General features: G+C 47.1%; 2 protein-coding genes across 3 annotated transcripts; both read left to right on the top strand.

The window, feature by feature from the left end:
• Window positions 1–9953: 9953 nt before the first annotated feature.
• On the top strand, window positions 9954–39484 carry LOC129332124 (acyl-CoA desaturase-like). 2 transcript variants are annotated; one of them, XM_054982975.1, is made up of 6 exons: window positions 9954–10068; window positions 32284–32572; window positions 33407–33537; window positions 33928–34133; window positions 34465–34697; window positions 35824–39484. In XM_054982975.1, the coding sequence occupies exons 1-6, from the start codon at window positions 10042–10044 to the stop codon at window positions 36021–36023; spliced, it is 1086 nt and encodes a 361-aa protein (XP_054838950.1). In that variant the 5' UTR covers window positions 9954–10041; the 3' UTR covers window positions 36024–39484. The 2 variants fall into 2 exon arrangements, with proteins under 2 accessions (XP_054838950.1, XP_054838951.1); XM_054982976.1 differs by lacking the exon at window positions 9954–10068 and adding an exon at window positions 27052–27185.
• Window positions 9984–19959, top strand: LOC129332123 (acyl-CoA desaturase-like). The gene is made up of 6 exons (XM_054982974.1): window positions 9984–10068; window positions 12560–12848; window positions 14968–15098; window positions 15488–15693; window positions 16024–16256; window positions 19278–19959. Exons 1-6 carry the CDS (start codon window positions 10042–10044, stop codon window positions 19475–19477), a joined length of 1086 nt encoding a protein of 361 aa, XP_054838949.1. The 5' UTR covers window positions 9984–10041; the 3' UTR covers window positions 19478–19959.
• Window positions 39485–60948: the final 21464 nt, after the last annotated feature.

Here is a 60948-nt window from a genome sequence, read left to right as displayed (position 1 = left end):
AAACAAACATCAGTTCCTCTAGAGGAAATGCAAATAACTAGGACAAAAGTCCCCCCATAGGCAGTACAAATGAAAATATGGAGATACACTAAACGGTATAAATAGAATTTATAAAGTGCAAGGTGCTCAAGTGCCAAACTTATTGATGTATCAAATCAAATACAGTAAATGCAATGTCTGTTACAAGCCAAATGCAATAAATACTATATCACAACTCTAATACAAGAATGCTACACAAATTCTATCAAGATATTACTCATTTGCATCGGTATACCCATGGCAGCCTCTTTAAACACGTGGCACCCCTGGAGCAAATGGCAGCTTTTGAGGGTGGGCTCTGTGGCACCACATCCCTACTGTGGGCATTTTTGTATACTAGGTATTACCACACAACTCCTTGAGTGCTTTTCTCTTAATAAAACCATATCTGATTTCATTATATCTGAAGTCTCTGTACTTCTTCCAGTCTTGTGCTGGGACGGCGGTCCCCAACATGGCACCTATAAATGCCACGGTGTCCATCCAGACCTTTCCAAGGATACTAATTGGCCACTGGCCTGCATCTGACGAAGAGAGCTGTGGCTCTCCAAAGCTTACGCTACAATAATGTTGGTTAGTTAAAGGTGCTACTGGTCTCTTTACTATTTTGCTACAAACACGGATAACTCCTCTGGATCAATTGGCCATTGATTTGATCAGTTGTGCAGATTAAAATAACAATGTTTCAGCAACAGCTGCCACCAAATTGTTGGCTTTATTCTCTCCCGCTCCCATGTATTTAAAAAATAACCCCTCTTCTTCCTTGACCTTGGGCTTCCTCTGGGCGTATGGCTGCACCTCCTGCCACAGCCGTTTTGTAGTTGGCTCCATCTCCTGTGGCAGCCATTTAGTGGTAGGCTCTGAGCAGAACCACAAGTGACAAAAGGCACAGATTGGACACTTGTCTGCTTCCCTCAAGTTTTGATGGGAAATGTAGGCAGCTTGGCGGAATGTTGGACAAGTGACAGTTGAAAAGTCCATTGGACAGCAGTCAGAGAGCGAAGCTGCAAGACCAGGATGCCTACATTTCCCATCAAAACTTGAGGGAAGCAGACAAGTGTCCAATCTGTGCCTTTTGTCACTTGTGGTTCTGCTCTCTGTCTCCTCTGACAACCATTCTGTAGTTGCACCCACCACCCTGCGTCGAAATTCCTAAGGTGCCCACAAGCATAAAAGGATGGAGGACCCTGCGCTAGGAGCGTTGCCAAACAATCCTTTGTTTGCCACTCGTGTTGGTCTTTACATTACTTCAAGCCAGGCATAGATCCAACAGCTGTTCAGAGGAGGAAGCACTTCTGCTCAGACTACTCTCATGGGAGCTTGAACCAAACTCGAAACGGAGCCCGTTCACGTGGACATGCCTAAGACACAAGTATCTGCCCAATATGACAACAGTCCAGATGTCTTCTGAATTTTTAATTTATTAACTATCCTTAGAACTTCATCTCTTGCCATCTCTCTTTTTTCGGATCCTGCCACCCCTTGCAAAAAGGCTGTTCAAGGGGGGATGTCTGCCCAACATCTCTGTCATGAAATTATCTTGCAGGCTCCCTCTGCTCCTTTATCTACTCACTTTACTCAAACAATGGCCTGACCTCTCCTTGGCTATTTTCCACTTTCCAATGTATTTAAAGAAATTCGCAGCGCTTATTGCAATAAGTTCCTCAATTTTGGTTTCGTTCGCCTGCTTGTTGACCTACATTTCTTTTGCCAGCATTTGTGCTCCTTTTTTCAAATTCTAATTTGGTCAAGATTTCCACTTTTTAAAGAAAGCCGGCTTGCTTTTTATAGCTTCCTTAACTCAGCTCATTAGCAAGGCTTGCATCCTCCTGAATTTGTTTCTACCTTTCCTAATAATTTTTATCTGAGCTTCTATTATAGTAGTTTTAAATAACTATCGGGAGTGCAGAAGAGGTTCCTTTTCAGCTCCTTTTTAATTAATCTTCTAATTTCTGAGAAGTTTCACCTTTTGAAATTCATTGTGGCCATGTTGGACTTTCTGGGTAATTTTCCATTTATACATGGGCTGGATTTGATTGTACAGCACGACTCATATCCCCAAGTGGTTCGACAACACCAAATCCTGAAAAGCACTCAGAAATAGAGAGTTGCTCCTCTTGAACTCAGTTCCAGGACCAACTGTTCTAAGGCATAATCACTTATTGTAATCAAGAAATTTTGCCTCTTTGTTGTGACCCAAGGGTGCTCAGATCATGGGGGTGGTAGTTGAAATTACCCATTATTTCAACACGTTCTCCTTTGGCTGCCTGTTTTTTTTTTCTAGCTGGAGCACAACATTCAAACTTTTGTTGACGGAGGCAATAGGATGTCTCCAAGACTCTGTTTCTTTTTAGGTCCTGGTATTTCCAATCCCAGGGATTCTGTGGGGATTTGTTCCTGCATTTTCTAGACAGCAACACCCTCCCCAGTATGTCTTCCCTTGTCCTTCCTACAGATTTAATATACAGGGATATCCACACCACTGATGCTGTGCCCCAAACATCTACATTTTCTTGGCGTATCAAGGCCTTGGCCAGGTTTTGGGCATTAGCCCACTAACGTCTCTCCATTTCAGTTCTCCAAATTCCCTTTTCAGTCTCAGAAGAACCACATTCATCTCACAGCCTGATCCAATGGACTTGGGAAGGAAATCTCACTGACTGAACTCTCTGGTGCTTGACTTGCTGCCAAGCCAATGTGCCTAGGATCGCAGCCTCGTTTTTTGTTTAATATTTGCTTCCTGCTGTTCTTTTTTTCCGACTCGAAATTCCAAAAGCTTTTTATTCCCATCTTCCATATATTATTGAAACTCATGGTAGAATGCGCCTTCACTATCATCACCAACAAAAATGTAACTGTGTCCCGATCTTATGTGCGGCCTTCCTCGAAGCGCTTCTTCTTGTCCATCAGTTTTCAGAACTGCAAAGCAGCCCAATGAAACTTGCACCTTTGAAGTGAACATAACTAACATTCCTCCTAAAGAGGGAAGCAGGCATTATTGAGGATTGCAGTCACAGCAGATGCTCTCGGCCATCTGCTATGCCCGTATACGGACTCCCGATATTTGTTTAAATAGCCTGCTCCTGGACTACTTTAATGATTTTTAAAGAATTATTATTGATTTTATGTTTTTGTGATTTTAATGTATTTTTTAATGTTGTTAGCCGCCCTGAGCCCATCTGTGCGGAGGGCAGGGTATAAATCAAATCAAATAAATAAATAAATAAAACATTGAAGTGAGCCATGTTTTTGAAGACGCAGAAATGACATGTGTTTGCATGTTTATATGTTTTATTGAATTATTTTATATACCCTTTTAAATGTTGTTTTGATGTTCATTGTCTTGGGGGACTCTTTGGGTGGAAAGATGGCACAAAACTGTTTCAAATAAATAATGGCGCTCTGCTTCTTTTGGAATTGCCAATCCTTGACATATTGGTTCCAAAGAAAATTGGAAGGTGGAAGGAACGTGAGGGAAGGCGGCAGCCTATAAAGGCAAGAGGACAAGAAAGGGAATGGAGGGTAAATGCTGGTAAAAGGAGAGTACGGGCAAACCCTGCTGGAGACAGGGAAGGAAAGTTGGGGTTGGCACCTTCCCACTCAACTAAAGCTCAGATTGGTTTGCTGCGCTGTTGTTTTTCACACCCTTTTTTTTGTAATCTTTCTAGGTAAGCATCCACACATGTATGGATATTGCACAAGCATGCACAACATGCTTTCCTAGGCCAACAGAACAATCCATTGGCAAATGATTGCTATACTGCAGGGATCCCCAAAATGTCATCCCTGGATGCTATGTAGGGTTGCCAGCCTCCAGGTAGTGGCTGGAGATCTCTCGGAATTACAACTGGTCTCAAGGCTACAGAAATCAGTTCACCAGGAGAAAATGGCTACTTTGGGGGGTGGACTCTGTGGAATAATGCCATGCCAAGGTCCTTTCCCTCCCCAAACCCCACTTTCTCCAGGTTTCTCCAGGTTTCACCCCCACAGATGTCCAGAAATTTCCCAACTTGGAGTGGCAACCCTAGTGCTATGATACCTGCTGACACCCATGTTTTTAGAAAGTGGAACTATACCATCAGGGACTTTTGCCCAGCAGGGCTTCTGATTGGCCATTGGAGGACTGGTTGACTGCGTACGGATTTTAAAAACATTGTTTTGTCAGTAGTTCCCACCACAGTACAAAGATTTTCACTGCATGACCAAAGACCAGCTGCCTATGCAAGAAAATATTTTAAACACATTAATTTTTAAAAGCATTCTGTTAAGCAGTGGTTAAGCCTGAAATGTTGAAGAGTTACTTTTAGAATTAGGCACTAATAACTTGACATTTTGTTTGGATCTGCCTTCTACAGCAGCCATTTTGTGGCTGAGCCTGTATCAGAATTCCAAAGATGCCTGCCGCCTCAAAAAAGTTAAGGCCAAACTACAAGTGACAAATGACACTTGAACAGCAAGTGGCTTGAGTGGAGAGCAAGTGGACAGGCAGGAATACACTTCCTGTTCAAGTGTCATTCGTCACTTGTAGTTTGGCCTTCAGAGACCCTGCTGTAGCACAATATCCAGCAATGTGTGAGTGCAGCCCAAGACAGATTGCAGCCTAGGGGTGGAACTATGTATTGAATGAAATGCTGTGGTTTTTTTTAAAGGACGTTTTTGCTTTTTATAAAATCCAGCCACTGGTGCTGAGATTTGAAGGGAAAAACAGGCAGAGCGAGAGACAGGTTGCTTTATCCATTGCCGTTTTCCTGTTGGAAAACATCACAGGTATAGGGGTATAGATTGTTCAATTTCTGAGGCCAGGAGGAGTGGGGAACATGTAGAAGTTAACCTTAGGCCAAAGATCAAAATCTTACAAAAACAGCTCAAATATAATCAAGAAGAAACAGATCTTAACCACATAAATTAACAACAAATGTAGTAAAAACTAACTGGAAAGCACCAATTAAAGAAGGGAGCCTTAACTCTTTTATAGGATGAAGGTAGCTTGACTCTTGAAAGCTTATGCCGTGAAAATCTTTCTGGTCTTTAAAGTGCTACCAGACTCAAATCTTGATGTTCTGCTGCAAACCACCCGCCTGAAATTAAAAGAAATACATTCGGGATACACCTTATTAGAAGTTTCCCACACTGAATATATCCCTTTTAATTGGCCTCTCTTGATGAATTCATTAGCTGTAACATTAAGATAACCATCTCCCGAGAGATCTCTTTATGTCCATGTAGAAGGCTCCAGGGCTTGCCCTATGCTTGCCCAGAGCTTTATTCTGTCAACTCACAAGGGAGCCCTTTCTGACACAAGAGGACAAAACAGGTATAAATGAAGGAAGTGGTTTACATTTGAGCCACGGGACGGGTTGCCAGGGAAGATGGAAGGATAAGGCGCCATTTACAAGTCACGTTAAGTCCTGTGGGTGAAGGCTGCAACATCGTAAAGAAAACGCACCTCATTTTTTCACACTGAAGTGATCTACAGCGATCGAAGGAGAAATGGCAAGTTGGGTAAAGGATACAAACAGTGAAATCCTAAGCAGTTACTCCAGTCTAAGCCTATCGATTTCAATAGGCTTAGACTGGAATATTTGTTTAGGATTTCACTGAAAGCTCCCCCCGCCCGATATTTACTTCATTTATACCCCACCTTCCCCCCCCCCCGCCATAGGAATACAAAAAGGTTTACACGATTCTCCTCTCGTCCATCCCCCTCCCCAACCTTCTTGAGGTAGGTTAGGCTGAGACAAGCCCAAAGTTACCCAACAGACTTCCATGGAAGAGCAGGGAATCGAACCTGCATTGCTCAGACCCTAGTTTGGCACTCTAGCCACTGCACCATACTGTGGCTGGGGATAAACCAGTGCTGGACTAGAATCTTGGGAGACCTAGTTTGGCACTCTAGCCACTGCACCATACTGTGGCTGGGGATAAACCAGTGCTGGACTAGAATCTTGGGAGACCCAGGTTTGAATCCCCACTCTGGGTGATCTTGGCCAGTCATACACTCTCAGCCTAACCTACCTCGCAGGGTTGTTGTGGGAGGGGGAACAAACAGAAAAATGGGTACACACTTGGGAGAAAGGTGGGGTATAAATAAAGTAGTAATAAAATAAACACAAAAAAGTTCTAAGGAAAACAATCAGAGCCGACAGGTGCCTTCTAGTTCTGACATCAGTGATTTTCCAAGAATCACACAAGGAATTATGAGGCTGAGCCTACTCCCTCCGACATATAACCGGCAAGGGGGGGCATTCCTTCTCCTTGAACATAAAAGACAAATTTTGAAGCGCCATCCTCTGCAAGCTCCAGACCAGGCAACACACACAGTGCATGGCCTTTCATTTGCGAAAGTTGGACTCCAAACTCAAGGCCAGTGTTATGTCAGTCTCTTACTGGGAATACAATTTGTACTTTTTTATAACCTGTGAGGAGGGAGTGTAAGAATAAGTGGTGCTGTCTCTTACCAAGTGAGAGGAGCTGGGCACTCTAGCCAAAGTTTGGTCTGCTGGGATGGGTAACAGCTTGCTAAATGTCTGCATGGCTCCCCCCCCCACACACACCGCTTGTCCCTTTTGCCCCACATCCTTTTCGCTGAGGAATGAACCCAAGGCCAACTGTCTGCAAAGCAGGTGTTCTGAGTCAGTCCACTGAAAAGTCAACAACCTTTGTAAAAATATTCCATCAGAGGTTGGTCATCTTTTGGCAGGAACGATCAGACCAAAAAGCAAGCCAAATGAGCCACTATTACCCTCTCTGCATGCCAGGTGCTGTAGTCTTACTTCCTCACTGGTGGGGAGGCTGGGTCTGGAGAAATTCTGACACCCCACCCCCCCAGTTTAACAGCCCTCCAGCCTCACTGATGAGAAGTCCAGCAGTGCATCCCACCCGCTCCGCCTTCAGTCAGTATACCTGACGATTTTTTGCCTTCCTGTAGCGTACAGCAGGGTGGCTGGGGGAGGTGAAGAAGGCAGATAGCTGTGAATTTCCTGTCTTGTATAGATGGAGGACACTCCGATCAGGGGACAAACAGCTGTTGGTGGTCCCTGGCCCCAAGGAGGCCTGCCTAGCCTCAACTAGAGCCAGGGCCTTTTTGGTCCTGGCTCCCACCTGGTGGAACGCTCTGTCTGCTGAGATCAGGGCCCAGCAGGACCTACTATCCTTCCGCCAGGCATATGGCTGAGGCTGGGCCTCCGCCAGCCTGAAAAAAAAGGGGTGTATAAAATCATAACCCTCCCTGTGAAGGCTGTCCACCATCCTGTTTTAAATGTGTATGGATTTTTATTGTATTTTAATAAGTTGTTTTTATTATATTTTGTATTTTAATATGTTGTTATCCGCCCTAAGCCCGCTCGCGGGGAGGGCGGAATAGAGATTTTAAATAAATAAATAAATAAAATGGTTGGACAATGATCCTTGAGCTCCCTTCCAGCTCTATGTTTTGTTGTTTACCCATAAGAAACACACATCTTTGGCCGGCTTGTAGGCATGACTGCTTAGCCAGCCACTTGAACTTGAGGCCTGGTAGGGGGCAGGTGGGAAAGGTGTGCTTGAAGTGCCTGCGGGAGGTCCACCCAGCCGGTCCTGATACCAGAGTACCTGTGTAACCTGGGCCAAAATCAGCAGCTCTGCAGCACACTTGGGATTGACTCTGGAGAGCCCCACAGTAGCCAGCTTGTGTTCACAGCGAGAGGGGGAGCCATGAGTCACTTCTGACACCTTCCAACCCTCCTACGTATCTCTGCTCAGACACAGCGCCAATCCTAGGAAGTCACATTCAGGTGCAGGTTATGGCATGCAAGGCCCTATACTACATCAATAACTGGCCCAAATAAAATGTAATTTAGTATTTTAAAGGTTTTTTAAAAAAACATAAGTCTTTCATAATCTAAAGTGTAGCATCCCTAGCTTTGGGCATATATCCAGCGCTGGGTCGAGGCCGTAGTGGACAGAAGCCACTAGGGTCTCCCTGGATGGACATTTCTTAATCTGACCTTCCTCACCACACCCCAGCGAGGTAGGCAAGCATCTGTCTCTGCGTGGCCTGGCACAGCAGGAGTTCGACTCTAGGCTTCACGTCCCACTTCTCCCCATACCACCACCTTGTGCACTCATTCCCTGTGTTGGGGAGAGCAGTGTAGGCAGAGACAGACTCTTTACAGCAGATAGCTGTGAATTTATGAACTGTTGTTTTATGGTTTTAATATTTGTATTATATTTTTATAATCTGTTGTACCTTGCCCTGAGCCCGCTTGCGGGAAGGGCGAGTTAGAAATGTAATAATAATAATAATTTCTTGCATTGTGTAGATGGTTGGACAATGATCCTTGAGGTCTCTTCCAGCTCTGTTTTGATGTTTACCCATAAGACAGTACACATCTTTGGCCAGCTTGTAGTCATGACTGCTTAGGGGCAGATGGGAAAGGGTGCTTGAAGGGCCTGCGGAAGGGAGGCCGATCCAGCTGGTCCTGATGCCAGAGCACCTGTGTAACTTGGACCCAAATCAGAGGGGATTAGCCCCCAGCAGTTCCACAGCACACTTGGGACTGACTCTGGGGAGCCCCACATTAGCTAGCTTGTGTTGACAGGGAGGTGGGAGTCACTTCTGACACCCTCCAACTAGGGTTGCCAGCTCCAGGTTGAGAAATTCCTGGAGATCTGGGGGATGAAACCTGGAGAAACCTGGAGAAAGTGGAGTTTGGGGAGCGAAAGGAACTTGGCATGGCATAATTCCATAGAGTCCACCCCCCAAAGTAACCATTTTCTCCAGGTGAACTGATCTCTGTGGCCTGGAGATCAGTTGTAATTCCAAGAGATCTCCAGCCACTACCTGGAGGCTGGCAACCCTACCTCCAACCCACCAATGCGCCCCTGCTTAGGCACCCCGTTTGTCTTAGAAGTCACTCATAATCTACAGCCCTAAAGCATAGCTTCCCTAGCTTCATGCATATATCCAGCGCTGGGTCGAGGCCGTAGTGGACAGAAACCACTGGGGTCTCCCTGGATGGACCTTTCTTAATCCGACCTTCCTCACCACACCCCAGCGAGGTAGGCAAGCCTCTGGCCCAGCAGAGCGGGAGTTCGACTCCAGGCTTCGTGTCCCACTTCTCCCCTCAAAGATCCAGAGGAATTAGCCGTGTTAGTCTGTAGTAGCAAAATAAAAAAGAGTTCAGTAGCACCTTTAAGACTAACCAATTTTATTGTAGCATAAGCTTTCGAGAATCAAGTTCTCTTCGTCAGATGCATGATACAAACCTGTTTGCACCCTGTTTGCGCGCTCGTTCCCTGCATCGGGGAGAGCAGCGGAGGCAGAGCCAGGCCCTTCGCAGCAGCGGCAGCAAGGCGACGGTGCCCTGCGCAAGCCTTCCCCGCCCACGCGGTGCGCCAAGGTAACTCTCGGTCAGCGCCTTCCCGGGCACCCGAGCGGGGCGCTGCATCGCCGGCCGCCTCCCCCTCCGCCCTCAGGCGGGCGAGAGGGCCGGGCGGAGCCACCCCCTGCGAGCCACCGGCGAGGCCGTGGAATTGCAGCAGCTGCCGCCGTCCAACAGCAGACTCCGGTCAGCCAATGCCGAGGACGCGTCGAGGTGGCACCAAAGGCCCGCCAGCCAATGGGAGCCGCCCGCCGCCTTGCCAAGGGCTCAGCCCGGCCTCTTTGCCGGGATTCGACCGCTCTGAGCGTCGCCGGTAACCAGCTCGCCCAGCGGACTCCTGGCGCGGACGGACCCTGCAAAGGCGAGAGCGGCGAGCGCGCCAAGGAGAGGGAGGATTGCGAAAGGCCGGCCACGCCACCCCTGCCCTGCGGGTCACTCCAGGGCACCGGGCGCTTAAGTAGCTCGCGGGAAAGCTCCCGCAGGCAAAGAACCCGCGGCGCTTGCAGCAGCAGCAGCACCCAGCCAGCCAGCCCGCCCGCCCGCAGTTCGCTCTCTGTCGCACCGGCGAAGGCGACAGCAGCAGCAGCTGCGCACCCGAGCGAAGAAAAAACCGGCGCAGTAGGAAACGTCGAGCGCAGCGATGCCTGCCCATCTCGCCCCGGAGACGGTGAGTGCCGGGCCGAGAGCGGGGGAGCGGGGGCCCTCGTGGGCATCGCGTCGTGCCCGGGCTCCCTGCTCCCGGGGTCCCTGCTCTCAACTCCGGGCATCACCGGCGCGACTCCATCGCGCCTTGCTAGAGCCTACGCAGCACTTAAGCCGAGCAGCCCCGCCTTGCTCTCCAGCCTCGTTAGGATAACCGGAGGGGGGGGCGTCTAGGGGGGGGAGGTCGTCTGCTGCAGTCAATGGGGTCGGAGTTGGGCCGAGCGCCCCGGGCCGCCGAACGAGCGCAGCCCGCACGAGGGGGCGGGGGCGCCGCGTGCCGCGCCGGGTGCCGGCGGAGGCGGGCGGGCTCGGCCGTCACGGGCTCGAGGAGGAGCTCCATGTGCGGTTCGGGGCGCGCGTCGTCCCGAGGCCCGGTGGGAATGCGAACCCAATTGGTGGTTGCAGCTGCTGCAGCGCTGTCTGCACGCAGGACGCGGTCAAGGTGAAGGAAGCCGAGCGGGAGGCGGAGAAGCCCGGAAAGCGCCTTGCTAGCCGTGCCCGGGGAGGCCGCCTGACCGCTGCCCGTTTCGAGGCTCGAGGGGAGCATCCCGGGCATTCTGCGCGGCCGCTCCGGCTGCCAAAGGTGCGCAGGAAGGATGCTTGCAGCGGCCATGCGCAGGGACGGCGCTGACTGCAAGCTGAGAATTAAAATAACACCAGGGCAGCAGTATTGTTCCGCCCAGCTTATGCCGCTGCACCATCTATCCAAGGGTCTTATGCTAACTCAGAATTCTCCATCGGTCCAATCGCCTCCTGAAACAAAGGGGTGACATGGCTTTGTCCCCCTCTACATGACAAGCTCAGTGAAGCACAGAAACTCGTCTGCGGTTTCATCAGACAGGGCTGGCCTTGTGCGCACAGATAATGTTTATTAATGAAATGTCAAACTGGTAATTCGGTTTTATGTTGGTAAAAGGTGCAAGGTGTTGAGTCGCATCGAACCCATAACCAGGCAGAGGATAAAGGTTAGCATTCCTGAAGACGGAGAGCATTTCAGACAAATGTGTTTGAGTGCCTTCTGCTCTTCTTATAAAAGGAGCCTTTATTTATTTTCAGGAAATGGGTATGATGCAAAGCATTCATACTGGCAGGAGGGTTGCCAAATCCAACTGGGGAAATTCCTGGAGGTTTGGGGTTGGCACCAGGGGAGGGGAGGGTTTGTAGTGGGGCGGGGCCTTGGCAGGGATATGATACCAAGGAGCCAGCCCCCCCAAAGTAGCCATTTTCTCCAGGATAACTGATCTGTGTAGTCTACGGATCAAGGGTAATTCTTGGAGGCCCCACCTGGGGGTTGGCTTCCAGAGTGGGAAGTTCTGGCTGACTTTAATTGGATATGGCTGCTGGCCTGTAGGGGGCAGTGTGTTGTATGGGGCGTGTTATGATAGTTACAGGCAGCACAATCCTAAGCAGAATTACACCCCTCAAAGTCCATTGAAGGCAGTGGGTTTACCGGGTGGAACTCTGTCTAGGATTGCACTGTCACACTATGAGATAAGGCTCAAGTGTACCTGGCAAGTTGGGGGTTATGTTAGTTTCTGGTCACCTTTGTGCTGTGAATCAATGAAAGAATACATACAAGTGTGCTGCTGTCACACACAGACACGCAAACCCCAGCCGCACTTGCTCATCTTCCTGGCCCTCAATATGATGCTGGAATTTTTTTTTACCCATAATTCCTCTCTCTCAGTGGCCCTGCTGGTGACTGATTGGACCCCATGCAAGAGATCAGATTTTTTGGTTTAATTAATCCTGAATAATGACTGAAACAAAGGTTTCTTTAATTGGGTGACCGCCTTAGCTAAATTTCACCAATCGCTGAGTAACCAACAGCATGCTGTGCGACAACTTTGTGAACTGCTCTTGGGGAAGGAAAGCGGGATAGAAATAAAGTACCAAATTATGCCTTAAGTACTTTAGTTCTGTCTGCAGTTGGTGCGTGGGGCTTTTGTTCAGGGACTTGCAGCCTGTTCCAGCGCATGTTTACTCAGAAGCAAGCCCTATGGGACTGACTTGCATCTGTTGCCCTTCAGTTTTATTTATTTATTTATTTTGGGTTTTTCTGCAAGTGGGCTCAGGCTGGATTCCATCATTTAAAACCACAAAAATATCATATTCCATAAAAACCAATAAAAACATTTAAAATTCAGTTAGCACTCATATGATATAACTGGCAAACAAATGGCAACAGTCAATATTTGGCAGTCAAGGCTTTTGGCTCTGGGCTTCCTTCCCTCTGTTAAATTCCTCAGTCCTCAATTGCTACTCTTCAGTACTACCTGAAGGTACTTTACTCTCTCCTTTCACTTTGCTTACTGAGGCCTGTGTGGAGAGGACTTGAAGCAGTTGCGACATGAAGGGGCCAGTTCACGAGGGCTGAGTGAATAGCAAACCCCTGTTGATTCTTAATCCTCTCTGGAGCTTTGACATGTCTTTCTTCCTTTTCCTTTTCATGCCAGTACCCCGCAAATTTCTCCACTGCCTTTCCTCACGTGGCCCAGAATGGGGTGGCTAACACGGAGAAGGATCGTCCCAACATAGAGAAGGACCATCCCGTGTATGAAGACTTGGGAGCTGGGAGAGGTATGACAGATGACATTTTTGATGAGACCTATCGTGAGAAAACGGGCCCCAAGCCTGCCATGATCTACGTCTGGAGGAACATCATCCTCATGGGACTACTCCACCTAGCTGCCCTGTATGCCATTTTCATCATTCCTGCCACAAAGTTCGCCACCTTGCTGTGGGGTAAGGAAGCGATGCTCTAATGTTCCTTTTTCAGTCTCTTCACAATTGTCTAATTATTTTGCTCTGTCCTTTTGTTCAGCTAAGTGAGATTTTGTGTTCTCAGAGATCTTTGGGGGGGATTAATTGTAGCCTGCAAACGTGGAAACGGGCCTTCTGAGAAATGTTGTGAGCGGTTAAATAGGTTGAAAAGTGTATGAGGTGTCCCTCCACTGTCTTTTGAACCATTAAAAAATACTTCCTTCCCCTTTGCATCTGAACAATTTTCTGTGGGCTTGTGGAATATACATTGAATAAATAATAATAATAATAACAACAACAACAATAAAGTCTGGTAGGGACAAAGGAACAGAATGCTAAGGCTTTGACATCAGGAAGTGGCCTCACACTTGAAACCACCCTCCATAAGGTCTTGTGTAAAGACCTGGGACTTCATTGATGGCCGTTGTGGACACAAAGATGATAAATGTTCCTAAATACTGTGGGTGGTTAAATAGATTGAAAAGTGTATGAGGTCTCTCTTCAGGGCAACAGGGAGGCCTTGGCATCCAGGCGTTTGGCCTCAGACCTGAATCCACCCTCCAGAGGGTCTTGTGTAAAGACCTGGGAATACATTAATGGGCATTATGTGGACACAAAGATAATAGACATTCCAAAATATTACGGAAGAAGGATGAAGCATTTTTAATTAGCCTAAGCAACAAAAGTGTTGGGAGGAAACATGTCTTTTCCAAAGTTAAGGCACAGAGCAAACCTTGATAGTTCTTTCTTAGACATTTTTGAAGGCTCCATAAAAAGATTTAACACACCAGCCTTGTTCTCCCTAGTGGCGTTTGATGTATAGCAAATTATTACGAAGGATGGCCAAGGCTTTCTGTCTCTTCTTGTACCCACCCACCCACCCCCCATCTGCAGGCCCTTCCACTGCATTCTTTCAAAGAGCAGCTATTTAGTAGAAGTTTGTCAAATGGAAGTTTGTCACATCCAGCCCAATGAAGAGTTCTTTTAAGCTCAAACATATTGACACACACAAATTGTGTGAACTTTTGAGCTCAACAGAACTCTTCATCAGTTACAAAAGTTTAATGACAGAGAAGGGCAGAAAAGCATATTTTCCAGGCCGTGGTGTTAAGACCGAACCTTGCAAGCATATGCGAGTAGGTATTCACTTTAGTATTGGGGTTGGAATTAACAGCATGTTCTCTGGGAAGCTGAATTCAGTTCATGTCCTCCAGTCTTTATTCTTTTGCTGAAATACAGAAACTATTTGAAGTCCAGCCAAAGTTTTCTTGCATACCCACCGGAGACAATTAGTTTATTGCTGTCTTTGGAGGCATTGGTCTTGCAAAGCAAGTTTAAAATGTGGCTTTTTATTTCCTCACATCATCACAATGATTAGCACGATCTGTCTTGCTTTTTTGTACCGAATGGCAGTAGGAAAAGAGTATGGGTTCTGGAATCTGCTGTGTCCATCTAGTGCCCTTTGATGCTGAATAAAACGTCAATTTCCCTGGGAAACCACATGGTCTAAAGACAATCTCTCCTTCCAAGCTCAAGAAAAATGTGGGAGCGACACAGGCTCTCCTGATAAAGTAGCCTCCACTTGCGGAAGCCGATTTGTGCTCTCCCTTGAATTCCCATGGCCTTACGCTGCTCACAACAGTAAACCATTCACAGAACAGTCAAATGAGCAGAACGTTGGCTGAGAAACAGATCAACCAGCTTTCAGCTGATGCTAGAATTTATACTCCATTGGCCTTGGGGAGCGCGCCACAGGCTGTTGGCTCCCTGGGCTAGAATCACAGGTTTGCTCGATCCCTCCACGGTCCTAATGTGTGGAGGTGCAATGTCCTGGGTTCGAATCCCGGTTCACTCCACAAAACTCAGTGGGTGTCATAGTCTCACGCTAAGCAGTTCACTCCATCCACTTGAGACTGAAAGCTTATCAGCAACAAAGACTGCTATCTCTTTTACCATTCCTCTTACCACGTGTTCTGAAATTTAGTGCTGAGACCAAGGGTGTGTGTGTTTGTTGGTGGAAAGGTAAATCTTACCATGGGGATCTTTTCAGCTGGATGATGCTGAAGCATAAGTGTGACGGCCTCTTCTTTACCTGTTGTAGCATTTGTGTGCTTCCTCATAAGCGGTTTGGGAATCACAGCTGGAGCACACCGTCTTTGGAGTCATCGGTCTTACAAAGCCAGCTTGCCTCTCCGGATCGGCTTGGCTATTGCCAACTCCATGGCTTTTCAGGTGAGAATGGCATACGGAAGAAGGGCGTTGTGACCAAATTCCATATTCAATTTCATTGAAAGCATATAACAGGAAATGTTCTGCCCCCTAATGGCTCTTGGTAACAATTTGGTTTGCTCCCTTGCATATGCAGCAGGGTGTGGAAGAGCTGGGTTCAAGTCCCAGATTATCAGGGAGTCCTTGGACTGACGTAAGCTTGTCACTCTCCACGTCGGCCTCAGTTCCCTCTTTTTTAACTGGGAATAGGGCTTTCATCAAGGATGCAGGATAAGGAAGTATTGTCATCGACTTTGAGACCAGGGCAGGATATAATAGTGTGTTAGACAAGTTCAAGTTGTGCAGCACATAACATCATTAATATTTTGGCCATGTGGCTGTATTTCATCTAGAATGATATTTATGAGTGGGCCAGAGACCACCGTGCCCACCACAAATTCTCCGAAACAGACGCAGATCCCCACAATGCAAGTCGGGGCTTTTTCTTCTCCCATGTCGGCTGGCTGCTGGTACGCAAACACCCAGACGTCATCGAGAAGGGCAAGAAATTGGACCTGTCTGACCTGGAGGCGGACAAAGTTGTGATGTTCCAGAGAAGGTGAGCAAAAGGAGTGGCGGTGGGGGGAGGCGACAAGGAATGTGTGACATTTCACACTCAAAATCTATTAAGTGTTCATAATTCAAGATCTATAGATTCCAGTTTTGAATAGTCTAAAACAGTAGTTTGAACTTCCTCATCCTTGGTTTAGGGCTGAAACATACTGAAGTTTGTGCATTTATGCAAATACATATCTATCTATCATGCGCTGAAGTCAGCGGTAAAACTGAAAATGTTTGGATTTCAAACCTTGAGAATTCTACTGTGATCTCCCCCCCCCCCATCTCCCCAACATATGCTGCACTGCAACTTATCCTCCTTTCTTGACAGGCACTACAAGATTTCGTTGGTGATTATGTGCTTCTTTCTGCCTACCTTTGTGCCTTGGTACTTCTGGGGAGAAACCTTTTGGAACAGCTTCTTAGTGGCCGCCATCCTCCGCTACGCCATCATCCTTAACAGCACGTGGCTGGTGAACAGCGCTGCCCACATGTATGGCAATCGGCCCTACGATCAACGCATCAATCCCCGGGAAAACCACTTCGTTGTCTTTGGAGCTTTAGGTATGTTGGGGCCCAGAGGTGGCTGTGGGCTTTTCACATTTCCCCCCTCAGGTGTGAATAGGAAAGGACTGTCAGGCACTCTTTGTCTTTAGGCTCTTCTTTAAATTCGAAGCAGAGCTGCAGAGGATTCTTCCCCAGCTGTCCCCCCAGTCTGCCTTCTTTCCAGCAAAGCCCCTTTCCTTGCTTGTGAAGGGCGGCAGCTTGTTGGGTAACATCTGGGCTGTTCCTATGCCACAAACAGAAACAAATTATTATGGCTGCTTTCACACACACTAGGTAATACATTTTCAGTGTGCTTTAGCGATCGTTTGCCACTTGATGTTCCTTTGTGAAATAGGTTGCCTCTGTAGCTTGCAGCAACTTTTTCTGACTTTGGTTGTTATGGCAACTACAGTTTCTTCCTGTAAAAGAGGTGATGCTGTCACAGTTATTCTTTGCTTTGATTACTATTATAGGTTGTATAATTGCCACATGGAGAAACTACTGCACAGTTGCTTTTTAGGTGGCCTTAACCTTTAAGTGAATTGGACCTCACTTAAAGTGAGAGCCCCTGGCCCAGATTCGGCCATGGAAGATCTTTGAGTGAAAGTGCAGCTGCGCCGATAAGGATCTTGAAGGTCTCAGAAAGGATTTGGAGTTGACTGCCGCATCCCGTGCTCCTTGAGTGTTCTATGCTCTCTTTCAGATAGACCAGGGGTGGCCAAACTGTGGCTCGGGAGCCACATGCGGCTCTTCTAGACATATTGTGCGGCTCCTGAAGGTCTTTGAGTATCGCTGTGGCAGTTTATTTTAGTTTCGTTTATTTCCCTCCCTTTCCTTCTTTCTTTCCGTGCCTTTCCCTCCCTCCTTTCCCTTCTTTCTTTCCATGTCTTTCATATTTTCATTTAAAATGTTGGGGTTGCTAGGTCCAACTCAGAAAATACCTGGGGACTTTGGGTGTGAAGCCTATCAAGGATGTGATAGCACTTGTGTCAAAAGTCAGGTGATGGCTCTTCCCAAGCCCCACCCCTTCTGATTATGTCACTTCCAGCATACTGCACCCAAACCCCACCCCTTCCTGTGATGCCACTTTCAAGACACTCCCCCAAACACACCTTTTCCTCTGAAGTCACTTCAGTGCATCATGTCTTGTGGCTGTCAAACATCTGACATTTATTCTGTGTGGCTCTTACATTAAGCAAGTTTGGCCACCTCTGAACTAGACAGGGAAGCATTGGGGTGGCAAGGGGTTGAAGGGATATTGGGACGGCACAGGAGAGGGGGAGGCATCCATTACCTGCACAACGTAGAGCAGGCCACTGAAAAGCAAAGCGATGCCCTCAACTTCGTGCCTCATTATCTGGGGCTTATCAGATGGGTGGGATAGAAATTATGTGTTAAATTACATAAATCCTTTCCTCGGAATGAGTCATAATCACCACTGCATTTCCAAAAGGTCTGGTATTTAGTTACGTTTCTAAGACAGGACATGGTTTTGAAACTGCCAGTGCTGTTGCTGCCCTCTGTTCTTGCAGAGTCGATCCTGTGAAATGCTGAGGGACAATATATTCTTCACCCAGGGTCTTTATTTGGCCTTGATCAACATCTCTACTTTCCTCTGATTTTATTTGCTGATCAACTTTATGGTCACTTCTTTGATACTCTTTCCATTTGCTATGTATTCCGTGACAGGCTTTGAGAGAGCGTGCAACAGTGGTTGTGTCTTTTCCCCTTGTTAACACCACTCCAGTCCTTCTGTTCTCCCTCGCTTCCCTCCCCGTGTCCAGTTTTAGACCGTAATCTTGTGACGTGGGCCTTCCATTTCATTTTACACTGTAAAAGTGCAGGGCTTATTGACGACAGTGTATCCTAACATATAGAAGGCAAGCCGTATTGGTATCTTTTGACTTTTTATCCTCACACAGGCCCATTGCCAATGACTCTAGCCTTGAGGTTGCTGCAAAGCGGCTACTTGCTGCCGGGAAGCAGCCCACTGAATCAACGGCCTAAGCACTCCTTCCCGTGCCCCCCCTCAGCTCCCTCCTACTCTCAACTCCAGGCTGTTGCGAAGCGCCTGCTTGCCGCTGGGAAGGGTCCCGCTGAATCAGTTTTCTAGAGCCTGGTGTATTTTTTTCACACGATGCGTGTTATTTCTAGTTAATATTACCTCAGTGAGTTCTCTCTTCGCATGTGGCTCAGTATTCTCAGGCCGAACTGGCCAACTACTTCATGGAGATAGAAGTTGAATTCTTGGAATTATCTTGGCACATCCAATTTGGTTTTCCCTTGGGGTGCTGGGAACTACTATCTCAACTTTCAGCAGGCACAAAACTAGTCTGCCTTTTGGAATACCAGTTCCTCTGCACGCTTCGTACTCTCTTGGTAATAATTTGGTATTATCATCAGGAGAATATGAATCCTGTAGTGGAATTGGTATTTCCAGAGGAAGTCCCCGAAGAAAGCACCTGTTAAGAGCCACTGCTGATGTGTTATATTTAACCCAGTTAGAAAAATATCTGTGACAGTTGTCCATCTGCAGTTAGTTGGATATTGAACATTAACCAGGAGGTAAAGTGTTGGACATCTATATCCTATTTTGTTTACTTTGACCGGTAGTGGGATTGAGAGCAGAACTCTGCCACCTTTGGCTTCAGAGGGGTTAGAAGGGTGTAACCTGGTTATTTTAACTCTTCTGATCAAAAGAAAGGAGAAGGTTCTAGGAACATAAGTGCCTCTTGAAAGAACAGCACGAATCTCCCCTGACTTATCAACTGTTTATTTAAGATAACTTTCTTCGGCCTCTCCCACTGGTCCTTCATTCCTAAGAAGGTTTATAGAAGGAGGCACTTACGCATCTGGAGAAATATCTGGTACTAACTGAGACTGGACACATGGCAGAACTATAAAGCAAATGGCTGCAGGGATGGGAAGTATTTGGAACTGAGCCCCAGCAGGGAGATAAAGTTGCCCTCTGGGCATTTGAAGGAACACAGCCTGCTGTGCTTGCTCTGAAGTTTTCTCTTCCTGTCCCTCTGTCCCCAGGTGAAGGCTTCCACAACTACCATCACACCTTCCCCTTTGACTACTCCACCAGTGAGTATGGCTGGCGGTGGAACTTCACCACAAGTTTCATCGATCTTATGTGCTACCTCGGCTTGGCGAGTGACTGCAAAAGAGTAGACAAGGCAACTGTGCTGGCACGGAAAATTCGGACTGGGGACGGTAGCCACAAGACTGGTTGAAGGCCCGCGCCCTCCCCATCCCATGCTCCTGACCGCCTTCTCATCCTACAAAGAGCCTGGGCAGAAGATTAATGTTCCATTCACTAACTACCAAGCAAAGCTATCAGGATGCTTTAAGGTGATGACTCTAACCCCCTGCAGCTCTCCCTTCTGAACCAATGTATTGAGACCTCTAGCTTTCTCTTCAGTGGTCTAAGGGATGCCTTTCTCTGAGTCTCCCAGGAGAAAAATGTCTTTTCTGGGTGGATGTGTATGCGTGTTTGAGTGTGTGTTTCAGTGTCCCTTTTCTCATTAAGAGCTGGTAGAGCATCCTGTGCCAGCTGACATCTCTGTAGCCAATCAGAGGGTTGAACTATCCCCCAATATGGCTGCACCAAAGCCGGGGACTTCTTTCCACAGCAATAGCAGTAGTGGATGCTTGACGAAGGGCCAGCTGTCTAGCTTTTGAAGCTGGAAAGCTGTCCGTTCTCTCTCTCTCTCTCTCTCTCTCTCTCTCTCTCTCTCTCTCTCTCTCTCTCTCTCTCTCTCTCTCTCTCTCTCTCTCTCTCAGATTTTGGTGTCTCCTGGAGACAGAGAAGAAGTATGTGTCTTAGAGGTTAGAGTAGGAATAGAAAGGAGAAAGACCTCGGGGGCTCTCCCCTCCCCAGAAATAGGGGGGATTGGTTTGGGCAAATGGAACCGGGGGAATCTGCCGCCTCTCTGGAGCCGTGGCTGTTCTTCCTCTCCCGTGTCTGGCCTTTGAAAGTGAGAGGCCGACTCTGGATTCTAAGATGCCTGCCTAGGAATGCTGAACAGCAGAGCCCGTGGTTGGTTTCCACAGGAGCAGACTTAGTTGTGGAGACATGGGCATGTCAGAGAATGGGATTCTTCCTCAGAAAGGAGAAAGAGGGCGGTCGTGGAAGGCATGGGGACCAAAACTAGACTCAGTCTGGAGAACGGATTCTTCTTGAGGTGGACAACGGTGCTGCATGTTTTGTTTTTCCTATTCAGCATGCCATGGTTACTCATGTTCTATCTGACCCCGCTAGCGAAGGGTTGATGTCAAAGGGCCCAGAAGAGCAATAGGTTCCCTTTGGGGTGCTATTCTGCAATGCAGGGGGCAGGCTGCTGAAAGATCAAGGCATTTGCCCTTTTTTCCCACTGCTGTATCAGTTCCCAGGGCATGGTGGTGCTGTTTTTTTTTAAGCATTCCTTTTTTTTAAAGCGTGGCTGGAGGGAGAAATGTAGCTGCCCCTCCCTTCCTTGGCAGGGAGCTTCTGAAAGAAGGCGAATCAGTCATTGTGGCCCTGGAGCAAGTGATGTCATGGTGTCTGAGGAAGGGGGACTGTTTGCACAGAGACTTGGTAATTTTTTAAGCCGTGGAAGGTAAGAAAGCATTCACTCAAAGCAGTCACACACCTGGAGTTACTACATCAGTATTTGGGCCTGGTGAGTGAGCCCATAACTGTGGTGAATGGGATAGCTAGAAGTGTGGAGGAATTCGTACCATCAGCCATTGTGTGCAAGAGGGAATCTGGAGAGGTGCCGTTGATTCATTCATTTCAAAATCTGTGCAGCAGGAGTTTCCTCCTCCCTTCTGCACTTGCGTCTGCACCATTTCCCTCTTCTACACTATTAAAGACACAGAATCTCAGCTGTCCTTTGCATTCAGCCACCCAAACAACACAGGAGCTGTTTCAAACAAATACCAAAGCATCCACAGGAGAGTTAAATAGCAAACCAATCCATGGCATATTCCCCTCTACTACAATCCAGTAGGGGTGGTGGAGGAGAATCTGCAACTCATTTCTCTAAATGTGAATTGCTCATCAACAAATCTGAAGTCTCAGCTTTAAAATGATCCATTTCAACAGAAAGCAAAGCGTAGGCAGAAACGCCCAAGAAGCACAAGTGGAAGCTTTCTCAAGGCAGCCCATCGGCACTACAGTTCCTTCCCTATCCTCCTCATTGCCATTTTCAGTGTGCTGGGACATGCTCATGTACGGACTGGGCGACTGGCCAAAGCATTTCTGATTGCACCAGCTTACTTCTCCCTTGGCCAGATACAAAGACGTCAACATCAAGCCGTAGTGGGGTTAGCGTGAAGGGAGCAGCGTTCATATGGCCTGCAGGCATTCAAAAAAAGGGCTCCTGGACGGATTCGAAGGAAGCACCTTTGTTGCAAGGAAAAAGTCAAAGGACTCTGGACTCTTTAGTTGAGATAGTTGGGGGTGGGTGGTCTGTAAAATTATTGCAGAGTACTTCTTTGCGTAACGCAGATGTAACTTCAGGAATTCATTGTCATCAGGGGCCACTTGCGTTGTTGGCTCCAAAGGGAATTAGGCAAATGATTTGGTATGCCTCTGAATTCCTGTCTGTGTAGGAAAGGGGGCTTCATGCCCTACTTGAGGGCTTCCCAGAAACTTCTGGGATGGAAACAGGGTGCCAGTTGAGGTGGCCTGACCCGACAGGGCTCTTGTTGTGTTCCGATTGCTCCCGAGGAGAAATTCAGCCAAGATGTGTTCACTGCAGACAAGGAGACTTGGCATCAGCTGTGGAGCTTTTTCCCTAGCGGGCCCTTGAAACCAGAGAATAACAAACCTCTCCTAGCTCGAGACCGATTGTGCCACCTGAGAACCTTCATCATTTTTAGTGCTCGGTACAAGGAAGTGCTTCTGCACTTTCACCCTCTCACTGAACCGGCTTGCAATGTGAAGAGCCACAACCTGAAGCAGGCTTTCCCGTCCTGCGCACACCCTTAATTCATTTCCTCTTCCTTTGTTTAAGTGTACCTTTGGTGAATAGGCTTACAGTAGAGAGTTTTGCTAGCTCTTGACACATTATCTTTTTAGAGTGAACACCTCTGACTTCTGGGGTGTGCACCTAAAAAGGAAAAACATGAATGTGGCCAATAGGTGTTTGGAGACTGTGTCGGAGGGCCAGCATTGGTTGCAGTTAGCTGGAGCATGGAGACTTCGTGGCATACATTTGTCATGGATGAAAGAATCTGACTTGCACCGAAACAACTCTGGAAGGTTCCTGTAGTGTGTCTGCTTTCCCCAAAATTAGTGTTGAATTTGCTACAGGCCATCCAGGATTCAGCAGGCGTATTGATGGAATGCCTGCCCCCCCTTTGTGCAAAGATGCACTCAGCTAAGTTGTGCATTGGATTCATTGTATTGCTGAGCCAAACTTTCATGCAAAAACCTTTTAACTGGAAGAGACGGGGGGGGGGCAGAATGTTTTCCAAAATTTTGCTTAATTTTTCTCCTGTTTGCTAACTGCTCATCAGTTTTCCTTTGTGCCCTCCCCCCCCCCCCAAGAGAATTGTTCTTTCTGGTTAACAGAGCGATTACTATATGAGTCCATCAGATTTGGGCACATCAGAAGGGAGAGCAATGCTTCCTCTGGTTGAGGGTACTTTTTCACCCTCCTGTGGCAGTTTTGTTGACCAAACCAAGGGGCCATGTTTTGTAAAGAGCGAAACTCGTCACGCTATATTCCCACCCACCCCATTTTGATCCCGTTCTAGTTATTTGCCTCTCTCCTAATACCAGGGCAGCAAAAGTTGAACGCTGTCCCAAAGCGTCCTTGAAAGAAATCGGGTGCCAGAAAGAGACACCTTTCTCTTCCTCGCACTGGGCCTCCTGCGGCTGCCTCGACAACCTCCCTTATGGATTCTGGAGCTCCCGAGTTTTGCTGAGCCTCGGGGTTAACCATGGAGTGGGTGATTTTGAAAATTTGGATGCTGAATAGAAGTAAACAAACAGCTCCCCATGAATGTTCTCTACATTTTGAGGGGTGAAGAAATGTTTTGGGGTGCCTTAAGCTTTTCTTGAACAGACATAGAAGTATCAATGCTCTCCACAGTATTTTTTTTCAGCTGTGCTAAATTCTTTTTTAAAACTTTTCAGGGGTATTTTATATTAATTATTTGCCTGCTTTAAATTGTGGGTAAAGGTTTTGTTTTGCTTTGAACATACAGAGTTGAATGAATTAAATTGCGTTAAATTGTGGGTATGCTTTGAACATATTGAGTAGATTTTCTGATAGGTTAAGGAATAGTTGTATTGCTTCAAACCAGAGGTAGTTGCTTTGTTGTTGTTGTGTGCCGTGTAGATTAGCTGTGAGATGCATTCATGGTACGTGTGCGTTTGTGTGTTTTGTTGTGTGACCTGGAATTAATTATTGGTGTTGCTAAGAACCAGTTCCAGTTGCAGCTTAGAGACCGGGCATCTGCTCTGGCTGCTATTTAGACTTGCCGTGAACTGTTCTGGTCTCCTGTGCCTCTACTGCTCCATTGCTTTAAAAGAGGTACTGAAGTAGAAGCCAATTTAACACCAGATGTGCTGAGATGGAAACCATTTGGGGACTAAATTGACTTGCTCTACAGTCCTCTGGTTTAACTGGTTTGTGCCAGACTGACCATTGATTTAAAGTCTTGTTCAAGACGCAAGCAGCAATAGCAAACAATCAGATTGCAGCAAGCATGGTCCCTTCTTCCCCTTTTTGAAACTGGAAAACGATGTATGAATGGCCAAGACTGATGATTAATCTGTGCATTGTTTATGCGCTGATGCTGTTGGAACTGTGCATAGGGGTTTGTTGTGGTTTTGTTTTCCACTTCTAATATTTCCATACTTTGTGTACTGAAAACAATAATTTCTGCTAATATGGAACTGAATTATCTGTCTATGCTGAGCTGAAGCTTTATTTGTTTACAATAAAATGGCTGATTTTCAGATTTGACAGACTGTCTCTTGGCATTTCTTGGTGGGCGCACTGAACCTTAGTGGGTTAAGAACACCCAGACATACCCCTGGCACGTGCTTCGAGAGAGCCACCAATTCATACCTCCCTGTTGCTCAAACTTCATGGGAGTCGTACCGGAGTCCAAGTCCTGAAGAAGAATTTTAGAGTCCTTGTAAAAAGTGGCTAAGAAGAAACTGGACAAGCGACTGGTGGGCAGTAAAGGTAGCCCCAGCTCTCACGCCGAACGGGTATGGCATTCAGGATTCACCACACTCTGTTTTTTCCTGGTTGCTCCTGCCCACCCAGTGCAGGACAGCCCCCCCCCCAAATCCCCCAGAACTGAAGCCCCCATTTCATGGCTGCACTCTTCCCAGACAGGGCAACATTTCTTTAACTCCTCTAAATTCTTCTTTGAGTCAGCTTGCTTTGCTTGGTCTTCAAGGGAACTGTAATGCTGATGTACCATGAAGAGCATTTGTGTGTGTGTGTTTGGGGGGGGGAGTCTTGGCCTTTTAAAGGGGGATGAATGAGCTGTAAAGAATGCCTTCCATTTGCAGCCAGTCCCGATTCCTGTAAAGGTAGAGGTAGCCAAAGCGAAGTGTTACGTCATGTCAAGTCTGGTCTAGGCCTCTTGCCAAGGCTGTGGTGTCAAGCACCATAGCCAGAGCAGCTGATCACCTCATGTCATCAGCTCAGCACATGGCTGCCAGCCAAGCCCCAGTCAAGGAGTCACTCCCGTTCAGTCACCTAAAACTGCAGTGTGGGAGGGAACCAGGAGGCAATGTCGTCCTCCAGCACTGCAGCCCTGTTGACTCAGCCAAGCCAAGACGCTATTCCTCTCCCCTTACCCACAGCTTCTTCAAAGCTATAGCAATCCGGGCCTATGGCAATTGCCTTGTAAATGGAGTGCCCTGATTATATTTCCACTTCTGGCCCCCTTTAAAGACTTCCAGGATGTCACTTGCACCAACTAAAGGCAGGATTCTCTGCTCCTCAATGGCAGGGGGGGGGGGAGCGTGCAGAGGCAAAGAAGGAGTGTGACTCCTGTAACTTCAGGAGTTACAGAGTAAATCTTGGGAGGCACAATTTCTTGGAATGAAAACTGGGCCCAGTTCCAAAATCCTCTCTTCAACCTGACAATTAAAAGGAGGAGCCCAAATGTCTTGCTTTGCACCAAGGCCAATCCTGCCGGGCATCCAGACCCCCTTCATGTATAGGTATGCCAACGTTCAGATGGGGCCTGAAGATCTGTTCCTCTGGAGAAAATGACAAGCCTTGAAGAGTGGATTCTATGGCGTTATACCCCGCTTAAGTATCTCTCCTCTTTCCTGGGAAAGTATTTCATCAGAGATTAGTCAAGTTATCTTTTGGCAGCACTGGTCAGACAAAAAAGCCAAATAAGCTACTACTGGCCCTCCCTCCATGCCAGGTGCTGTGGACCAGTCTTCACTGGTGGGGAGAGTGGGTCTGGAGAAATTCTGCCCCCCTCAACAGTTCAACAGCCCTCCAGCCTCACTGATGAGAAGTCCAGCAGCGCATGCTTCCCCCTCCCACTCCAGTATACCTGGAGGGTTTTTTGCCTTCCTTCAGCATACAGCAGGGTTGCTGGTGGAGGCAAAGGGGGCAGATAGCTGTGAATTTCCTGCGATGTGCAGATGGTTGGACAATGATCCTTGAGCTCCCTTCCAGCTCTGTTTTGATGTTTACCCATAAGACATTACACATCTTTGGCCGTCTTGTAGTCATGACTGCTTAGCCAGCCACTTGAAGAAGAGGCCTGGTAGGGGGCAGGTGGGAAAGGTGTGCTTGAGGGGCCTGGGGGAGGGAGGCCGACCCAGCCTGTCCTGATGCCAGAGCACCTGTGTAACTTGGGCCAAAATCAGGGGATTAGCCTGCAGCAGTTCCACTGCACACTTGGGACTGACTCTGGGGAGCCCCACATTAGCCAGCTCCTGTTCACAGGGAGGTGGGAGTCACTTCTGACACCCTCCAACCCACCAATGTGCCCCTGCTTAGGCACATTGTCTTAGAAGTCTATAGCCCTAAAGCGAAGCTTTCCTAGCTTCGCGCATATATCCAGCGCTGGGTCCAGGCCGTAGTGATCAGAAGCCACTGGGGTCTCCCTGGATGGACCTCTTCTTTCTTAATCCGACCTTCCTCACCACACCTCAGCGAGGTAGGCAAGCGTCTGGCCCAGCAGAGCGGGAGTTCGACTCCAGGCTTCGCGTCCCACTTCTCCCCACCGCACCCCCTTGCGCGCTCGTTCCCCGCATTGGGGAGAGGGTCCTACAGCTCCTTCTGCAGCGTAGGCAGAGTCAGGCCCTTCGCGCCAGCGGCAGAAACACGCCTGGGCGTAGGCATGAAGGGATGGCAGAGCGCCCCGGCGGCCTTCCCGGCCCCCTCGGTCCGCCAGGGTCACTCTCGGTCTGCGCCTTCCCGAGACCCGAGCGGGCGGCCGGCCCTACCCTCCGGGAGCCACCAGCGAGGCCGTGTAATTGCCGCCCCCGGCGTGCAAAAACAGGTCGCGGGCAGCCAATGCCGAGGACGCATCGCGGCGGCTCCCAATTCCCGCCAGCCAATGGGAGCCCAGCCCGGCCTCTTCGCCCGGATTCAACCATTCCGAGCGTCGCAGCAACTCGCTCAACCGGCGCGCGCGCGGCTGGCTGGACCCTGCAGAGGCGAGGGAGGGACCCCCGCTGGGGAAAATGCGCGCTGAAAAAGCCCAGTTCAGGGCAGCGGGCGCTTAGGTAGCTCGCCAAACGAAACGGGGGCCGCTGCAGCAGCAGCAGCAGCAGCAGCAGCTAGGCAGCTTGCAGAGCATTCTCATTCTCGGTGGGAAAGGCGGCGGCGGCGGCAGTGCACCGGAGCAGTGCAAGTCAGAGGCGAGGAGGGAAAAACCGGCGCGCACCGTCTGCAGTAGGAAACGCCGAGCGGAGCGAGCCCTCTCCCCATGCCTGCCCATCTCGCCCAGGGGGAGGTGAGTGCCTGGCCGACGAGCGAATCCCGCACAAGGGGGCCGCGCCGGGGGCCGGACGAGCTCGGCACTCAGGGGCTCGAGGAGGAGCTCCATGTGCGGTTCGGGGCGAGCGTCGTCCCGAGGCCCGGTGGGAATGCAAACCCAATTGGTGGTTGCAGCTGCTGCAGCGCTGTCTGCAAGCAGGACGCGGTCAGGGTGCGAGAAGCCGAGCGGGAGGCGGAGAAGCCCGGAAAGCGCCTTGCTAGCCGTGCCCGGGGAGGCCGCCTGACCGCTGCCCGTTTCGAGGCTCCAGGGAGCATCCCGGGCATTCTGCACGGCTGCTCCGAGCGCAAGAAGGATGCTTGCAGCGGTCGTGCTCAGGGACGGGGCGCTGACTGCGGGCTGAGAATTAAAATAACATCAGAGCAGCAATATTGCTTCGTCCGGCTTATGCCGCTGCACCATCTAGCCAAGGGTCTTATGCTAACTCAGAATTCTCCATCGGTCCAATCGCCTGCTATGTGTGGATGGTTCCTATACTTGCAATACCATCCTGAAACAAAGGGCTGACACGTGAGTGTCCCCATTCGCCTGAGAAAAGCTCAGTGAAGCACAAAAGCTTGCCTGTAGTTTCATCAAACTAGGCTGGCCTTTATGTGTTTGTGCATTTTCCCGATGTTTATTAATTAGATGTGTCTGTTATGTGCTGTCAAGTCGCCTCCGATCTAGTGCCCACATATTTGTCTTTTTGGCTGTTCCCATGGTATTCGCAGAACTGGCCTCCAGTACAACATTTCAAATGAATCAATTTTCTTCCTGTCAGCTTTCTTCATTGTTCGACTTTCACATGCATATATCGTAATGGAGAATACCATTGTCTGGATTATTTTGATCTTGGTTCCCAGAGAGACATCTTTATCTCTAAGGATCTTATCTAGCTTCCTCACAGCCGTTCTTCCAAGTCTCAATCTCATTCTGATTTCCTCCTTGTAGTCTTCTTGTTGGTTGATGATTGAGCCAAGGAATAGAAAATCTTGGACAATTTCAATTTCCTTATAGTCAACTTTAAAATTGTGTGACTCCTCAGTAGTCATCCTCTTGATGTTCAGCTGTAATCCTGCTTTGGCGCTTTCTCCTTTAACCTTCATCAGTAGTTGTTTCGAGTCTTCACTATTTTCTGCCAGTAACATGGTATCATCTGCATATCTCAAACTGTTAATTTTCCTTCCACCAATTATTACTCCAGCTTCTTCTAGATCTAATCCAGCTTTCCTTAGGATATGCTCTGCATAGAGGTTGAACAGGTAGGGAGATAATATGCATCCTTGTCTGACACCTTTGCCAATTGGAAATCATTCTGTTTCCCCATATTCTGTCTTAACAGCCTCTTGTCCAGAGTACAGGTTGCGCATCAAAACAATCAGATGTTGTGGCACCCCATTTCTTTTAACACCATCCATAGCTTTTCATGATCCACACAAGCAAAAGCTTTGCTGTAATCTGTAAAACTCATGCTGATTTTCTTCTGAAATTCCCTGGTATGTTCCATTAGCCGTTGTAAATTTGTGATGTGGTCTCTAGTGCCTCTTCCTTTCCTGAATCCAGCTTCAACATCTGGCATTTCTTATTCCATAAATGGTAAGAGTCTTTGCTGTAGAATCTTGAGCATCACTTTGCTTGCATGGGATATTAACGCAATAGTCCGATAATTGCTACACTCTTTGGCATCCCCCTTTTTTGGAATTGGAATGTAGACTGAGTGTTTCTAGTCTGTGGGCCATTGTTTTGTTTTCCATATTTGTTGACAGATGCTTGTTAAGATTTTGATGGACTCCATTTCTGTAGCTTGAAATAGCTCTATATTGGTATTCCATCTACTCCAGGTGCTTTGTTTCTCCCAATTGCTTTGAGTGCAGCTTTTACTTCACTTTTTAAGATTTCTGGTTCTTCATCAAAGGACTCTTCTTCAAAGGTATCTGTCATCCTTCCATCTCTTCTGTATAGTTCTTCAGTGTATTGTTTCCATCATTCCTTTATTTTGTCCTGATCAGATACTGTATTTCTGTGCTGATCTTTCAGCATCCCAAGCCGTGGCTTGAATTTCCTTTTGATTATTCAAACTGATAATATTAGCTTCTTTTGTGAGAAACGGCTCCCTGTGTCCTAAAGGAGAGTGCAAAAACTTTGCCCACAGTCCAGCCAGGCTCACATAAACACTTTGGAATCCTGTTGATTTCATGGACTTGTATATTAAGGTTCTGCACTTCTTAAATCTCCACTATTGAGTGTATCCTTGGCTCTCCAAACTTAATACAGTCTGGGAACGGACACTGCTTAACTTTGACTGGATAGTGTGATTTATATTAATTATATTTTATGCTGGTAATAGGTGCGAGCTTTTGAATTATATCAAACCTCTTAATCAGGCAGAGTATAAAGATTAGCATTCCTTGAGATAGAGAACATTTCAGACTAATGTAAGAGTGCCTTCTCTTCTGCCTAAAAAAGGTTTTACATTCATTTTATTTTCAGGAAATTGGTATGATTCAGAGCATTCATGTTGACAGTAGGGTTGCCAACTTCAAGTTAGGAAATTCCTGGAGACTTGGTGGTAGAGCCTGGGGTTTGGGGTGTGACCTTGGCAGGAATGTGTTGCCATAGAGTCTGCCCTGCAAAGCAGCCATTTTTTTCCAGGGTAGCTAAACTCTGTAGCCTGGAGATCAGGGGTAATTCTGGGAGGTCCCACCTGGAGGCTGGCAACACTAACAAGGCAGAATATTACAAACCCAAGAGGGAAGTTCTAGCAGAGTTTCATTGGATATGAGTGCTGCCCTCAACGGGGCAGTGTGTTGAATAGGAAGGTGTTACAGTGGTTGCTAGGGATGTGTATAGGAAAAAAATCCAGTTGATTCGGGCTCGATTATTTCCACAGGAAAAAAGCTGGTAAAATTTGGCCATTGTTTTCTATGGGAAAAATCAATTTGGAAATTTCTGGTGGCCTGGGGGAGGGGTCATTTTTGGACAGAATTTCACCAAATTTGCAGGGGACCAATTCCTAACTGTTCTCTAACTACACCCCGAGTTTAATTAAGATTGAACTCCGGGAGGGGGGGGGGATTTTATGACCCCCTAAAAAAGTGCCCTCAGCCACCTCCAATCTCCATTCTTCTCTATGGGGGAAACTGAGGGTGCTATCCAGGAGGCTGAGGCATTTTATAAGCGGGGGACCTATTCCTGACTGTCCTCTAAATACGCCCTCAAGTTTCATTTCACAACCCTCTCAGGATACTCAAAAAGTACACCCAAACACCACTAGGTAATTTATGTGAACAAAGAAGTACCCCAACAAACACCCCCTCCTCAGAAAAGCAACAATCAGTAACAGTTGTACCCCTTAACAAAATCAAAGTTTTGTTAGGCCATAGCCAGCAAAGAAATCACCAACCAAATGAACATGAATTTTTAATTGTATTTTAATTGTATTTTTAATACCTTGTTATCCGCCCTGAGCCTGCTCGCGGGGAGGGCGGAATACACATTTGAAAGGAAGGAAGAAAAGAAAGAAAGAACAGGGGGAAACAGCCCCCCCCCCCCAAGAACAATGAGCAAAAATTTGCAGCAAAGAAAGCACCTACAGGAGGAGGAAGAAGTGAATTTAATAAATGAACAGGAATTATAAAACTCCAAACAACAAATTACCCACAAAACAGAATAAAACACCCTCCCTCCCCTCAGAAGGACAAGAAGCAAATATAAAGCCGGAAATCAAAGCCCCCGGTACACAAAAGCCCAACCCCTTTCTCTCCCGGACACCAGGCCAACCCCCTCCACCCAAAAGAGAGAAAACCCCCAATGAGTCTAAAGACTGTCCAACCAGTCCTCGAGTGTAGCAGCAGACTCAGAAGTCCCCCCAACCAAGCGCAGGACTCAGCAGCAGGAATCTCTCACTCCAGGAATGGCGGCAGTTGCAGTTCAAAGCAGGCCAGCCAGAGGCCTAGGCCATAGAGACAGAGAGGCAGCAGTTGCATCTCCCTCTGTCTCCAGGCCAGAGCAAAATGGCGGCTGACAGGCAGTTTTAAAAAAGGCACTCTCCTTCCTGAGAATCCCATTGGCCAGAGAAGGAGAGTTGCTGCAAGGATTGGCCACTCACTCCCCCCTCCCATCTGGTTAAAAAGGCGGGAAACAGTGTTTGCTTGCTGTTCCTCAGGTAAAAGTTGGTAATTTTGACTGAATACTGAACCAAATTGCACACAATCCTAAGCAGAATTACATCCATTGAAGGCAGTGGGTTTAGAAGGGTGGAACTCTGTCTAGGGTTGCACTGGCACTATGAGATAAGGCTCAAGTGTACCTGGCAATTTTGGGGTCATGTTAGTTTCTGGTTACCTTTGTGTTGCGAATCTATGGAAGAATACATAAAGAACAAGAACATCTTAGAACAAGTGTGCTGCTGTCACCCCCCCAGCGTCACTTGCTCACCGTCCTGGCCCCCAAGGTGATGCTGGAATTTTTTTTACCTGTGATTCCTCTCAGTGGCCCTGCTGGTGACTGATTGGACCCATGCAAGAGATCAGTTTTTGGTTTAATTAATCTAGAATAATGATTAAAACAAAGGTTTCTTTACTTGGGTGACCGCCTTAGCTAAATTTCACCAATCATTAAGTAACCAACAGCATGCTGTACAACAACATTCCTGGGGAGAAAAGCAGGATATACATAAATAAAGTACAAACGTATGCCTTAAGTACTTTAGTTCTTTCTGCAGTTGGTGCGTGGGGCTTTTGTTCAGGGACTTGCAGCCTGTTCCAGCGCATGTTTACTTAGAAGCAAGCCCCACAGGACTGACTTGCATCTGTTGCTCTTCAAGGCTTTAGGTCTGAGCTTCCCTCCCTCTGTTAGATTCCTCAGTCCTCAGTTGCTACTCTTCAGCACTACTTGAAGATACTTTACTCTCTCTTTCCTTTCACTTTGCTTACTGAGGCCTGTGTGGAGATGACTTGAAGCAGTTGCGACATGCAGGGGCCAGTTCACAAGGGCTGAGTGAATAGCAAGCCACTCCTGATTCTTGATCCTCTCTGGAGCTTTGACATGTCTTTCTTCCTTTTCCTTTTCATGCCAGTACCCCCCAAATTTCTCCACTGCCTTTCCTCACGTGGCCCAGAATGGGGTGGCTAACACGGAGAAGGATCGTCCCAACATGGAGAAGGACCATCCCGTGTATGAAGATTTGGGAGCTGGGAGAGGTATGACGGATGACATTTTTGATGAGACCTATCGTGAGAAAACGGGCCCCAAGCCTGCCACAGTCTACGTCTGGAGGAACATCATCCTCATGGGACTACTCCACCTAGCTGCCCTGTATGCCATTTTCATCATTCCTGCCACAAAGTTCGCCACCTTGCTGTGGGGTAAGAAAGTAGTGCTCTAATGTTCCTTTTTCAGTCTCTTCACAATTGTCTAATTATTTTGCTCTGTCCTTTTGTTCAGCTAAGTGAGATTTTGTGTTCTCAGAGATCTTTGGGGGGGATTAATTGTAGCCTGCAAACGTGGAAACGGGCCTTCTGAGAAATGTTGTGAGCGGTTAAATAGGTTGAAAAGTGTATGAGGTGTCCCTCCACTGTCTTTTGAACCATTAAAAAATACTTCCTTCCCCTTTGCATCTGAACAATTTTCTGTGGGCTTGCGGAATATAAATCGAATAAATAATAACAACAACAACAACAATAAAGTCTGGTAGGGACAAAGGAACAGAATGCTAAGGCCTTGACATCAAGAAGTGGCCTCACACTTGAAACCACCCTCCATAAGGTCTTGTGTAAAGACCTGGGAATTCATTAATGGGCGTTATGTGGACACAAAGATAATAGACATTCCAAAATATTACGGAAGAAGGATGAAGCATTTTTAATTTGCCTAAGCAACGAAAGTGTTGGGACGAAACATGTCTTTTCCAAAGTTAAGGCACAGAGCACACCTTGATAGTTCTTTCTTAGACATTTCTGAAGGCTCCATAAAACGATTTAACACACCAGCCGTGTTTTGCCTAGTGGCGTTTGATATATAGCAATTTATTATGAAGGATGGCCAAGGCTTTCTGTCTCCTGTAAACTCCCCCCACAGGCCCTTCCACTGCACTCTTTCAATGAGCAGCTGTTTAGTGGAAGTTTGTCACGTCCAGCCCAATGAAGAGTTCTGTTAAGCTCAACCAAACTGACTTCCTCTTGACTCTTTACTTGTTGAAGGATTTGTGTACCTCATCATAAGCGGCTTGGGAATCACAGCTGGAGCACACCGTCTTTGGAGTCATCGGTCTTACAAAGCCAGCTTGCCTCTCCGGATTGGCTTGGCTATTGCCAACTCCATGGCTTTTCAGGTGAGAATGGCATACGGAAGAAGGGCGTTGTGACCAAATTCCATATTCAATTTCATTGAAAGCATATAACAGGAAATGTTCTGCCCCCTAATGGCTCTTGGTAACAATTTGGTTTGCTCCCTTGCATATGCAGCAGGGTGTGGAAGAGCTGGGTTCAAGTCCCAGATTATCAGGGAGTCCTTGGACTGACCTGAGCTTTTCACTCTCCACGTCGGCCTCAGTTCCCCCTTTGTTAACTGGGAATAGGGCTTTTATCAAGGATGCAGGATAAGGAAGTATTGTCATCGACTTTGAGACCGGGGAAGGATATAATAGTGTGCTAGACAAGGACAAGTTGTGCAGCACATAACATCATTAATATATTTGGCCATGTGGCTGTATTTCATCTAGAATGATATTTATGAGTGGTCCAGAGACCACCGTGCCCACCACAAATTCTCCGAAACGGACGCAGATCCCCACAATGCAAGTCGGGGCTTTTTCTTCTCCCATGTCGGCTGGCTGCTGGTACGCAAACACCCAGACGTCATCGAGAAGGGCAAGAAATTGGACCTGTCTGACCTGGAGGCAGACAAAGTTGTGATGTTCCAGAGAAGGTGAGCAAAAGGAGTGGCGGTGGGGGGAGGCGACAAGGAATGTGTGACATTTCATGTACATTCAAAATCTGCTAAGTGTTCATAATTCAAGATCTATAGATTCCAGTTTTGAATAGTCTAAAACAGTAGTTTGAACTTCCTCATCCTTGGTTTAGGGCTAAAACATACTGAAGTTTGTGCATTTATGCAAATACATATCTATCTATCATGCGCTGAATTCAGCGGTAAAACTGAAAATGTTTGGATTTCGAACCTTGAGAATTCTACTGTGATCTCCCCCCCCATCTCCCCAACATATGCTGCACTGCAACTTATCCTCCTTTTCTGACAGGTATTACAAGATTTCATTAGTGATTCTGTGCTTCTTTCTGCCTACCTTTGTGCCTTGGTACTTCTGGGGAGAAACCTTTTGGAACAGCTTCTTGGTGGCCGCCATCCTCCGCTACGCCATCATCCTTAACGGCACGTGGCTGGTGAACAGCGCTGCCCACATATATGGCAATCGGCCCTACGATCAACGCATCAATCCCCGGGAAAACCGCTTGGTTGTCTTTGCAGCTTTCGGTATGTTGGGGCACAGAGGTGGTAGGACTGGCTGTGGGCTTTTCACACGTTTTCCCCCTCAGTGAGTAGGAAAGGACTGTCAGGCACTCTTTGTCTTTAGGCTCTTCTTTAAAGTCGAAGCAGAGCTGCAGAGGATTCTTCCTCAGCCGTTCCTAACTTTAGTTATTATGGCAACTACAGCCTCTTCCTCTAAACGAAGTGATGTTGTCACAGTTATCCATGCTTTGATTACTATAATAGGTTGTATCATTGCCACATGGAGAAACTACTGCACAGTTGCTTTTCAGGTGGCCCGCGTGTATGTGCGAATCAGGCCTCACTTAAAGTGAGAGCTCCAGGCCCAAATTTCTGCACTGAAGTTCTTCTATTGAAATGGCAACTGTGCCTCCAAGGATCAGATTTGAAGATCTCAGAAAGGATTTGGAGTTGACAGCAGTTTTCCACGTTGCTTGAGTGTTCTATGCTCTCTTTCCAATGGACAGTGAAGCATTGTGGTGACTGATCAGCGAGCGTTCAAGGGATATTGGGAGGTGAGGGGAGGTGGCATCAGTTACCAGCACAACATAGAGCAGGCCACTGAAAGGCAAAGCAATGCCCTCAACTTCGTGCGCCTTATCTGGGACTTAGCAGTTTTGCAATCTCCCCTTGCAAATTGCATGAATCTCCCCTGACTTCTCAACCGTTTATTTAAGATAACTTTCTTCCACCTCTCTGGCTGGTCCTTTGTTCTTTCTCAAGCGCTATCCTAAGAAGGTTTTTAGGAGGCATTTATCCCTCAGTTGTGTCTGGAGAAATATCTGGTGCTAATTGAGACTGGACACATAGCAGAACTGTAAAGCGAAGGGCTGCAGGGATAGGAAGCGTTTGGAACTGAGCCCTAGCAGGAAGATAATGAGTGATTCCGCACATGTTGGATAATGCCCTTCCAATCCTCTTTATAGATCATTTAGAACGGATTTTTGTTGTGTGCGGAATAAAAAATCCACCTCAAACGATTGATAAAGTGCATTGAAAGTGCATTATCCAACATGTGCGGAATTAGCCAAAGTTGCTCTTTGGGCATCTGAAGGAAGACAACCTGCTCTGCTTGCTCTGAAGGTTTCTCTTCCTGTCCCTCTGTCCCCAGGTGAAGGCTTCCACAACTACCATCACACCTTCCCCTTTGACTACTCCACCAGTGAGTTTGGCTGGCGGTGGAACTTGACCACGACTTTCATCAACCTCATGTGCTACCTCGGCTTGGCGAGTGACTGCAAAAGAGTAGACAAGGCAACTGTGCTGGCACGGAAAATTCGGACTGGGGACGGTAGCCACAAGACTGGTTGAAGGCTTCCCCATCCCATGCTCTTGACCACCTCATCCTTCAAAGAGCCTGGGCAGAAGATTAATGTTCCGTTCACTTAACTACCAAGCAGTTATCAGGATGCTTTAAGGTGATGACTCTAACCCCCTGCAGCTCTGTCTTTTGAACCAGTGTATTTGAGACCTGTAGCTTTTCCTGTACTGGTGTAGGTGATGCCTTTCTCTCCGTCTCCCTGATGAAAAAATGTCTCCGTGTGAGTGTGTGTTTGTGTGTGCTCCATTTCTCATTAAGAGCTAGTAGAGCATCCTGCCCCTGCTGACATCTCTGTAGCCAATCAGAGAGGTGAGCTATCCCCCAATATGGCTGCACCAAAGCCGGAGACTTCTTTCCACAGCAATAGCAGTAGTGGATGCTGGACGAAGGGCCAGCTGTCTAGCTCTTGAAGCTGGAAAGCTGTCCTTTCTCCAAGTCTCTCTTTCTTGAAGAGAAATGAGGTGATCTCTCCTGCCCAGGACTTTGGTGTCTCCTGGAGACAGAGAAGGTGTGTGTGTTAGAGGTTAGAGTAGGAATAGAAAGGAAAAAGACCTCAAAGGCTGTTCCCTCCCCAGAAATAGGGGGGATTGGTTTGGGCAAATGGAACCGGGGGAATCTGCCGCCTCTCTGGAGCCGTGGCTGTTCTTCCTCTCCCGTGTCTGGCCTTTGAAAGTGAGAGGCCGACTCTGGATTCTAAGAAGCCTGCCTAGGAATGCTGAACAGCAGAGCCCGTGGTTGGTTTCCACAGGAGCAGACTTAGTTGTGGAGACATGGGCATGTCAGAGAATGGGATTCTTCCTCAGAAAGGAGAAAGAGGGCGGTCGTGGAAGGCATGGGGACCAAAACTAGACTCAGTCTGGAGAACGGATTCTTCTTGAGGTGGACAACGGTGCTGCATGTTTTGTTTTTCCTATTCAGCATGCCATGGTTACTCATGTTCTATCTGACCCCGCTAGCGAAGGATTGATGTCAAAGGGCCCAGAAGAGCAGCAATAGGTTCCCTTTGGGGTGCTATTCTGCAATGCAGGGGGCAGGCTGCTGAAAGATCAAGGCATTTGCCCTTTTTTCCCACTGCTGTATCAGTTCCCAGGGCATGGTGGTGCTGTTTTTTTTTAAGCATTCCTTTTTTTTAAAGCGTGGCTGGAGGGAGAAATGTAGCTGCCCCTCCCTTCCTTGGCAGGGAGCTTCTGAAAGAAGGCGAATCAGTCATTGTGGCCCTGGAGCAAGTGATGTCATGGTGTCTGAGGAAGGGGGACTGTTTGCACAGAGACTTGGTAATTTTTTAAGCCGTGGAAGGTAAGAAAGCATTCACTCAAAGCAGTCACACACCTGGAGTTACTACATCAGTATTTGGGCCTAGTGAGGGGTAAGAGCCCATAACTGTGGTGAATGGGATAGCTAGAAGTGTGGAGGAATTCGTACCATCAGCCATTGTGTGCAAGAGGGAATCTGGAGAGGTGCCGTTGATTCATTCATTTCAAAATCTGTGCAGCAGGAGTTCCCCCTTTCTGTCCCTCTCCTCGTCATGCAGGATAAGAGAACTTGTGTCTGCACCATTTCCCTCTTCTACACTATTAAAGACACAGAATCTCAGCTGTCCTTTTGTATCCTGCCACCTTAACAACACATGAGCAGTTTCAAACACATACTGCTCTTTGGTTGTCCTACCAAAGCGTCAACAGGAGGGTTAAAGAGCAAACCAATTCATGGCGTTGACAGTCCACTGAACATTGCAGCCATTCTTATTCCCCTCTTCTACACTCCGGTAAGGGTGGAGGAAGAGAATCTGCCGTCCGTTTCTCTAGATGTGAGCTGGTCATTGACTAACCTGAAGTCTCAGCTTTAAAATGATCCATTTCAACAGAAAGCAAAACTTAGGCAGAAACGCCCAAGAAATACCAGTCCCGTACCCTAAATCAGTGTATCCAAGCCCCTGAAGCCTTCGTGCTGGGACGTGCCCGAGCATGAACTGGGCGACCAGCCAAAGCATTTCTGATTGCACCAGCTTACTTCTCCCTTGGCCAGATACAAAGACGTCAACATCAAGCCGTAGCTGGGTTAGCATGAAGGGAGCAGCGTTCATATGGCCTGCAGGCATTCGAAAAAGGGCTCCTGGACGGATTCGAAGGAAGCACCTTTGTTGCAAGGAAAAAGTCAAAGGACTCTGGACTCTTTAGTTGAGATAGTTGGGGGTGGGTGGTCTGTACAATTATTGCAGAGTACTTCTTTGTGTAACGCAGATGTAACTTCAGGAATTCATTGTCATCAGGGGCCACTTGCGTTGTTGGCTCCAAAGGGAATTAGGCAAATGATTTGGTATGCCTCTGAATTCCTGTCTGTGTAGGAAAGGGAGCTTCATGCCCTACTTGAGGGCTTTCCAGAAACTTCTGGGATGGAAACAGGGAGCCAGTTGAGGTGGCCTGACCCGACAGGGCTCTTGTTGTGTTCCGATTGCTCCCGAGGAGAAACTCAGCCAAGATGTGTTCACTGCAGACAAGGAGACTTGGCATCAGCTGTGGAGCTTTTTCCCTAGCGGGCCCTTGAAACCAGAGAATAACAAACCTCTCCTAGCTCGAGACCGATTGTGCCACCTGAGAACCTTCATCATTTTTAGTGCTTGGTACAAGGAAGTGCTTCTGCACTTTCACCCTCTCACTGAACCGGCTTGCAATGTGAAGAGCCACAACCTGAAGCAGGCTTTCTTGTCCTGCAAACACCCTTAATTCATTTCCTCTTCCTTTGTTTAAGTGTACCTTTGGTGAACAGGCTTACAGTAGAGAGTTTTGCTAGCTTTTGACACATTATCTTTTTAGGGTGAACACCTCTGACTTCTGGGGCGTGCACCTAAAAAGGAAAATCATGAATGTGGCCAATCGGTGTTTGGAGAATGTGTCGGACGGCCAGCATTGGTTGCAGTTAGCTGGAGCATGGAGACTTCGTGGCATACATTTGTCATGGATGAAAGAATCTGACTTCCTCAGAAACAACTCGAAGGTTCCTGTAGTGTGTCTCCTTTCCCCAAAATTAGTGTTGAATTTGCTACAGGCCATCCAGGATTCAGTAGGTGTATTGATGGAACGCCTGCCCCCCTTTGTGCAAAGATGCACTCAGCTAAGTTGTGCATTGGGTTCATTGTATTGCTGAGCCAAACTCTCATGCAAAAACCTTTTAACTGCAAGAAAGGGGTTCGGGGGTGGGGGACAGAGTGTGTTCCAAAATTTTGCTTAATTTATCTCCTGTTTGCTGACCCCTTATCTGTTTTCCTTGGTGCCCTCCCCCCGCAAGAGAATTGTTAACAGAGCGATTACTATATGAGTCCATCAGATTTGGGCACATCAGAAGGGAGAGCAATGCTTCCTCTGGTTGAGGGTACTTTTTCACCCTCCTGTGGCAGTTTTGTTGACCAAACAAGGGGCCGTGTTTTATAAGGAGCAAAACTTGTCACACTATATTCCCACCCACCCCATTTTGGTCCCGTTCTAATTATTTGCCTTTCTCCTAATACCAGGGCAGCAAAAGTTGAATGCTGTCCCAAAGCGTCCCTGAAAGAAATCAGGGCCAGAAAGAGGGGTTAACCATGGTGTGGGAGATTTTGAAAATTTGGATGCTGAATAGATAAACCAAACTGTTCCCAAGGATGTTCTAGACGCTTTGAGGGGTGAATGAGCAAATGTTTCGGGGTGCCTTAATCTTTTCTTGAACAGACAGGAGTCTCCGTTCTCTCCACAGTATTTTTTTCAGCTGTGCTAAATTATTTTTTAAAAAACTTTTCAGGGATATTTTACATGAATTATTTGCCTACATTAAATTGTGGGTTAAGGTTTTATTTTGAACATACAGAGTTGATTTTCTGATAGGTTAAAGAATAGTTGTATCACTTAAAACCAGCCATAGTTGCTTTCCTGTTGTTGTGTGCAGTGCAGATTAGCTCTGAGGAGCATTCTTGGGGTGTGTGCGTTTGTGTGTTTTGTTGTGTGACCTGGAATTAACTATTGGTGTTGCTAAGAACCAATTCCAGTCGCAGCTTAGAGACCGGGCATCTGCTCTGGCTGCTATTTAGAGTCGCCGTGCAGGTGAGACTTTTTCTGGTCTCCTGTACCACCATTGCTTCATAGGTAAGCTACTAACTTTAAAAGGGATACTGAGGAAGAAGACAATTTAACACCAGATGTGCTGAGATGGAAACCATTTGGGGACTAAATTGACTTGTTCTACAGTCCTCTGGTTTAGCTGGTTTGTGCCAGACTGACCATTGATTTAAAGTCTTGTTCAAGACGCAAGCAGCAATAGCAAACAATCAGATTGCAGCAAGCATGCTGGGGGGGGGGTCCCTTCTTCCCCTTTTTGAAACTGGAAAATGATGTATGAATGGCCAAGACTGATGATTGTGCATTGTTTATGCGCTGATGCTGTTGGAACTGTGCATAGGGGTTTCGTTTTCCACTTCTAATATTTCCATACTTTGTGTACTGAAAACAATAATTTCTGCTAATATGGAACTGAATATCTGTCTATGCTGAGCTGAAGCTTTATTTGTTTACAATAAAATGGCTGATTTTCAGATTTGACAGACTGTCTCTTGGCATTTCTTGGTGGGCGCACTGAACCTTAGTGGGTTAAGAACACCCAGACATACCCCTGGCACGTGCTTCGAGAGAGCCACCAATTCATACCTCCCTGTTGCTCAAACTTCATGGGAGTCGTACCGGAGTCCAAGTCCTGAAGAAGAATTTTAGAGTCCTTGTAAAAAGTGGCTAAGAAGAAACCGGACAAGCGACTGGTGGGCAGTAAAGGTAGCCCCAGCTCTCACACCGAACGGGTATGGCATTCAGGATTCACCACACTCTGTTTTTTCCTGGTTGCTCCTGCCCACCCAGTCTGTTTCCAGTGCAGGACAGCCCCCCCCCCCAAATCCCCCAGAACTGAAGCCCCCATCTCATGGCTGCACTCTTCCCAGACAGGGCAACATTTCTTTAACTCCTCTAAATTCTCCTTTGGGGTGGGTGGGTGGGGGCAGGGGGGTGATCTTGGCCTTTTAAAGGGGGTGAATGAGTTGTCAGGAATGCCTTCAATTTGCCGCCACAGTCCTGCTTCCTGTAGTCGAAGCAAAGTATTTATGTTGCGTCAAGTCTGGTCTAGGCCTCTTGCCAAGGCTGTGGTGTGAGCACAATAGCTAGAGCAGCTGATCGCCTCATGTCATCAGCTCGGCACATGGCTGCCAGCCAAGCCCCAGTCAAGGAGTCACTCCCGTTCAGTCACCTAAAACTGCAGAGTGGGAGGGAACCAGGAGGCAATGTCGTCCTCCAGCACTGCAGCCCTGTTGACTCAGCCAAGCCAAGACGCTATTCCTCTCCCCTTACCCACAGCTTCTTCAAAGCTATAGCAATCCGGGCCTATGGCAATTGCCTTGTAAATGGAGTGCCCTGATTGAAACAAAGTCACAATCACAGTCGATCACAATCTTCATTAAAATGGTCCTGGTGGTGGTGGAGAGTGCCCTCAAGTCATAGCTGGCTTATGACAACCCCTGGTGGGGTTTTCATGGCAAGAGACTAACAGAGGTGGCTTGCCATTTCCTGCCTCTGCAGCCCTGGTCTTCGTTGGAGGTCTCCCATCCGATTGCTAACCAAGGCTGACCCTGCTTAGCTTCTGAGATCTGATGAGATCAGGCTCACCTGGGCTATCCTGGTCAAGGCACATGCATGCTTCAAGTGCCCTCAAGTCATAACTGACTTATGGTGACACACACACCCCAGTGGGATTTTCAAAGCAAGAGACTAATAGAGATACTTTGCCATCGCCTATCTCTGCAACCCCAGACTTCATTAGAGGTCTCCCGTCCAATTACTAACCAAGGCCGACCCTGCTTAGCTTCTGAGATCTGATGAGATCAGGCTCACCTGGGCGGTCCTAGGTCAGCATAAAATGAAACAGCATTCTTATTATCAAGGTAAAAAAAAATTAGCTCCCAAATTACTAAAAATATTGAACAACAAATACAATAAAAGCATTTTATCACATTTTTATATCTTCCATAACTGGTGGATTTTGTAAGCAGCCGTGAAAAACTTTGCACGACGCACTGTAACCTTTGGGTTTTCGTCTATTAACAGCATTCTGGTATACTCAAATTTTGAGTATTGATTATGGGGGAAACAAACTTAATGCGATCTGGGCCTGTGATAAGTGCCTTGTAAATGGAGTGCCCTGATTATGAGTGATTCCGCACACATTGGATAATGCACTTCCAATCCTCTTTATAGATCATTTAGAACGGATCTTTTTGTGTGCGGAACAAGAAATCCGCCTCAACGATTGATAAAGTGCATTGAAAGTGCATTATCCAACGTGTGCTGAATCGGCCAAAATTTCCACTTCTGGCCTCCTTTGAAGACTTCCAGGATATAACTTAGGGCCAAGCTAGAAGTGATGAATCACACTTAAATGGCAAGTGAACAGACTCACATGTATTCCTCTCTCTTCCCTTGCGCTCCATTCGATCACATTCGTCACTTCTAGCTTGGCCCATTGACCAACCAAAGGTGGGATTCTCTGCTCCTCAGTGGGGGGGGGGGGCAAAGGCAATTCAAGAGAGAGTGGCTCTGTTTCTTCAGGAGTTACATGGCAGAGTGAATTTTTGCAGGCATAACTTCTAGGAGAGGGCCCAGTTCCAAAACCCTCTCTTCAGCCTGACAATTAAAGGAGGTGGCCGAATTTCTTGATTTGCAGCAAGGCCAGTCTTTCCAGACCACCCCTTCCTGTATAGGTTTGCCAACGTCCCAGTGGGGCCTGGAGATCTCCCAGAATTACAAGCGGCCTCCAGACAAGAGAAATCAGTTCCCCTGGAGAAAATGGCAGCCTTGAAGAGTGCATTCTGTGGCATTATCCCCGGATCAAGTCTCCAAAACTTCAGGAATTTCCCATCTTGGAGTTGGCAACCCTCCCTCTACAAAAAGGTCGCTGCTGTTTACACCTCTTTTGAAAGACAGCTAAGCCCCCAGTGACAGACGTGGGTGGGGGTGGGAGGGAAGAAGCATTCTGAAAATAACCCTTGCATGGATCATTAGTCCCAAAGTCCCAAAGAAGAACTGACTTCCATTTCTTACATAATATGTCCAGTAACGTCTCATTGACACTCAATATAGTGCCGCCCACCCACCTTGTAAAACAGATCTTAAAGAACAAGGTACTTCTACTAGGAAATTGTGTTCTTAGTTCCCAGGCAACTGTCCACAAAAATTTAGCTTGACTTGCTTGGCAACTATTGTTAGTGCTTGCCTCCAAAGTCCTCTGCTCCCCAGAAGTTGTGTGGTATGTACCTAGAATTTGAGGAAGGGGTGGCTGGATTTCTCTGTCCTCTGGCTGTGCTTTCTGGGTAGCGAGTTGCATAGGATGTTTCTGCTCTAATATAATATAATATAATATAATATAATATAATATAATATAATATAATATAATATAATATAATATAATATAATATAATATAATATAATATAATATAATATAATATAATATAATATAATATAATATAATATAATATAATATAATATAATATATAATTAGATTTATGTACTGCCCGTCAGGATGACTTAACACCCACTCAGAGCAGTTTACAAAGTATGTCGTTATTATCCCCACAACAAAATACCCTGTGAGGTGGGTGGGGCTGAGAGAGCTCCTAGAAGTTGTGGCTAACCCAACTGGCTTCAAGTGGAGGAGTGGGGAATCGAACCCAGTTCTCCAGATTAGAGTCCTGCACTCTTAACCACTACACCAAACTGGCTTTTGCAAACAGAGCAAGCACTTCTTATAAGTTCAGAAACATATCCTAGGAATCTTGCTTTCAAAAAGAAACTTAAAGAGGAAACGCATCTAGCGTTTTATCTCTAACTGAATGCAGCTTCAAATAAGCCATTCTTCTTCAGTCTCCCACAAAAGGAAGAAAAAACATGCTGGCCCCACTGGTTGAGGAGCTTTGTGCTGCTGACAACTCTGCACACTTTGCTCTCCAGTATTTGAACCTGCCTTCATGGCCAAACATATTGTTACAGATAGGGTGTCTAAGCCTGTATGTCAGGGTTGCCAACCTCTAGGTGGAGACTGGACATCTCCCAGAATTGCCTCTGATCTCCAAACCACAGATCAGTTCCCTGGAGAAAATGCCTGCTTTGGAGACTGGGATCTATGGCAATATGCCCCATGGAAGTCCCTCCCCAGGCTATCCCCCAAATCTCCAGGATTTTCCCAAGTTGGAGTTGGCAACCCTACTATATGTTCATGCAGAAGCAATTTGTGACAAAAAGCCCTGCATCGAACCACATACAAAAGCTGTTCCAAGCAGCTGCAGACGTTTTTTATGGCGCAAGCAGTTAGTAATCCCACAAACCTCAAGACTTCACTAGCCCAGAGAAACTCTGAGCAGCTTTTCGGGAGTCCCAAGTTTGGATCTGGTGCAGGAAAGACACAGCTGGTGGCCCTGCACAAATGATGGAATTCCCCTCCCCTCTGTGGAGAGTGTATGTGGTGGCGTCACATACAGCAGAGGCGGCCAGTGTGCCCAGTGCTTTTCACAAGCAGTTGAAGCTCAAATATGCCGAATAAAAGTAATGACTGCATCCCTAGAAAGAATAGATTGTGATTTAATTGAGGATTGTTGCAGTGGAAGCATAAAGCCCTTATGGCCAGCTGCCTGCCAGAGCTGGGAGTGACTCGAGCCTCCTCCTCCCTCTTTCTCCGGGCACAATGAGAAGGCTACGGATGACTAGGAAAGGCGAGGCCCACATGCCAGCAGGTACTTGCCAAATCACATGAACACCTGCAGCTGCCTTCTGCCAAGTCAGACCGTTGGTCTATCAAAGTTGGTGTTGTCGACTCTGACGGGCAGCAGCTCTTGAGGGTCCCAGGCAGAAAGTCTTTCACAGAAAGGGACTCTCCGCCTGGGACCCTGATCATCACCCACTGATCAGGTGGTGGGCAATGTGACTCCTTTCACATCGCCCACTACCTGATCATTGTGGCTGGAGGTGCCGGGGATTGAACCTGAGTCCTTCTGCATGCCAAGCAGATGCTCTTCCGCTGAGCCCCGGCCCTTCTCTGATCCATGACTGCCTCTGAAATATTACTGAGAGAATTCATGTTTCAGATTCAGAAAGTTGTCCTGAGACATCTGACAGCTACCCACTGGCTCGCTTAGGCCACTTGCTCATGGGAAGGGGGGATGCTGCCACCACTATGGAACCGACTGTGAGGCCAGGGTTGTGCAGTAGTTAGAGCCAGGGCTTTTTTTCTGGGAAAAGAAGTGATGGAACTCAGGACTGCGCAATGACATCACTTTGAGTCAGCTGGAACAAGGGGGCAGTTTTTTAAAGTTTAAATTGCCATGCGGAGGGCAATCTAAACTCCCCTCTGTCAGGAGATCAGGGGGCGGGGCCACCAGCCATGTGACCATTTTCAAGAGGTGCCGGAACTCCGTTCCACCGTGTTCCCCCTGAAAAAAAGACCTGGTTAGAGCATCAGACTAGGATTGGGGAGTCCCAGGTCCGAATTCCGCCACTGCCATGGAAGTGTGCTGGGTGACCTTGGGCCAGCCACATGCTCTCAGCCTAACCTACCTCACAGGGAAGTTGCGAGCATAAATCCAAAGAGCGGAAAATGATGCAAGCTGCTTTGGTTCCCTATTGGAGAGGAACGTGAGGTATAAATGAAATAAACAAACCGACAGCGAGCAGGGATGGCTTGTGTGGATGGCGTGTGCACACACGCCCCAATCCCATCCCAGTTCTCTGGTGATCAGCCCTCTGTGGACTGAGGGATCTAAGCAAAGTGAAGCAAGCAGCCGCCCTCAGCAGAGACAGCGCTCTGCTCTAAAGGGAGTAGCTGCCCAGACAGCTGGCAGCCTTCTTCTGCGTGTTTTTACAAGGGTTGCTGGGAGCCTCCAATAAACCTAACGAGGATTGATTCCTGAGCATTCCCAGCCCCCAAGCTCTCCCCTCCTTGCGGCACAGAGAAGCCTGTGTTTAAAGGAGTTCTTCTGGGATCATCCCCCAAGCCCTGGGATTAGCAATTCTTAATTTAATTAACTGGAGCACTTTCCCAAGTGGCCTGGAGACTCAGCTTGCCTCAAGGACTGGAGACCCATGAGAAAATCCTCTTTGACACTGCCTACCGCATCAGGCTCCCTCCCTGATGCAAGGCCTGGATTTCAGAAGTCTTGCCTTCACATTGGTCCTGGGTTCTGCCAGCACTGAAGGGGAAACGGTTCTGACATGCGCTCCGTCCCAGGAGTCCCCTTTCCAGTGCAGACAAGGACTCGGAAGGCAACATCTACAAGCTTCGATCAACCCCGTGAGGTTTAGAAATACGCTAATGATCACATTTCACAGACATGTGAGCTCTTCTTGCTTAGATCTGTCTCTCTGGGATTGGGTTGAAAGAGAGAAACAAGCATCTCTCTCTCTCTTTCTCCCTCCCCCCTCCCTCCCTCCCCGCTCTGAAGGATCAGAGCCAAGCTACAAGTGATGAATTACACTTGCCTGGCAAGTGAACAGACTCACATGTATTCCTCCCTGTTCACTTGCCCTCCACTACGTGATCAAGTGGAGGGCAAGTGAACAGGGAGGAATGCACATGAGTCTGTTCACTTGCCAGGCAAGTGTAATTCATCACTTGTAGCTTGGCTCTCAGTCCATGCTCTTGTACATGGGAATCCATCAGACAGCATATACTGTGTTCTGAACACACTTCGGTGGATGCTGTCCAAAGTGCTTATGTGGTAGCTTGGGGAGACAGGGTTTGGGGCAGGAAGGGGCTTCAGCAGGTTATAATGCCATACAGTGCACCCTCTAAAGCAGCTATTTTCTCAAGGCAAACTGATCTCTGTAGTCTGGAGATCAGTTCTAATTCTGTTCTGACATGCTGGCAGATCTCATGACATTCTGGGTGATCTCCAGGCCACACCTGGATGTTGGCAACAGAAAATCTTGCTAAAAGAAAGGAAGTACAGTCAATTTCAGGAGAGCTAGCCGTGTTAGCCTGTAGGTGCAAAATAGTAAAGAGTCCAGTAGCACCTTTAAGACTAACCAGGGCTTTTTTTCTGGGAAAAGAGGTTGTGGAACTCAGTGGGTTGCCAGCAAAGGGGGCAACTCTTGGCGGGAGGTGGTGCCCCTGGTACCACATGTGTGCACACAAAGTGCACGCATGCTCCCAGAACCAATGGCGTCACTTTGGATCAGCTGGAACAAGGGGCGAGTTTTAAAAAGTTTAAATCACCCTTGGTGAAAATGGTCACATGGCTGGTGGCCCCACCGCTCCGGCACGGAGGGCAATCTAAACTCCCCTCTGTCTGGAGATCAGGTAGCGGGGGCCACTGGCCATGTGACCATTTTCAAGCGGTTCTGGAACTCCGTTCCACTGCGTTCCAGCTGAAAAAAAGCCCTGAGGCTAACCACCTTTACTGTAGCATAAGCTTTCATCAGATGCGTCTGACGAAGAGAGCTGTGTTTCTAGAAAACTTATGCTACAGTAAAGCTGGTTAGTCTTAAAGGCACTACTGGAGTCTTTACTATTCTACCATCACTATCAGACTTCCTGCAAAATCACCATTTGCTCAGTTGATTAATGCTAATAACTTACAAACAGCTCCGTGGTCTAACTTCTGCTCCTAATCCCCAACGTCTCCGTCTGTTTTTGAAATAGCAAAATATGGAATGGGCTTGCTACCTCTGTACACAGCGCTGAAGCGAGCCTGCTTGACTAGCATGAAACAGGCCTGATTTGCACAATCAGATATATTATTTCCCGGTACAGTGTTCCTGAGGCTCAACTTTCCAGACTGCAAGTGGAAGACTTCATGTTGCCACATCAAAAATCTCCCTTTCCATGGGAACAAAAAATACTGTATTTACCCCAAAATAAGATAATTTTTTCCCTAGATGTACCATCAAGAGATGGTTTTACATTTACATACAATTATCTATATGAATGAATTAATGAATTAATGAATGAATAAATATATTTATGAATAAATTTATTTGCGGTCAGAGACCATAACAATGACAATACATCCTTATCAATCAATAAAATGATTAAATCCAGCGTAAAAATGTTAAGGACATAAAAAATACATTTAGCATTTAAAATCTTATCTTAAAATGCATATAGTTCTCCAGGAACGGCAAGAATTCTAATATTTAAAACATTGACATTAAAATAGTTAAAATCGTAAAAAGAGCAGGACAGACTATGTATGGCTATTTTTTTTATTATGAAATATAACCAAATAGAGACAGAATTTGGCTATTTGCCTGGAGATTGTTGGATTTTCATCGATTAGGAGTTTCTCCAGGCAGTCCTTCTTTGCCTCTGCAATTGGTCTGTCTAAGAGCCAAGCTACAAGTGATGCCTTACCCAGGTTGGACACTTGTCAGCTTCCCTCAAGTTTTGATGGGAAATGTAGGCATCCTGGTCTTGCAGCTGTAATGGAGAGCCAAGCTGTAAAACCAGGACGCCTACATTTCCCATCAAAACTTGAGGTAAGCTGACAAGCATCCAACCTGTGTCAGGCATCACTTGTAGCTTGGCTCTAAGAGTGGGGAAATAAACTTGTCCCTATAGCCTTGATGGAAAGGACAACGAAAGAGCATATGAATAAGTGATTCCACTTCACCAATGGACAATTATCTATATCAGTTTTAAAAAACTTTTATCTATAACATTTTTAGGAGCATCTTCATTTCGGGTAAAATACTGTAACAGAGTAAGGAGAAATGTTCTAGTCTAGATTTCTCTGGGCTGTGTTAGTTTTCTACGCACTGCATAGTTCTTACTAAGATGAGGGAGCATACAACATGCAATTTCTATTCCAGTCTAGCGTCCCACACCAGCCTCACAAGATCCCTATCGGTTAGTAGACAGGGCATAAATATTTTAAATAATAAATAAATCATCAGAACAGCACGCGAGCTTGGACTTTCTCCTCCAGTACAGCCAGAGTGCTAGAACCACAGCACAATGCGGTTCTCTTCCTTATACATTTTGTCTCCAAAGGCAGCCCTGCTAATCTGTCGTAGCAAAATAAAACACACCTCAAGCTGGATGGTTGTGTTGCTTTCAGCGACAAGCACACTTAACATCGATGCAAACAGATCTGGAATTATTCAGGCAGTGCAAGGAAGTTACAGGTTTGTTGTTGGCATTTCTAAGCCCAGGGCTTTTTTTTAGCTGGAACGCGGTGGGATGGAGTTCCGGCACCTCTTGAAAATGGTCACATGGCCAGTGGCCCTGCCTCCTGATCTCCAGACAGAGGGGAGTTTAGATTGCCCTCCGTGCCTGGCACGGAGGGCAATCTAAACTCCCCTCTGTCTGGAGATCAGGGGGCAGGGCCACCGGCCATGTGACCATTTTCGCCCAGGGCGATTTAAACTTTAAAAAACTCCCCCCTTGCTCCAGCTGACCCAAAGTGAGGTCATTGTGCGGTCCTGAGTTCCGTCACTGAGTTCCACCACCTCTTTTCCCAGAGAAAAAGCCCTGATTGTAGCTAAGTCATGGGAGGAGAGCTAGGAGGCAAACCGCCTGATCTGCTGTAGATGGAAAAACGCAGACCTGGAGGCCATTAAGACCTAGGCCTCCACTAGAAGCGTGGCATTGAGGTCACACCCAAGCTCTTCACTGTTGACGTAGGCATCAATAGCGCTCCATCAAGGGTTGGGAGCTATCATCCCATGGCCCTGGTGCAGGACCTCCGTAGGACTTAATTTCAGTTGACTCTGCTTTAACCATGCAGCCACAGCATCCAAACCCTTGGCCACGGAATCCGGCACGTCTGCTCAGCCGTCCATCAACAGATACAGCTGGATGTCATCAGCATACTGCTGACAACCAGCCCCAAACTTCAGACTACCCGGGCAAGGGCGCTCATGTGGATATCAAATAACATTGTGGAGAGGATCGCCCCTTGAGGGACGCCGCATACCCTAGGGTAGCGTGGTGACATCCGCTCCCCAAGCGCTACCCTGTGTCTCCGACCATGGAGAAATGAGACGAGCCAATGCAAGGCAGTGCCATGTACCCCCATGTTGGCGAGGCAGTGGGTCGAAAGATCGTAATTGCCCTGGGATTAACGTTTGAGCAGAGGCGGGGATAATATTTGCTGTCTTCACCGTGTCATTGTCCAAGCTTTGTGACAACTGACAGCTGTTCCCTCTCCAAGAACAGCTAGGCGCACAGATCTTTTGCAAGCCCTCCAAAGTCCCTTCTTACATAATGCTTGCTCCAAAGTTGGACAAACTTTTTTTCCTCCCCTCTTGGCATGGCGGTCATTTATGGCCAAATTTCAGGTCACATTTTGTGCTACTATTCTTAGATTACAGTCGCTTTCAGCACTCAGTACAGGGAACACTGTACTCTTGACTCAGCTCATATTTAGGCCTCCTGTTCTGCGGTTCTCTTTAATTCTCATTTTACAAGGGGGGGAATATGAAGCTGGGAGTTCGTGGATTGCTTGAAGTCATTCAACAAGTCTATGCTTGAACGAGAAGGACTTAAATCCAAATTTGAGCTCCCAGCCGCAGAGGCTCATGTATCATCGTTATTTTATTTGTTGAGTTTTAAATATGCATATTCTGCCTTTGTTAGCTCAGGGCAGTGAACAAACAAGTCAGAAGATCCATTTATGATGAAGATAAAACATCAACAACATGTCATCGTGGACCCCTCCCCATTCATCACACCGACACTACAACTTCTACCTGCCGGAAAAAGAGAGACAGCACAGGAACCAGTTTTCAACAGCAGCAAAAACCAGTTCCAAGAAACTGACTGTCAGGTCTCGAAATCCCAAGTCAGCAAAACGCTAGGTGGAAAAGTGCTGTGTTGCAGGCTTTCCTGACACTGGTAGCGCTAAGACAGGCACCACACCTTCTTTAAGTGTGTGCACCGCTTGGCAAGAAGAGACAAGGGGCAGGAACCGCTCTGGCGGCCAGAGAAGGGTTGACATGGCTAGATACAGGCTTAGGCGGATAACTCCAACCGGAGCCCGATGTGTCTGTTTAGTCTCGGGGCTACATCGCTGTTTCTCACGGCTTCAGTTTTATCTTCCCCACAACAATCTTGCGAGGTGGGTTAGGAGGAAAGGGAGCAATTGGTCTGAGATTACTCAGAAAGCTGCATTGCAAGAAGCCATTGCTCGCCTATGCTCTCTACAGATGCTGACTGTAACCCAGTTCTGTGCTATTACCAGCTCATTGCCAAAAATGTTTGCTGAGTTTGTAGAGAAGAGTCACAAAAAAAAAACAGGCCTTTTAAACCCTGGTTTGCAGCCCACACCCTCCCCTTTCCTCTCTCTGTTTATAATAATCTTGCAGCTTCAGAATTTATGTCATGCATCAAACAAAGCAGGCAGTAGCTCACAGAAAGATGCGGGCACCAACGCTTTGTTACTTTTTTTACGTGCCATGCCACCCTCTTTGCCCAGACCTGGAGAGCCCAGGAGAGCCTGATCTCGTCAGATCTCAGAAGCTAAGCAGGATCGTCCTTGGTTAGTTATTGGATGGGAGACCTGCAACGAAGACCAGGGTTGCAGAGGCAGGCAATGGCAAACCACCCCTGTTAGTCTCTTACTGTGAAATCTCCACCAGGGGTCACCATAAGTCAGCTATGATTTGAGGGCACTCTCCATCACTGTGGAGAATACCGTCAGCATTCTTGCCATGAAAACCCTGCCAGGAGTCGCCGTAAGTCAGCTGTGACTTGAGGCCACGACATAGCTGACCTATGGCGACCCCCGGCCAGCCTCCAGGTGGTGGCTGCAGACCTCCCAGAATCAGGGGTCATTTCGTAGAAAAAGAGCTGGAGGGACTCATTAGCATAACTCATTAGCATATGCCACGCCCTTGCCATCACCTGAAGTGTGTTATTAGCATAACTGATTTGCATATGCCACACACCCTGACATCACCTATCCTGGTTGTTTTGGACCCAATCCTGGCCATTCAGGGCTGAAATTGGGCCCAAAATGGCAAAAAGGGGCTGGAAAATAGCCAAAGGGGGCCCAAAATGGTCAGGATTGAGCAGCTGCTGAGTGGGAGCGTGATCCACCACCCATCAGAGGCCCAATCCAGTTCCCCTGGAGCAAATGGCTGCTTTGGAGGATGAACTCTATGGGATTACACCCCCCTAAGGCCCCTCCCCAAATCCCACCCACCCCAATCTCCAGCCCCCCAAGATCTCCAAGAATTTCCCAAAGCGGAGCTGGCAACCCTAAACACCCCCATCTTATGTTTTAAACCCAGCGTTCAGCTCTGTAAAATTCCAGACAGCTCCATCCTCAGATCTTCCAGGAAGAATCTGGCAGAGAAACCTTCTCCTAAGGAAGATCAAGATGGCCAATCTGTCTGTAGCTGTAGAAAAGAGCAAGAGCCCAGTAGCACCTATGAGACTAACCAAATCTGTGGTAGGGTATGAGCTTTCGTGAGCCACAGCTCACTGCTTCAGATACCACAAATGTGTATCTGAAGAAGAGAGCTGTGACTCGCGAAAGCTCATACCCTACCAAACATTTGGTCTGTCTCATAGGTGCTACAGGACTCCTTGCTCTTTTCTTCCCCTAAGTAAGGAAGAGGCGGAAACCAGCGCTCAGTGGGTCCAAGCATGTGCTTGAAGTCCAAGAGGCATCGGGTGATTCTTTCACCCCAAAGGAGGGCCGGACAGATGCAGGCAGAGCGCGCGGTGAATGGGGCCGGCCGGGGGCTCTGCGCTCTGGAGGTTACTGTCGGTCACACGTCCCCGTCGGCGTTCACAACAACAGCCTACAGCTCCTGACCGCGGCCCAGCCAATCAGCGGCGCGGCTCCCTTGTCTGACTCCGGCTCGGCCAATGGGCGCCCGAGCCTCTGTTTCCTCGCCTCTTGTGAATGACTCACCGCTGTCTGTTCTCAGCTGCGGTGTCGAAGCTCGCCGCAAGATGAAAGGGGAAACCGTCCCGCCCCCCCTCCCTCCCGCCCCGCCAAAAAAAACTCGTATGACGAGGCGGGGGAGCGAGAGCAGGTCGTTGACACGCGCGATCGGGCGCAGCCCAGACTCTCGACTGCCGCTCCGGGCGGGTCCCACGAGCCCTGCCTTCGTGCAGGTGGTCGCTCTGCCCCGACAGGTGGGCTGCAGGTGACCTCCGAGGCTGGCAGCCCGGAATAGCCGCTCGCAGGGGGGCCACCCGCTGCGCAAGCAGAACGAGCGAGCGAGTCGGGGAAAGGCGAAGCAGTAGGGAGGCTTTTGGGGGGGGGGAGTAGACCTTTCTTTCTTTCTTTCTTTCTTTCTTTCTTTCTTTCTTCTTTCTTTCTTTCTTTCTTTCTTTCTTTCTTTCTTTCTTTCTCTCTCTCTCCCTCCCCCTCCCTCCCTCCCTCTCTTTCTTTCTTTCTTTCTTTCTTTCTTTCTTTCTTTCTTTCTTTCTTTCTTTCTTTCTCTCCCTCCCCCTCCCTCCCCCTCCCTCCCCCCTCTTTCTTTCTTTCTTTCTTTCTTTCTTTCTTTCTTTCTTTCTTTCTTTCTTTCTTTCTTTCTTTCTTTCTTTCTTTCTTTCTTTCTTTCTTTCTTTTCATTTCATTTCATTTCATTTCATTTGTTAGGCTTCTATCCCGCCCTCCCCACAAGCCGTCTCAGGGCAGGTTACAGCAGTAAAACATAATTTGCAATAAAACCACAGCACTTTCCATAAAAACACCGCCCGGGACAGCAACCCTATAACCCATCCCTGCCATTAATACGCAGGGAGTGGGGAAAAGGAGGGAGGTGGACTGGCTGTTCAGTTTACATTGCAACTCATGTAGGGGGGGCAGATGATCAGATGGCCCCCCTGAGAAGAGGCTGGCTGGAATGACTGCTGGACCAGCTTCAACCGTATGCCTGGTGGAACCTCTTAGTCTTGCAGACCTCCCAAAAAGAGAGAAGATCTTGGTGGGCCCGCGTATCCACCAATAGAGAGAGGAGTTCCATCAGGTCGAAAAGGCCTTGGCTGTGGTTGAGGCCAGACTAGCCTCCCTGGGGCCACCAGTCAATATTAAGGACATTTCAATAAACCACTCCGTGGGGTAAACAAATGCAAGTTTACAGAGATATAACATTTACAGCCATATATACAGAAAGGGAGAGAAATTTCCCCCGCTCTCTGGAACACTTTGGAGCACTCAGCGCGGTTGATGAGCGGGAGATTCAGGATAGACAAAAAGAAGGCCTTCATGCAGGGCAGCTCGTGGAACTCCCCGCCTCATGATCTTGGCGTGGCCACTAGCTTCAGTGGCTTGAGCAGGGGCCACAATGCTAAGGGAACCTACATGTTTAGTGGTAGCATACTCAGTACCAGCTGCTGAAGAGGAACCACTGGCAAGACTGGCCCCAGCGCTGTGTGTGCCTTCAGGAGGCATCTGGTGGGCTACTATGGGGGACAGGATGGTGGACCAATGGGCCCTGGGCTTATCCAGCTGGGTTGTATTACATTATTTTGCCTGGTGCTTGTCAGCCTGTAGTATTTCTGTCTACAAAGTGTAAAAACACAGTTTATTGAATTTCTGGTGCCCTTCCCCAGCATGGCTAGTGGACTTCATTTGGCTTGGGGACTTACAGGCTATCCAGGCCTGGCACACAAGGAAGAAAAGGAGGATGGGCACCAAGGGTGGGGGGCTCCCTTAACCACCCTCAGTTTGGAAAACAAAAAGGTATGAGAATTGTGAGATAGGGAGGTGTGGGTTCTGATGTTAGCCCCCTTGCCGGTTCAGTGGGGGCTTGTGGGCAGTCTTAGGATCTAGAGATCTCCTGGAATTACAGCTGATCTCCAGACTACAAATATCAGTTCCCTGGAGACAGTGACTGCTTTGGAGGATAGACTCTATAGCATGGTACCCAGCCGAGGGCCCTGCTCTCCCCAGGCTCCACCCCCAAATCTTCAGGAATCTCCCAGCCTGGACATGGCGACACATGCGCTGAGCTGGCCTTCCTTCTTTGTCTTGCGACTGGGCAAAGAAAAGGATCAGCTTCATCATTTTTTTCTGATGGTTTTGGGGACGATAGCCACACAGCTTGTTGTAGGTTGCAGGCCAAAGTCTCTCCGGCTTGGATCAGGGCAGGTGCCCAGAACGGACCTGCACACTGCTGGGTAAGGGCGCTCTTCTTGGCTAGACTTCCCCATTTCCCCATTTCCATGTCTTCTCTAAAACTTGCCCACTCCACAGTTGTATCAGAGGGAGTGAGGAAAACCTTTCTTTTTGTCTTTTGTAGGAACCGGGTATTAAGATGATTATGGTTTGGCTGTCATTGTTGCTGTTGCTATTGCTATGGATAGGCAAAGTGCTGATACAACTTGCTGCTCCCAAGGAAGGATCCACTGTGATCCCTGTCAAACTCTGGACCTGCCTACAGAAAAGTTCTGCTGATGCCAAACTGCTATGCCGGGTACACGGCTTGTTCCCCAACAGAACCACCCCCAGAGTGCTGGAGCAACTCTTCATCTTCCATGCCGTCCCTAACTGCACCAGCGGTGCCTGGGAGAATATGGCTAACTGCAGCTACGAAAGGACTGGAGAGCTTGGACATTTCTGCTATGACACAGAGGCCAGGAGTCCCACATTCAAGGTTCCAGTTTTCTGCCATCCTTTGCTTCATCAATTGAAATCTCATGAACTAGAGAACGGTATTACTCAGGACTCCACTTGTGATGTGGCCCTTATTTCCACAATGTGGCCTTTATAGCCAATGGATTCCCAATGCTAAGTTGCACCTAAAGGCCATCGTTGGAACTCAAGCAGCACATGTGCCTGGAGATCAGCTGTGGCTGTCCCTGATCTCCCCCTCCAGAAGGAACACCACCAGATTTATCTTCAGTCATCATGACCCCGTTAAGGGGTCTGTCCTAATCAATCAGGGTCCCCCAGACTGGGTTGCACCCATTTCAGATACTCATTGTGATCAAAGACAGACTCAATGTATATAATAACAATAACAACATTCATTTATATACCGCCCTTCAAGACAACTTAATGCCCACGCAGAGCTGTGTGTTATTATTATCCTCATAACCATCACCCTGTGAGGTGGGTGGAGCTGAGAGAGCTCTGAGAGAGCTGTGACTGACCCAAGGTTACCCTGGCTACAAGTGGAGGAACTGGGGAATCAAACCCGGTGGCTACAAGCTGGCTACAAGCTGGCTACAAGTGGAGGAGTGGGGAATCAAACCCAGTTCTCCAGATTAGAGTCCTGCTGCTCTTAACCACTACACTAAACTGATTTGATCCAAATTTTATTTTATTGCCCCCACGGAAGAGGCAGATGAGGCTTGTGTCAGGTAGAATTGGGCACCCAGAATAAAACCATCTTGCTATTTGATCTTTCGCTCACCGAACTTTCTGACAAATAGAGAGCCCCTTAGTTGAGTCCTATGTGCTTAAATTGGACCAGCCCGAACAGATGGTGACGCATCCCCAAACTTCTCTAAAAGAGGAGCTGATCTACCTGCAGGGCCTGAACCATGCATATTCAGTACCAAAATGTGCCCCCTTTCTTTCCACCACTCGCCAGGGACGGTTTGAGTGGGGGACTATGTGGGAAGGTGTTCGGCATCACAATAATAATAACAATAATAACATTCAATTTATAGAGTTTAAAAAGATTATAAAGATTGGCTAGGAGCTGGTATCTCTCATCGATGTTGCTAATTCAGAAGTCCTAGCTAAGAAACGGTCGCATTCCGTACAAGAGATGGGTAAAACGATTGCTCCATTTGCTGCTACTCTTGGACAGCTTGCATTTGAAAGTCGTGCTATTAGTAAAGTATTTCCTGGCTGAGAACATCCCATTAAATCTGACAACAAATGTCGTGTTTCTGAAACCCAGTCTTTGCAAAAGAATGTTTCGATTGCTTTAGCATATCAGCAGGCCCAAGCCACTCAAAGTATTGCAATGGGCATAATTAGGGATGCCCACACTGGGCATATCCCATTGGAAGTAACAAACTTCATTTAAGACAATCTTTTTGCAAGAGAATTGGCCTTATAGTCCTGGTGGAGACTTGTAAATACATCATACGACTCTATCCCACACATGCTTAGATTGTTTATAATCATGCTAGAATCTCCAGAGATCTTTACTATTTATCCAGTTCTCTTTCTAGACATTCAGATCAACACCAATTTAGTCATGTACTCTCAGGGCACCAATGAATGGGCACACTGTAGAAACGGTGATTGGCGAACACTGAATGTTGCAGGTCGCAGGAAAAAGGAATTCTTTGGCCATGAATGTGAAGATAGCAACTTAGAAACGCATTCTGATTATTTCTCTCCTATAGCTTCAAAGCAGTCACACTGTTCTTTTGATGTAGAGGAAGAATCAGAATCTACTGTAGCTTATATAGGCAAAGCTTGTGTATGTGTAAGTGTGTGCTTGTTCATATCTTCTGTGGTTTTACTGTAATCAATGGAAATGGATTGCAAATACTTTTGCATTTTCTACAGCACTGTAAATCCTGGGCATACATCAATATAATGAATGCCGCACCAACTAGAGTTGCCAGGTCTTCTTAATCTTCTGGCAGGAGGGGGAGACCTGGCCCTTACCTGAGTAATTTTCTCAGGCATGCACAGAGCATGTGTGCAGTCCTAGCAGGTGCAATGATGTCACTTCAGGAAGTGATGTCATCACACTGCAAGGTGCCTGCAGTGCACTGGCCAGGGGGTTTCTTGCCTCCTGGGCCCGTTTTCCTGGGCCTTTCCCCCTCGCCAGCCAGGTGAGTCGAGGTGGGGGGCAAAGGCTGGGAGCAGGGGATCTTCAGCCTCCACTGGGGAACTACAAACTAAGAAAAAGACCGGGGAATGCAGTTAAAAGTAATGAATAATCAATCTATATTGTGCAAAGTGCAAAGTGCAATATTAATCATAAATATTCCATACAATAGATATATCCAATAAATATTTTCAAAACTTGCAATGCATTTTCCGTTTCCAGTATCCGTCTATCTCATTTCCAAAATTCAAGGGCTCTAATGAGCAGTCCAATCAAACAGAGTACAGGAGGGCGCATGGATGATGGATAACTCTGTGTTAAGTGATCCCCAGTCCAAGTCTGGAAAAAGGGTGCCAAGGGGCAATCTGCCGACGGGATGACGCAAACAAAGTTTTCCAATTCCCGTTTCGTACAACGTCTTCTTCCTGGGCAGTATTTCTAATGGACTGGAATAATACATTTCATAATACATTTCATAATCTTCAATACACTTAATATGTAAAGTGAATAATATGTAAAGTGTATTTCTGTATCTCTGTATTTTTGATATATATTTATTACTTTATGAAATGTATTATTCCAGTCCATTAGAAATACTGCCCAGGAAGAAGACGTTGTACGAAACGGGAATTGGAAAACTTTGTTTGCATCATCCCGTCGGCACCCTTTTCCAGACTTGGACTGGGGATCACTTAACACAGAGTTATCCATCATCCATGCGCCCTCCTGTACTCTATTTGATTGGACTGCTCATTAGAGCCCTTGAATTTTGGAAATAAGATAGACGGATACTGGAAACGGAAAATGCATTGCAAGTTTTGAAAATATTTACTGGATGTATCTATTGTATGGAATATTTATGATTAATATTGCACTTTGCACTTTGCACAATATAGATTGATTATTTATTACTTTTAACTGCATTCCCCGGTCTTTTTCTTAGTTTGTGCTTCCTTGTTAACCAGGAGAACTCCCGCTGCTGTTTTTTCCACTGGGGAACTGGCAGCCCTAACACCAACTGATAAATGCTGTTAATTGTGCATGCTCAAAAGCAACACCTGCCTTTGAAATTTAGCTGACTGTAAGTAAGCGTGACCTGCTGAAAATGACTCTGGAGCACAGGAAAGCCCAGAAATAGGGTTATCAGCTCAAGGTTGGGAAATTCCTGGAGATTTGGGGATAGAGATCAGAGAAGGACCTCAGTAGGGTATAATTCCATGAAGGCCACCCTCCAAAGCAGCCATTTGCTCCAGGGGAATTGATCTCTGTCATCTGGAGATCAGTTGTAATCCTGGGAGATCTCCAGGCCCCACTTGGAGGTTAGATAAAAAGAGGCAACTCCAGTAATCGCTGAAAACATCAAGAGAAGAAGTCCCTAACTGGGGCAGCTAACTGCAGAATAATAATACCAACTGATGAAACAACAGAGAATAATTTTTATACTACAATACAATGTAGTCTAATAAAGAATATTAATGTGCAAAAGTGCTTACAGTGAGCAAATTGGCAAGATATTCCACAACATACATTGCTATTTTTTCAATAAATATGAATAAATACCAGAACTTCAATAAATATAATTATAGTCCAGTAATGGCCACAAGTACCACACGTATAATACCATTCAGTTTCTTATTATATTCTGATCAAAAAGAGTCCAGTAGCACCTTTAAGACTAACCAATTTTATTTTATTGTAGCATAAGCTTTCGAGAATCAAGTTCTCTTCATCAGATGCCTGATCCGATTCGGATCAGGCATCTGATGAAGAGAACTTGATTCTCGAAAGCTTATGCTACAATAAAATAAAATTGGTTAGTCTTAAAGGTGCTACTGGACTCTTTTTGATTTTGCTACTACAGACTAACACGGCTAACTCCTCTGGATCTATTATATTCTGAGTATGTCCAAATAAAAGTCTCTTCTTTAAGTTGTCATTCCAGAAGGTAAGTGTTCTTGAAGATGAGGTTCCAACACGAAGTTAATCAATTGCTGAGATATTTTCTTTCACAGGTAGGACCATATAAAGAAAGTAGGGGCATAAATGCAACACAGACAGCTCTGCCCAATGAGATGCCGGCTGAAATAGCTCATTTCGTGCAATGACTTCGTCAAGGGCAAAATAATGATCCCCAAATGTACCTGATGGAAATAAATGTATAAACATATATCTCTTGTTTTATTTATATAAATTGTAATGGTATATGCTAAAGCTGAAGTCATATTCACTCCGTCCTGGAGATTCCCACTTTCGACAAGAACTTAGACTCGCCATTTCCACACACGTTGAATAATGCACTTTCAATGCACTTTAGCAATCCTTTGGAAGTGGATTTTTTGTTTCACACATGGGCTGCTTCCACACACGTTGGATAATCCACTTTCAATACTCTTTAGGGAACATTTAGAACTGCTTTTCCATGTGTGGAACAAAAAACCCACTTCCAAAGGATTGCTAAAGTGCATTGGAAGTGCATTATCCAACGTGTGTGGAAACGGCCATGGAAAAGCAGTTCCAAATGTTCGCTTAAGAGTCTTGAAAGTGGATTATCCAACATGTGCGGAAGCAGCCTCTATTGACAGCCACGTACTGTACCTCAAATGGAAGTGGATTACATTATAAGACCAAAGCAATGATCAATTTACATGCACCTTAAAGACATCGTGCTATACTGAGGCTGCCATACCTGCTAACTTAAATATAACGTGAAAGACCCACTCATTGTTAAGCCCACTGGAGGCTAAAGTGCCCAATCTGAGGATCCAAAATACCTCCTTCTGCAACAGTTCTCTCTGGATGTTACTCTTGGCACTTTCTCGTGCAACATACAAAACAGTAAAGCAGAACTCCCTCTCTCCACTATGTTTTTCTATAAAGTGTTGTACCAGTGTTGCCTCCAGGTTTCTACCTCTTTCCCGTGAGATCCTCACTTTAACTGGGCGCACCATGCTGCCCGCGTATAGAAGTGGACAATTGCATTCTAGTAAATACTCTACACCGGATGTGTTGCAGGTGGAGAAAGCATTAAGATGGATGCAAGCGCCTCTGTCCGCCTAATTTCCCCCCCTGCAGATACCAGCAAATAAACATTACAATGTCCACAGGGTGATCTACTCTGATCTAAGCATGGTTCCTTATAATCCAAATGTACCGAAACGTC

This window comes from Eublepharis macularius, chromosome 6 (genome assembly GCF_028583425.1).
Source record: "Eublepharis macularius isolate TG4126 chromosome 6, MPM_Emac_v1.0, whole genome shotgun sequence".
NCBI lineage: Eukaryota > Metazoa > Chordata > Lepidosauria > Squamata > Eublepharidae > Eublepharis > Eublepharis macularius.
The sequence above is the reverse complement of the archived record's forward strand: the minus strand, read 5'-3'. Positions and strand labels throughout refer to the sequence as shown.

Excerpts from the sequence above, each read along its gene's own strand:
- LOC129332124 (XM_054982975.1), top strand. The coding sequence starts at position 10,042 with ATGCCTGCCCATCTCGCCCCGGAGACG. Across the intron at positions 32,573-33,406 it reads GTTCGCCACCTTGCTGTGGG|GATTTGTGTACCTCATCATA; the intron begins GTAAGAAAGTAG and ends TACTTGTTGAAG. Across the intron at positions 34,134-34,464 it reads GTTGTGATGTTCCAGAGAAG|GTATTACAAGATTTCATTAG; the intron begins GTGAGCAAAAGG and ends CTTTTCTGACAG.
- LOC129332123 (XM_054982974.1), top strand. The coding sequence starts at position 10,042 with ATGCCTGCCCATCTCGCCCCGGAGACG. Across the intron at positions 12,849-14,967 it reads GTTCGCCACCTTGCTGTGGG|CATTTGTGTGCTTCCTCATA; the intron begins GTAAGGAAGCGA and ends TACCTGTTGTAG. Across the intron at positions 15,099-15,487 it reads CCAACTCCATGGCTTTTCAG|AATGATATTTATGAGTGGGC; the intron begins GTGAGAATGGCA and ends TATTTCATCTAG.